This window comes from Pyrus communis, chromosome 16 (genome assembly GCF_963583255.1).
Source record: "Pyrus communis chromosome 16, drPyrComm1.1, whole genome shotgun sequence".
Classification (NCBI taxonomy): domain Eukaryota; kingdom Viridiplantae; phylum Streptophyta; class Magnoliopsida; order Rosales; family Rosaceae; genus Pyrus; species Pyrus communis.
Genome location: NC_084818.1, coordinates 6,038,572 through 6,110,660, shown reverse-complemented (window position 1 = coordinate 6,110,660; position 72,089 = coordinate 6,038,572). Strand labels below are relative to the sequence as shown.

Genomic DNA, 72,089 nt, shown 5'->3' with positions numbered 1-72,089 from the left:
TTCTTCTCGAGTCTCGACATACGTCTGCAGTGTTTCCATTTGAAATCACATTTTATTTTCGTTTTGCATTTTCAGTGCCATGGTCGTAATTGGATTACTAGATTGAATACTACTTTAACAAAAGTTAATACGACCAATGAGCTCAACCACTGTATGCTTACGGCTATGATGGCATCTGAAGTCACCCAGACGCTTAAATAATCTGTTAGAGATTATATATGTTTTGTTAAAACTGTGTATGTAGTTTTCTAACGATATAGAGCTTTCATAACACAAATCAAATTTATTAGAGTTGTCAAATGCGTGCATATTCTTTGGTGACCAATTTCTTGGTTTGGAGAGAAATTCCATAATCAACAAATGAGATAAAACCTCTACATGGGTACGTACCACACAAAAGAACTATAAGCAAATGGTATAATCGATCACTCAAGACGATAGACGCATTAAATCAGGCACCGAATGCAGACATAAACCACTGCTAAAGCATCGAGGCCACACTGCACCACCTATGTAATAGCAAGGTCACAGCACTCATTGAAGCGACACAACACAAAACATTAAACAAAGTTAACTACTCCGTGAAGGAAACCACTAATCAACTCGACACCGCGGTGCCAACTACACCGCTTTTAGAGGTATCCATAGCATCCACCGGAGGAGACGTCACAGATCTGGCTAGGCAAAGCAGCTCAGCCACTGGTCAATTGATAAGTGATTCACTCGATCAACCCCATTAACTCTATATATTTAGTTCATAGCGGAGTATGGTTCATATTTCAAAGTGGACACTCGATCAACTGCGATTCACTCTTAACTTCTTTGAGCAAGAAATATAGTAAAGATTTTTCATGTTCTCTGTTTATCTATTTGCATTCGTTCATTTTTTTTATGTTTTGAGACTTTTTTGTTTACTTAATTACTAAACCGAAAGAGAACTGTCATTAGCACTTCAAAATTTTCATTCTACTTACGTACTTCTTACTAAGTATTCTTCTTTCTAATTATAGAAAATTTGTAGTGCAAAATGAAATTTCTGGATTGCCAATAACAATCACAAATGAATAAAATCTAAACTACATATTAATGAAACCTTATTTGTCAACCAAAAGAAGGTGAAAAAAAACATTTTTATCAACAAAAAAGTTAAGTATAGTAATGTAATTTCACAAAACTAAATTTTGTTGTTTTTTATCACTTAAAAATGATTGTATCATGTTTAATTAAAAAAAATAAAAAAACACCTCTCTCTCTTTCTCCCACTCCCACATTCTCTCCCCTTCAAAATTTAAAAATAAAAGTAAAATATTTCAAACACACTTTGTATGTGCGCATGTACTAATAAGAATAAAAATCGCCACCTTTAGAACAACTTTAATTAGAACACACATATGCGTCTAACAAAACTGCTAGGACAACTTCTCATGCGGTTTTCCAAAATATGATTTAATTAGATTGTGTGATTTTCTTACTTTCATTTTTTTTTTCTTCATTTTGCATCATTCTCTTGTTTTTGCTCTTTAACTTTTCTTTAAAAAATACTCTATCGATAATAAGGTTAAATGAAATATAAAAACGTGTGTAAGCAAAATGAGAGTCCAAAATTCATTTTTACTTGGTTGCCTAAGTCAACAGCTGCTCGTAACCGCGGGTTGTTCTCTTGCGATATTATTTATTATTATATGGCCTTGTTTGACAAAAGTCACACAGTTGCCTGCTCATGACTTGTTTCTCAATATATATAATATCCATTTGATTTGAGAGCCAAGTAGAAGCATAACTAATTTGAACATGATGTGCGCGTTTCAGATGAATTTAAAATTGTAGTGTTAAATAAAATAACACACCACGTGAAACACGAAGTTAATTAAAATACATAGAACACGTCTCAGTAAAGAAAGTTTGCCTTGAAAGTCAATTTTTCAAATGCATCTCTTATTGCCAAGACAATATATAATGGGTTACTTCATCGGCTTTTTACATATAAGTTGGAGATTTCGAAATCTTCAGTATATTCTTCTTTAAATTACTTTAAAAAAAAATCTTAAACTTGGAAGTTTTAACATTTTCTAACAAATTTCAAAATTTTTTGAATCGTCATAGATGAGAAATTTTTTATTGTAACAGAAACACAAGTAGTACACCACGTGTTTTAATAGAAGCGGTGGAAAATTTAATTTTTTAAGTTATTAACTTTTTTAGCACACATTCCCCACCATTTGTATATTGACATGTGATATATCTTCCTATGTACTGGTCACACTAAAAAATCTCTCGTAATAGATGTTAAAATTTGAAAATTTTTAAAGGAAAATTTTATTTGAACCCATTGAATCTCTTTCTACACTCAGCTTACTCTTTACACTCATATTATTTTTAATTAAACTTTCGATATATCTTTAGACCCAAATTTATTGCCTTAATTGTCCTCACAACCCAATTCAAATATGTAAAATTATCTTTACACCCATTTAAAAAATAAAAAACCAAAATCAAATGAAAAGAGCTGGAAAACATGCAAAAAAACAATGATGCAAAGAACGTAGCTGTTGGTGGTTTGGCTAATTAGAATTTAGATTGCAAAGCAAAGACTAATATTATCAGTAAGATATTATATGAACGCAAACATGAGGAACTTAGCCAATCAATGTTGTCTATTATCTGAACTGTGACTCTCGAATTAAGTAGTAGCAATTTGATATGTAATCCAATAACAAAAGCAGGATGTTATGGTTATATGTAAATTAAGAAGTAGAAGACTTAGTAAATGGTATCCAAAAGGAATAACAAATACTTGATAAACTTATACAGCTAATAGTCAGAATGTTAGTATATGGCATATCGATCAATAAATCAATAACTCAACTCTCGCATAAATAAATTTTGTAACATCTCACATCAACCAACAGAGAGGGGGTGATGTACCTTATATGTACATGTCCACCTCCTATAGCACGAGGCCTTTTGGGAACTCACTGGCTTCGGATTCCATCGGAACTCCAAAGTTAAGCGAGTTCGGGCGAGAGCAATCCCAGGATGGGTGACCCATTGGGAAGTTCTCGCATGAGTTTCCAGAAATAAAACCGTGAGGGCATGGTCGGGGCCCAAAGTGGACCATATCATGCTACGGCGAAGCCGGTCTGGGATGTGACAATTTGGTTTCAGAGCCACTCTACCGTGTGGTGCGAGTGTGCCAACGAGGACATCGAGCCCCTAAGGGGGGTGGATTGTAACATCCCCACATTGACTAATGAAGAGGGGGTGATCCTATAGCACGAGGCTTTTTGAAAACTCACTGGCTTCGGATTCCATCGGAACTCTAAAGTTAAGCAAGTTCGGGCGAGAGCAATCCCAGGGATGGGTGACCCATTGGGAAGTTCTCGTGTGAGTTTCTAGAAATAAAACCGTGAGGGCGTGGTCGGGGCCCAAAGTAGACCATATCATACTACGGCGAAGCCGGTCTGGGATCTGACAATTTGGTTTCAAAGCCACTCTGCCGTGTGGTGCGAGTATGCCGACAAGGATATCGAGCCCCTAGGGGGGGTGGATTGTAACATCCCCACATTGACCAATGAAGAGGGGGTGATCCTATAGCACGAGGCTTTTTGAAAACTCACTGGCTTCGGATTCTATCGGAACTCCGAAGTTAAGCAAGTTCAAGCGAGAGCAATCCCAGGGATGGGTGACCCACTGGGAAGTTCTCACGTGAGTTCCCAGAAACAAAACCGTAAGGGCATGGTCGGGGCCCAAAGCGGACAATATCGTGCTATGGCGGAGTCGGTCTGGGATGTGACAATTTGGTATCAGAGGCACTCTGCCGTGTGGTGCGAGTGTGCCGACGAGGACATCGAGCCCCTAAGGGGGGTGGATTGTAACATCCCCACATTGACCAACGAAGAGGGGGTGATCTTATAGCACGAGGCTTTTTGAAAACTCACTGGCTTCGGATTTCATCGGAACTTCAAAGTTAAGCAAGTTCGTGCGATAGCAATCCCAGGGATGGGTGACCCACTGGGAAGTTCTCACGTGAGTTCCCAGAAACAAAACCGTAAGGGCATGGTCGGGGCCCAAAGCGGACAATATCGTGCTACGACGAAGTCGGTCTGGGATGTGACAAATTTATATTTTAGTTGGAGGATTAAAAATTTCAAAATCACTCTCCAACTGTCAAAAAGAGCTTATTTTTTCTTTATGAAAGCATCTTAGGGTTTTTACCAGAACGAAACGCATGTTAAAAGTTACATAATGGTTAGAGTTTAGTTATTGATTGTGAGTTTATTAATAAATCTTGTTTTTTTTTTTTGTTAATTTTATCTTGTACTTGATGGTAATTATGCAATAGGATAATAAAGATATTTCACATTTAAAGTTTAAAGTTGGATATAGAAATAGGTTAAATGGGTTCAAATAAAATTTCTCATTTTTAAATTGAGAGAAAATTCCTTTGCGATAGTTTGGACTGGAATTAGATTTCCCTTATGATAAAAAAAGGAAATATGATTCCCCAATTTCGATCTTTCCGAAAATTAAACCTTGCTTGTATCAATCATATGGTCTTACATGCTAAGTTTTTAAATATAGATGTACGATGGTGTGAAATAGTTAAATGTATATTTTCGCATTTGGGTTCACATTAACAAAAAGAAGAGACTTCCATGGGAGAAACGACGGAGATAAACTCAGATAAGCAGCACAACATGACTAACTGAACTACCTAAAACAACTGACGGGAAGAAAGAAGAAGAGCGCCTACTGAGATTGCATAGTGTACATTACAATACAAGATTACATGACACCAATCCGACATAGGAAGACAAAATTTTTTTTTTTTTTTTTTTTTTTTTTACCCTTAACATCCTTACAAAGTGCTTCTCTCCTTCCACCCTCCCCTCAATTATAACCTAAAAGAAAACGACCTAAAATGTGTACAAGCAACTTCCATCATCACTTTTAGCCATTGGATCAAAGTTTTCTGCAGTTGGATCAGTGAAAAACCTTCAGGAACTGGAACATTCACTTGCTGCGCTGCTTGGCCTACACAAGGACAATTACAAAACCGTTAATACATATATTTTTTCGTGGGCCCTAATACATTTTGTAAATTTACCAAATCAAGTTAATGGATCCAAACCTCCCACAGGAGCTCTCTAAATATCAAGGATCTAACCGTAGAAAGTTCCTGTATTCATAGCATCTGAGTTAGCATCACCAAGAGCAGCCTCGCTCAAGTACTTATCAGCCAATTGAACTCTCTTCACATTCTCTTGCTCTTGGACAAGCATGCTTCCGTACTCGAGGAGCTTTTCGATAGTCATCTTCGGCTGCTCGAAAGTTGGGGGTCCTTCCTTTGAGTTCACAAGCTTCTTCCCAATGCTATCCACGCCAACACCCGTAATCCACTTCCTCACTTCATCATCATAAACCCTAGCCCTCAAGGCACCAAAGAAATCTGCAAAATTATGACATCGCGTCAGAATGACTATCTTATTACCTAACATGTCAGGATGTCAGACTATTTAATTAAGGTACACGAAAACATTTAGCATACCAATAGATTGGCCTGGGAAGGTGTCAACAAGCTTGACAATGTCTTCCTTAGCAACATTGTCACTCCTGAAGATCCCAATGCAGACTCCAATACGATCTTCGCGGGTGGGAGCCCAGTAGAATTTCTCCATACGACCGTCACGGATGAGAGGAGCGTACAATGTTGAGAAATCGTTACCGGTGACAATGATTGGGACACGGGGGTTCTCCTCCTTGTTGTACATACCTGGAAGCTGGACGTTTGTCGGGTTATCAGCAATGTTCATGAGGGTGGCATTCACCATTTGGTTGTTGACAGTGTATTGGGTGGTTCCACCAAGCCGACCAGCTCCTGCATCAAGATCGTTGATGAAGAGTGCACACATTTTACCCTTCCTGATAATGTCGGCTGCTTCACGGTACCTTTGCCTGATCAGCTTCGCGGGTTCTCCTGCGTTTCCACTTTCCAATTCTCCGGCACTCATCATGATAGGGCTGAAAAAATATCATCAAAAAGCTAGGTTGAGCAAGAAGCGCAGTTATTATCTGACCAAGTGACCATAAACTGCCAAACTGGTAACTATTTTTCAGTTCTAAGTTTTCAAAGAAATTATATTTGAAAACCAAAATCAAAATAAAATATGAAAATTCACAAAAGTAGTATTCAATTACCAAAAAAACATTTCAGTTCTAAAAAAGTTACTAAAGAAAATAAAGGAGTTTTCTGTTCAAATAAAAAAAAAAAAGTTGAAACATGTAAAATCTGAAAACTGAAAAAAGAAATAGCTACCAAACGACCTTTAGTTACTTAGCTTTTCAATGTGTGACATTCAAGTCTTAATACATGAACAATTTAAATTGAGTGACATAAAGCACGTGTGACAAATGAACTAACCTGATTCCCATCTTGGCAAAGACAAGCTCACACTGGAAAGACTTGCCCTGACCTTTGCCTCCCCAAATACCCAAGATGAGAGGAACCTGCAAACAAAGTTAAGTGATGATTTAAGTTAAATTCCTGCAATTAATATAATTATGGAAGAAACTCATAGTTAAATCTTTGATAGTGATATCTACCTTGATGTTAGGAAGGGTCATGAAGTTCTTGGTGATGTGAACAACAAGCTTGTCCATAAAAGCGGGAGCAATATAATAACCGTCCATGTTGTTGTCGAAGTTGTACCTATTCAAGAACCATCTCGTTATCTTGTTAACTGTAATAATCCGAAACTTAGAAACAATTATATTGGTCGTGGATTTGGAACCGTGAAATATTCATAAGAATATATATGATCTCTGAACTTACTGGCGAAGCCCCGTACTGATGTATTCATAAGAGCTCATGACGGCAAAGTGAGTTCCTGTTTCTTGAGGTGCCTGGAAGAGGGAGTCCACCATACCCTTTCCTCTTGTGATGTCTTGTTGGTCGTCGGAGGTGTCGAAGGCAAGGCCTTTCCATTTGTCCTTGTCGGTCTGCTTATCTTCGTCCACACTCGCGACAATCCTGAGGCTCCCAGAGGAAACCTTGGAGTTGGTGAACCTTGAGTTCACTTTCTTCAAGCTGCTTCCCAAAAAGGTTGAGATTGGAACTAAAGCACTGCTGCTAGAGCCATTCAGGTTCAACTTCATTAAAAGTGCAACGATTAGTTTTCCTTTAGTTTTATCGTGATTACCTTCCAAAACTCACAAATTGTTTCCCAAACTCACATAGGTATGATAACTTCTGTTTCCCAAAACTATGAATATGAACTATTTATTAGGTTGATTCTTGGTTGTATATGTAGTTTGGATAAATAATTTAAGTATTTATCTAGAAGACTTGAAAACATAAGTGTGACAAAACATTACCCTAAGTAGGTAACTAATATATTATTAATGACAATTAACTACTGTTTAGCTTCTCAGCACCTGATGATTGTGCATACAACACACACAAAAAAGTTAAGGCATAAAAAAGGTGGGAAAGGCGTAATACGGGTGCTCTGTTGACAGATCCAATGGTAGAGACAGCAGTGGCCATGATCTCTGCGGATCGGACGGTTGTGTTCTAGTGTGAGTGACAGAGGGGGGCACTCCTGGTTGCCTGCAAGCACAGTATGCTATTGTGTTTTGAGCGGAAAAGAAATGAGAACTGGTTTGCCTTTATAGTGTTGCTGAGTGTACAGAATTTGACATCGTTTGGATTTGCTTGTTGAATGGTTCGAGACCATAGAATGAAGATTGCATTGATGCCACGTGTCAAATAAAGAGTGCTTGGAAACTCAGTCATTTGACTCGTTTCTTGGTGCTTGAGGACCTGAGGTTAGTGTTTAAGCTCTCTTCTTCTCCACCAAAAATTAGGCAATTTTTTTTGTGACAAAAAATAAAAATCAGACAATTTATTGGCCACAGAATTGAGAATGGAAGAAACTGGAAAAACCCATGTCTATTATTGTGGGGTTTTATTTTGTTGTTTTCTTGAATGAAGATGCATGAAGAGATAAGGTGAACCATGAATAAAATGTTTGTGACTAGCAACAATTTTCATTTCCTTATAAATAAATTGGATTTGTGGAAGAATTTTAACAAAAATGTATATATTATGCCAGGGCACAAAGATCAGTAAATCAAAATGTTCAGAGAATCCAAGGGCAAGATAAGATTACATTGGGCTGGTTATTTTGTTCCTTTGAGCCACAGTCTTGGCCTCAGAAATGTACACTGATTGTAACCTCTTAGAGTCCTGGCCCGGCCCATATCTCAAGCCTATCAACCATTTCACTCGTTAACACGACATAATACAATTTGATTGTGAAAGTAAAACTTATCAAACTGGTACAAGTAATGGATTGCTTTGGTACTGGAAGTTAGAGAAGCTTCCTCTTTATTCGTTACTTCTTCGGTTCAAAGCTTCTCCTCTTCTTAGTGTATATTAGTGTAGAATAGCATTTGTAACAATACAAAATTACAAGGTACTCTTGGTAACTTAATATAGTGCTAATTACTCATTTAAACTCGTTTCACAATATTTTTTACAATTTGAACTACAAGTTTTACGCTATCAATGAAAGATCATCCTGCAAAATTTCATTAAAATTGAAGATGAGTTATTTAACTGGACTTGATAAATAAATAAACAATACAATTTACAATGATAATTAATAATTAGGTCCCATTTCTATCATCCAAACCCCTCTCTCTCTCTCTCTCTCTCTCTCTCGACAAACACATCTGTTTGATAACTGAATTTGCATTTGTTTCCCTAAAAAACAATAATAATTAAAAGATTAAATGATTCCAATTTCAGTAAGAATAATATGAATGAGCACTAAAAAATGAACGGATCATAAGTTCAATTTGTAGAGGAGACCTAATCGAACAGTTAGCACCATATTAAGTTGTTAATTAGTTAACGCTTAGGCATGCTTTTATATACAACCTTTAACTCTTTATAACACGACATGAGAAACCTTATGTTCCATTCTAATCCTGTAAATTAATTGGGAATATAAAAGAGACAACCTTTGTGTGTCAGTCATAATACTAATATAAGTATGATTGGTCCTTTTAAAAGGAAAAAAAGATAAAAGAGTCCTCATTTGTAGAAACTTCTAATTACATTCAAACTTTTATTCTGATTTTATTTATTTTTATCTTTCTAAAAAGAATAAGCACGTGTCAATATATAATTGGTTAATATCAAAAGCAAGCATCGAGCTCCTCCCGTTGGATAACTGGCCACCTAATTATTAAGATGGTATGTCATACGAAACAGAAACGTTGTTAAAAACATTTCTTAATATTAGGTTCATGTCTCCCTGAAACCATTTGCTGTTGAATACGTAGGGCAAGAAAGAAAAGCCAGCAAATTAATATATAGAAAGACTGGAGCAAAGACCTGGGGTAATCAAAGCGCTCCCCGATCTACCCAAATTTTGAATTTTTTTTTCCGTAGTTTAGATTAATTTGGTGTAGAATATTGTTTTATATAAAAATTAAAATTAAAACATAAAAAACCCGAAAATCACACCTCTTAATCCTGATGACTCACAAAACCACTTACTTCAACTCCCATGATTCTTTTTTATTTTATTTTTTTGGTTAACAACTCCCCTGATTCTTTTAACTAAATCTTCTTCCTTATGATTAAAAACTTTTAAACTCTCTCAAGATTCAGCAGTGTGATGTGTAGCATTTAAATGAGAAACTGTATTCAATTACTTCAGTTGATGACAGCTCAAAATTTTATCAAGAACGCAAGTGAAAAGGATTCACATGCAGCAACCCTGTTGGTATTGGTAACAAACAAGTACAAACAGAGCACCAAAAAATGCGAACGAAGCTAACAAACCCTAGCTACTAGCATTGCAGCTGGGTAAAACTGTAAAGGACGCTATGATAGGGAAGGACACTTTCATCGTTAAACTCGAAACTCGAAAACGGAAAGCTACCGCCCCCACCATCCCCCTCATACATTCCTTTCTCATGCATCAATTAATTCTCACTCGATTCCAAAAGGAATTTTCACATTTGTGATATGTGAAATGACAGAAAGTAGAAAAGTTTATGCGTTTTGCTGAAAATAGCATTTTGTCGCCTCCAACTCACTCTCTTATTTGCCCAAATATTTCTGCTTTTATAACCTAGAGCCCGAAGAAGAAATTTAAGCACTTATTACAACTCATTGTCAAACAGGAGATAGCTAGGGTTTGTGGGGGATTGGCAGCTTGCTATTTTTGAAGCTTTTTTGGTGTTCCAGAGACAAGAACAGTCGTCTTAGCAGCGACCCGGCCGGATTAAGTGGCCAACAGCCAACCTGATAATGTAGGATTAAAATATAAACATGGGGACCTAATTAAGACGTGCATTATGGATTTAAAACAAGGTTAATAATGGAGCATAACGACAAGTAGAGACGCCATGAGTCACAGGCTCTACATCCAATCTCTAAGCTAGGAAAATAGGATGAATTAATAAGAATGTGAACTCTAATCTCATTAGTTAAGGAAGAATGACACAGCAGAATCCACCAACCCCATCGTTTGATTTTGGCTCAAGGTATATTATAATTTGCAACACAGTGTTTTCCATGAATTCCTCATGCACTGGCTTATCGACTCGTCGAATGGTTGCCCTAGTAAGTGGAATAGAGGAGAATTCCATGGCCATCTAGTATACTAATGAACTTTTAGTAGAGTAAAATATAGTTTAATTACATTAATGAAGCTTATAGTAAAGTAGTTCAATTTGATATTTGCAACCCTCAAATTTTGACTAATAAGGTGTTTTTTTTCCATTTACAATTCAATATGAATTAAACTCGAATGTAAAAGAATAGATCTACTGAACCAACCGTCATAATCCACGATTGCTACATAAACAAGATTGATTAAGGTACATCTATAGAACCCATAAGTTTATTTTGCGCAAGATATACTTTCCATACATGAGAAAGAAATGTATGGCTATTGTACTTGTCTCTACTAGATAGTCAAGAATAATGTACTAATTAGAGCTACGCTCTCTCATTTTTTGAGCCCAACTTATGATGATAATGATTAGGTCTTCCATCAAATATTGGACTCATTCTTGAAGATTATTTAATTAAGAACAAGGACCCTTAATAATTTAGAGGCATTAATTAATCAGGGAATGCTTGCCCAATTTGAGATTGATGATGTACCCCATAAAGGAGACCCAAAAGAACAATAGCTTTCACTAAAATGAGGATGTCCTCTGTACAAAAAGAATACTTCAAACCCTTTCGAGTGATGGCTATAAAGACTAAATCTAAACTTTGGATCTGCACCAGTCAATTTCTGGTACCACCTGAAAAAACCCTTGTCACAGGTTTAGTACTAAAAGCTTAGGAATATGGCAGGATTAGGCTCTTCATGTGGAGCATGCAAATTCCTACGGCGAAAATGCACAAGCGAATGCATTTTCGCTCCTTACTTCTGCTACGACCAAGCTGCCGACCACTTTGCAGCAGTACACAAAGTGTTTGGTGCAAGCAATGTGTCCAAGCTGCTACTACACTTACCGGTGCAAAATCGAAGTGATGCTGCCATCACCATGTCGTATGAAGCGCTAGCTCGAATGCGTGATCCTGTGTATGGATGTGTCTCGCAAATCTTTGCACTCCAACAACAGGTTTCCATGCTGCTAACCTCTGCAAACTTCTCACTTGCACATGTCAATACATAATTTTGTGTAGACCATTTACCCATCAGTCTTTCCTCACAGGTTGCGTACTTACAAGAGGAGATCGAAACTCTTGGGAGCCAAATGGTTGATTTTGCAACTTGCCATCCAAGTAATAGCAACACATTCGTTGATCAGTTGCAAGTATTTTCACAACATGATGCTGTTGACACACAACATATCCAGAATCAATTACCAGAATCACCAATATTTCCACACATAGGAAGTGCAGCTGCCAACCAAGGGTTTAACGGTGAGATGGATATAGAGATGCCTCCTTTACAGGAATGGGAAGAAGTGAACTTAATTGGGGATCACTCTACACCAGATCCTTTAAAAAGATTTCTTGAAAGCATGGAGCAAGACAACTTGGGAAACAATCCATGGCCAAATAAGACTGCTACATGGGATTTATACTAATTAGCTTTCAGAAAATTGCAGGAGCTAGTCCAATATTAGCATAGGTCAACCAGGAGAAAAACTTGGGTGTAACCGGAAATTTATCCCCTCGTCTCTATCTCTCACAATCACGTGAGTGTAAGACAGAGGCAAGGGGATAAATCCTTGGTTTCACGCTACAATGCGCATCTAGAAAAAAGGCAAATTTTCTACTAGTTTGGTTCTTCTCCTTTGGTTTTTGTTAATCTATTCAGGTTCTAAGTCATAATTGTTAAATTTTCGTAGTGTGCATATGTAAAATTATCCTTCTATTAATTGTATCGGTGAAGCATCCTGCTCTTTATGGTATCCAATCCTATTTTTATCCTTTCCAATATCATATTTAACATGAAACCTTCATTATATTTTATAATATCTACGCCAGACTCTTGTATTGATCAGTTGAGAGTGAGTATGATTAAGGCTGTGTTTGACGATGTTTAAACTCCTTATGTCTTATGGGAGTGTCGAAAGTGATTTCAACTAACTAAATAAAGCACTTTTTATAGGGTTTGACTAAAATAGATAAACGTGCCTTATGAAATTAGATGTTCTGAGGTTTTTGAGGAAGTACAAATCAGTGCTTCTAGAAAACGCAGCTGCAAGTGAATATGCAGAAAGCTCTTGAATTTTTATTGAAATTTTTTTGTTTTTCATTTCTAGCAAAAGCGTTATTGTCTGAATAAAGAAATAAACATAAAATTTAGACAAAAATAATAAGGAATTCCTAAGCACTTTTGCAAGAGAATTACTGATAATTTTTATCCCATACTTTTTTTAAAATTGTATTGTCATTCCAAAATTTTCATGTGCATTTCAAACTTTTTATATTTAAAAAGAATGATTAATCTTAATTTACTACTCTAGAGTTTCTTGATTTTCAACATCTGATACATCAAGTTTTTTTATTTTAGAGTGGTACCTAAAATCATAATTTTGGAACAACTTCATATCTTTGTTAAAGTTGCTGTTAAATTAGCTGTTACCTTATGACGTAACACTCATGTGGACAATAACTAGAAGCTATGTGTCAATATGATTCCATGTGAATATTTAAAAATTTTAAAACTTCAAAAAAAAAAATTTCAAAATCAAATTTTTTTCCTCTTCCCTTCTCTTCGACTCCACTCTCCTCCATTCCCAACCCACCTCTCCCTCACTTCCCCAACCCCTTCCTCCTATAGCCCTCCTTCACGAACAGGTCCTCTATGTAAAACCCAGCCCTTTCCTCCTACACCACGGTGGCGCAGTACCATTTTCCCCAACCGCAACCACTGCTGCTGCCGCACCTCTGATCAGCCCCTCGTCATCTTCGGCCACACATTCTCCGAAACCCAAACCTTCTTGGGCCTCATCGCCTCTCTGTTTTCGTCGTCTTCCTCACATCTGTCAGATCCGTCCTCATCTCCGCTCTTGCCGTCGGTGGCGTAGTTGTCTTTGTGCACGGCACCTTTAAGGTTCCTGAGGACCTCTTCCTCGACGAGCAAGAGCCTTCCGCCTCCACTGCTTCCTTTCCTTCCTCAACAGTGTCGCACCCCATGTCGCTGTCGGCACATCCCCAGCCGTCGTTGCCGCTAGCTGTTGAACCTATCTACCTCCCCCACATCGTAATTAGATAGCGCACAAGGCGAAGATGGTATAATAAATTTGAAGTTTTTGTCATATAAATATACGTATGGTGGATTTTCTTGGCGAATTTGTATGGATCTGGTGTACCTTCTTCGTTCTGATTTAGATAGAAAAATTCATGGTTCTTGGTAGATCTATAATTCAAACTTCTGTCCCTTCATTTCTTCATTAAGTCATGTAGCATATTGGGGTCGAGCCCAGGGGTACGTCGTTGAAGGAATCTGGGCCTGGGGTAGGTCGCAGAGGCGGTGGAGGTGCGGCGACGACCATAGTTGCGGTTGGGAAAATGGTATTGGCGCCACTGTGGTTTAGGAGGAAGGGGGTGGGGAAGTGAGTTGGGTCGGGAATGAAGGAGAGTAGTCGAAGAGGGAGGGGAGTGAAAAAAAAAAAATTAATTTTTTAATATTCACGTGGATCCATATTGACACGTGACGTTCAATCATTGTGCACGTGGGTGTCATATCATAATTTAACGGCTAACTTAACAACAACCTTAATTGTGACATCCCACATCGCCCAGGGGAGTGATCCTTAAATGTATATTCCCATCCCTACTTAGCACGAGGCCTTTTGGGAGCTCACTGGCTTCGGGTTCCGTAGGAACTCCGAAGTTAAGCGAGAAGCGCTCGAGAGCAATCCCATGATGGGTGACCCACTGGGAAGTTGCTCGTGAGTTCCCAAAAACAAAACCGTGAGGGAATGGTAAGCCCAAAGCGGACAATATCGTGCTACAGTGGTGGAGCGGGCCCGGGAAGTGATCCGCCCCGGGCCGGGATATGACAATTTGATGTCAGAGCCTAACCCTGGCCGCGAGTGTGCCGACGAGGACGTCGGGCCCCTAAGGGGGGTGGATTGTGACATCCCACATCGCCCAGGGGAGTGATCCTTAAATGTATATTCTCATCCCTACTTAGCACGAGGCCTTTTGGGAGTTCACTGGCTTCGGGTTCCGTAGGAACTCCGAAGTTAAGCGAGAAGAAGGCTAGAGCAATCCCATGATGGCCCTAAGGGGGGTGGATTGTGACATCCCACATCGCCCAGGGGAGTGATCCTTAAATGTATATTCTCATCCCTACTTAGCACGAGGCCTTTTGGGAGTTCACTGGCTTCGGGTTCCGTAGGAACTCCGAAGTTAAGCGAGAAGAAGGCTAGAGCAATCCCATGATGGGTGATCCACTGGGAAGTTGCTCGTGAGTTCCCAAAAACAAAACCGTGAGGGAATGGTAAGCCCAAAGCGGACAATATCGTGCTACGGTAGCGGAGCGGGCCTGGGAAGTGATCTGCCCCGGACCGGGATGTGACATTAATAGAGGTATGAAATTGTTCCAAAATTATGACTTTAAGTACCATTGTAGGATGAAAAAAACTTGGTGTATCAAATGTTCAAAACCTATAAACTTTAAAGTAATAAACTAAAATTAATCCAAAAAAAAAAAAAATACACCATATGAAGAGTGCACAATAATATTTTAGAGTACTAATTTTTTTTTACAAATAATATAATAATTAATAATTTATATTAAATTCATTTAAACTACAAAAACAAAAGAGTACTTAAACATGAAACACGACTCACCCTATGCATCAAAGCAATTCGCTATTCAGTAGTACTTAAACATTAAACGTGTTGAGAATTACATCGAATATAAAAGTTAGAAGATGCTTTAATTTATGATAATTCCTTTTTTAGTCCCCATTAGTACCATCTCATCACAATAAAACAAAGGAAGTATTATTGGCACTTCAAAAATCTCATTCTATACTCCTTATAAGTATATTTTTTTTTTCCTAATATAGAAAATTTGGAATGTAAAATGAGATTTTTAGAATGCTAATAACAATTCATTAAAACAAAATTCTTTGGGTTAACAAAGAAACACTCCTTTTTGGGAAAGTAAATTTGAAGGAAAAGAGACATCGCTTTAGGTTATTGTTTGTTTATTCTTTTTCTATGGGAGGATAGGGTTTGCCCATTTAATAGTTAATGATCTTTTATTTGGAATAGTACTCCGTGGTATTTTAATTGAATCATGCTTGCGTTGTCAAAGAACTTATTTGTTCTTCCACCTCTATTAATATATCGTTATCGTACGAACAACATAATTTGAATTATTTATTTTCTTTATCGTCATTTAAAATTTATATATACAAAAAAAAGTATTTAATTTGTAAATTATTTAACTATTTATCTATGTCAAATCAATCAATAATTTTGATAACAAGTAGCATCCTCATAATGAATGCATATGAATGGCTAGATAATCTTCAAATTAAATGATTTTTTCCATGTATGACCTTTAGATGATAATAAAGATAATGAACGGTTCGGTTATGATGTTTCTACTGTGAAGATGCATTATTCTTAGGTGGGAGGACAAGTAGATTTTCTCATAGAAGGAACACAAACATTATCCATTTTAGTTCTCCCCGATTCAAAATTGCAGTTCATCAATGAGTAAATAACGAATTTTGTACACAAAATTCCCCATTCGCCTCAACGAGTAACAAGAATAGGTGCGCTAAACTATTAGTAAGGGTGGAAACTATAGCATCGATTTTCCCATCAACTACTTTCACCAATGGTGATGTTTTAATGTGGTAGATAGTAACACTTATTGTTATGGTTTAATGGTATTCTTCTTTACTTGTAAATGAAAAACATTTTAATTTCGAATTTCGTAAATGATGAGTTTGAAATCAAATTATTTCGCCAAACCTTAGTAAATATATCATTGTAGATAAAATTTGTGATAAATAGTAAATAAGTGCAATAATCGGCTTTGTTTACATCCTTCCAAGTTATTTGTGTAGAATAACCTACATTGGCTAGAGAAAAGAAAAAAGAAGAGTTTAAATATCACAATTTTACTCTAATTAATACCGAGGTGTTTTGTGATTAAACCCTACATCTGACGGATTGTGTGGATAATAATTATCAAGTTGAGGACAATATCGATATTAATGCAAGTAGATATTTAACATGTTTCTCTGATAATTTAACAACCAAAATCTCCTGTAGTACTCATGATTGTATTGGGTAGCACTAAGGTTGGATAGGACAATTTTAATAACCACACAATATTAATATTTTGCATAACACATTTTACCAAAATATATATATATATATATATATATTGCATAACACAGGATTAAAGAGCTAGATTAATTGAACAATATCATTTTAATTTGCGTTTTCATATCCTAGTGTTTGGGCCTAAAATATTATTGTTGGGCCGAGCAGCAGGATGCGCTCGGCCCAAGGTGATGACAAATAATATGGGCCGAATAATAAGGCCCGGGCCAGCTGGCAGGGTCAGCCAAATCCTAAAAAGTCCAGATAAATAGAAAGGTCGAGGAAGTCCTGGTACAACTAGGATTCTCGACCAGCAAGGAATGAAGTCCCGAAAAGAAGGAAAATTCAGAATCCCAGTGGGAGTAGGTTTGTTCGAGGAAGAGGCGAAGTGGGACAAGGACTCCCAATCCAAATCGGAGTCGGATTCAAGGAATGGGGCACTATAAATACAAGAAATCATGCAAACGGAAAGGACCTTGAACTCAGCATACAATTGCCCTGCGCAAAACCTCTCAATCATCTTGAGATTTTTTCCTTTTCTTTTTTTCTGCCGACACACCTTCAGTTTGGATAAACAGCACTGTGGAAGCAACCGGCGAGCACCTTCAGTTTGGATAAACAGCACTGCTGCCGCAGAATCAGCCGACCAAGAAGCATCTTCAGTTTGGATAAACAACACTGCGTCGAGGTCGACCGATTATCTATCCAAGTCTCGGTCGAGGAAGGTTTTCGAACCTTTGTTGGCAGAGGTCACCTTACTAAGCTTTCTCGGCATAGTTAGGTGTTACGAATTACATTGCTCGGCGTACTGGTCGCCGAGTGGTTTTATGATTGGATACTCACATGTGAGTTTCAGGGTTCGGCATTCCGACGGCCGAACTACGTTTACCATCAAGACATATATCACGTTCGAGTACCTGTGCCCATACACCTTGGTCTCGATTCGACGTGCTTATACTCTCACGAATATAATCACAGTGACTGAATCGGGCTCGGACGATTTGTGAACTCCGCAGAATTAGCAGCCTTGTCTTCAGGCTGTAGAACCCAGAGACCGAGAGTGTTCCTTCCTCGGTCGCAATCGCAAGTTAAAGAAGTCAGCAACGCGCTCAAAGCTACATCAACAAATTTTACTCCTCGGCCAGGCTCGGCCAACGAGTTGGCACGCCCCGCATTCGACCGAAGGATGTAGTTAGCTTATTAGTTACTCGGCCTGCGCGCCACGTAGGTTTTGTAATTTTTAGGATCAACATTTTGGCACGCCCAGTGGGACCATTGTGCTAAACCTTCGGAGTTCATGACCATTGAGACACGGTCTACGAAGCAGAAAAAAACCATGGGAAAGTCAACAACTGACTTGCCAGTGCAAGGCCTTGGGCAGGATTTGCATTCTACAAAAAATCCGATCATAATTGCGCCGCCCGAGGCCACTAGTATAACACGCCGGGAGAATGAAGTCTGTCTCGGCGGACAACCTTACAACCCCACAGTCCCGAATCAAACAGCTGGAATGTTCATGGAAGGGATTGTAGAAGATTGTGATGACGATGGTGGAGAAGGTTCCGATCCACCAACTAGGACATTCCTTCGGAGACTACTGGATGAACAATATCGTCAGGTCGAGCAGTCGATTGGTCAGAAGATGAATGATTTGTTAGACGCAATACGTAGTAATAGCGATACACAGACCAGAATGCTTGAACTACTAGTCAGTAAAGCTTTCGAAGATGGCCAGGTCGGCCAACCGCGGCAGCTCCCGACGAATGTGCCCATACCAGCCGAGAGAGGGTCCGCTCGGCCACAATCAGTCCCCTTAGAAAGAAGAGGACCAGGGAATAGAGCCGATGGACCAAGCCAGGGAGAAGAAGTCGCCTCCATAAACGTGACCGAAGTCCAGAGAATGATTGATTCGGCCCTAAAAAAAGGGCCGAAGTTTCCAAAATTCATTCACCCGTACCCAGCTTATGTGGAAAGGTTTGAATACCCACGAGGATTTAAGATCCCCGATTTCAGCCTATTCGCCGGGGAATCATCATTATCCTCACTAGAACATGTGGCTCGGTTCACATCGCAATGTGGGGACGTCAATAGTGATTTTTACAAACTACGACTGTTTAACTTTTCACTGACAGGCTCAGCTTTCGCCTGGTACATTAATCTTCCACCCAACTCCGTGCAGAGTTAGGAAGAGTTGGTCGAAAAGTTCCATGAACAATTTTATCGGCCAGGGATGGAGATGTCCGTATCTTCCTCGGCCAGGATGGCTCAAGCATCTGATGAATCTCCAATGGAATACCTAACAAGGTTTAAATCGGCCAGGAATTGGTGCCGAATGCCACTCCCCGAAGTAGAATTCGTCAGGATCGCCCTCAACGGATTAGACGTGGAATACAAAAAGAAGTTTCTGGGGGCAAATATTCGAGATATGTACGAACTTGCTCAACACGTCGAACAATATGAGTATCTGCTCCGAGAAGAGAAGATATCAAAGTCACCATCCCGGGGGACGTTGTATAAGAACCCCACGGTGAGCTATGCATCGGCCGAAAGTGAAGACCCTCAGTACGCTAGTGTGGATGCAGCCGAGATAATAATAGACAAACCCTATGTTTGCAAGGCTTTGGCACAAGTAAATACCAAAGACGCCAAAACACGTTTGACCGCCGAGGAAACGGCTAAGTCATCAAAAGTATACACTTTTGATATCACCAAAGCTGACGCAATTTTCGATCAATTATTGGCAGCAAAAATCATCAAGCTTCGGCCGGGGCATACTATCCCTAAGGCCGATGAATTAAAAGGAAAGATATACTGCAAATATCATAATTCTAATAAGCATGCAACCAATAATTGTGTTGTGTTCCGGGACACAATTCAAAGCTGGATTGAAAAAGGAAAGTTGAAATTTCCGGAAAAGATGGCGGTCGACGTTAATCCTTTCCCTTCAACAACGATTGGTATGGTGGATGCTCACCTTCCCAAAAACAAAGGGAAGGCCGAATATGTCCCGGTGCAGCATATCCGTCGACCAAATGGTCAAACAAGACTAAAGCTTGATATCTTTTCAAATGCACCACCAACGGAACAATCGGCGCAACCCGCCGATGAGCCGATGACAAGGTCAAAATCCGACGGAACTTGTGGATCGAAGGTGTTATGTGACCATTGTAAAACACCAGTGGAGCCTGGAAGGAAGACATCTTCAACACCACCTGCGGCCTCTACAACATCGTCGACAGGGTTAAGTCCACGACATCAAGTGTTTGATCGACTCGGCCCACAAGTACGGCCGAAAGACCAGACCTCGGTCAGGCGGCGTCTGGATTTCGACGCACCTTTCTACAATGAGGATTATTACTCGCGCAATGCTAATAGTTCGGCCTCACCGGCCGATCGCAAAACATTCAAACCACCAAGGACATCGGATCAACGCTGGTACAGTTACAATTCTCCGACTGGTTTGTATACGGCACTGTCCAAATCCCAAAAACGTCGTCGTCAACGGATAGATTGCATGGCTCGGCGACGAGGAGCGCAGGCCAGCCCGGCCAATCAATGGCAACCAAAACAGGCCGTGGAAGATAGTAGCGAACGGCCAACCCCGACTATCATGACCGAGTTAGCCGAAGGGAAGAAAGTAGCGGAGGCTGATTTCGAAACCACCATTGAGGAGGCTGAGAAACGTATTAAGATCCTTCTCCGGCCTGGGGAAACGAGAGCTCGTCTAGAGTACTTTACAAAAGAGGCCGAAAGGAAACTTTCTCAGTTACCACCGCGCGAGCCGCTTATCAAAATACGGCGCAACTTACACCCTCCGTTCCTCGGTGCATCCATGGAATACATGCGAGAATTTCATAAGAAGTACTCCGCAAATGACTTGTACGGACTCCCCAAGGCATGTCAGGAAGCCCTCGACTTGGCGCTAACTTGCCCTGATGCCGAGCAAATTATCCAGAAAACTTCTGATCCAGCCATTAAAGCTAGGTTTCAACATATCCGGGAGGCTCGGGTCCTTGGTTTTGAGGTCGATCCTTATACAGATATCGACGCCGCCGAATTACCCTTTTCGCTCGAAGACCTTCAGCATTTACGCTATCATTTCGAAGTCTTCTCTGCTGTATCGCTCTTCGGCCTCACGGTCGACGAGGAAAAACGGATAGCACGATTGGATACCTATTTAGACACAAGGAACGCCCGTATTGCATATGAAGAACGAGCCCGTGTAACAAAGGACCAACGAAAATCTTCGGCAGTCCACATCGCCGAAGGAAATGGCTCACCCGCACTCGATTTGGTTCCCACGTCTCGGATACCGGCTCTTACCGAGGAACTCAAAAGTTTGATCGAGGATTTTCCGACGACTGCTACAGAGGATAGTTCTCCGGAAGACGACGACCATGACCCCATGGGCCCCTCGGTCCTCGAACATATGGAGATCAGTATGGTCCACGTCCTACCAGCTGAATTCCAACCGAGTACCCACCAGTCAAGTTTCTTGGACGGGGACGTAGTTGCCGAGGAAGCAACACAAGTAGACTTCGTCGCAAACGACGACGATAGAGAAAACCAGAGCGGGGACAACCTTAAAGCCGCTTTGGCCGAGCTATTTCCCCGCTCCCCCTCGGTTAATCTCCAACACCTGAAGCCGTTGTACGTCACGGCTCACATCGAAGGATTTCCCATTTCTAAAGTGTTTGTCGATTGTGGAGCCACAGTCAACATTATGCCGATATCCGTCATGAAGGCCTTACGTCGTTCTGATAATGAACTCATTCCATCAGGAATCACTATGAGCAGCTTTGTTGGTGACAAATCGCAGACCAAAGGGGTGCTCCCGTTGGAAGTTAGCATTGCCGGCCGTCAACACATGACGGCATTCTTTATCATTGATTCCAAGACCGATTATAACGCATTACTTGGCCGCGACTGGATCCACCAAACCAGTTGCATTCCTTCCTCACTATACCAAGTCCTCATCTTTTGGGATGGCAAATCGGTCGTAGTCCACCCAGCCGATAACCAACCATTTGAAACCAACATGATTCAGGCTCGCTATTATGATGATCACGTCAGCTACATCACCCTCCAAGGCCTTAACGAGGATGGGCGGCCGACGAGAATTTCGGTACAAAAAGTGATTGAGGTCGGCGCCGAGACTGTCCAACAGGATTCGGCGAGACTTGGCTTGGCGAACTTGGTCATCAATGCCGATGATTGAGCACACCACGCAAGAACGGCGTCAGGCCGCGGTTTCATCTACAATGGAACGTCTGCTGGCCCATTGGTACGCCATTACCAAGCAACCACATTCTGGCATCAATTTGATCGAATTTCTGGCCGAAGCAGATAACGGCCCCGTTCTATCGTTCGATAAAGTTCAGGCTGCGCCGGCCGAACTCGAAGACCATCGACCTCAAGTCAAGGACCCGTTAGAGGAAGTTAACGTAGGCACGGCCGAGGATCCTCGAACATTATTTATTAGTGCGTTACTCCCACCGTCCATGAAGGTCGAACTCCGTAAGCTACTCCATGAGTTTAAAGATTGCTTTGCGTGGAGTTATCATGAAATGCCTGGCCTCGACCGAAACCTTGTAGAACATGAGCTACGCATCAAGGAGGGGTGTAAGCCTTTTCGACAACCTCCTCGCCAATTTTCAAACGAAGTACAACTCGGCATTAAGGAAGAATTAGTTCGGCTTCTGAAAGCCGGGTTTATTAGGACCGCTCGGTATGTCGAATGGTTGGCCAATATCGTCCCCGTGTTAAAGAAAAACGGTGCCCTTCGCATTTGCATCGATTTCCGTAATCTAAATCTGGCTACTCCCAAGGATGAATATACGATGCCGATTTCAGATTTATTAATTGATGCCGCAGCTAATCATGAACTGCTATCTTTTATGGACGGTCATGCGGGTTACAACCAGATTTTCATCGCCGAAGCTGACGTCCACAAGACGGCTTTCCGTTGCCCGGGGGCACTTGGTACTTACGAATGGGTAGTCATGCCTTTCGGCCTCAAGAATGCCGGCGCCACATACCAACGAGCCATGAATATGATCTTCCACGACTTAATCGGTACAATCGTCGAAGTTTATATCGATGATGTGGTCGTAAAATCCAAACGTCGTCAAACACACCTGGACGACCTAAGGCAAGCGTTCCTTCGCATGCGCAAAAACAACCTCAAGATGAACCCGGCCAAGTGTGCTTTCGGTGTTTCGGCCGGTAATTTCCTAGGATTTTTGGTACACCATCGTGGCATCGAGGTCGATGAAAATAAAGCCCGCGCCATCATCAGCGCCCCACCTCCGACGACAAAGAAACAGCTCCAGTCGTTACTCGGGCAGATAAATTTCCTCCGGCGTTTCATCGCCAATTCGGCCGGTAAAATGAAGGCATTCTCTACGCTCCTTAAACTGAAGGAGACCGACCGATTTGAATGGCGCGAAGAGCATCAAACTGCGTTTACGCAGATCAAGGTGGCCCTTTCCACTCCACCAGTGCTCGTTCCACCTTGTCGCAACAAACCCCTTAAGTTATACATTTCGGCAGCCGACGAATCTATTGGTTGCCTCCTCGCGCAAGATAATAATGTCGGCCGTGAACAAACTATCTTTTACCTTAGCCGAAACCTGAATTCCCCAGAGATTAATTATGCACCTGTCGAAAAACTTTGCTTAGCGCTGTTTTTTGCCGCATCCAAACTTCGGCATTACATGCTCCCCACAGTTACGCAGGTCATCGCCCAAACCGACGTAATTCGTTACATGCTGACTCGGCCTATGGTCAAAGGCCGAATCGGGAAATGGACACTCGCCTTATCCGAGTTCAGCCTTCAGTATGTACCACAAAAGGCCGTCAAGGGACAAGCCCTCGCCGACTTCCTGGCACAACACCCATCCCCTTATGGTTTTGAGGGGGGCGACGTCGACATCGGTTTCGTCACCACACGCGATAACCATTGGACTATGCATTTTGATGGTTCCAGTACTTCGACCTCGGCCGGGGTCGGTATCGCAATTCAGTCGCCGGACCACTGCCGATGGTATTTTTCTCTCAAGTTAGATTTCAGCTGCACCAATAATCAGGCCGAGTATGAAGCCCTCATTATCGGCCTCCATGTTTTACACGATCTGCGGGCCCCCCGCATTCTCGTCCTTGGTGATTCTGAACTTGTGATTAACCAGCTGAACGGCGTGTTTCGCTGCATGAGTTGTACTTTAGCTCCCTATCACATGGTCGCCACCTACCTGGCCGAGTCGTTCGAACGAATCACATTTGAACACATTTCACGTATTCACAATACTGACGCCGACGAACTCGCCCAGATCGCCTCCGGAGCACAACTCATGGGGGGCAAACTAGGTCGAATTGTGGGAATTGCGAACACGGGTCAACGATCGTACCCCGCCTTGATCAATCAGCAAACTCTCCAACGCGCGCACGTAATACGTACAAGGGTAATGTCGCTCCCATCCCTACTAGAACGAGGAGATCCCATAGAAGTATGTGTCGTCGAAGTAGAACCAGATGATTGGAGAAAGACGATGTTACGGTACCTCGATAACCCCAATGGGAAACACGACCGAAGAACGAAGGTGCTCGCCACGAATTATGTGTCGTATCAAAATGAATTATATCGTAAGGGCGAGGATGGTTTACTACTATTGTGCCTCGGCCCACACGAGGCTGCCCAAGTAATGGCCGAGGTACATGAAGGAATTTGCGGAGCACACCAATCTGGACGAAAGATGCGCTGGTTGCTCCGACGACACGGTTATTTTTGGCCCAATATATTAAAGGATTGCATCGAATATGCACGGAGATGCGTATCATGCCAAATTCATGGACCCGTGCAAAGAGCCCCGGCCGAATTGCTACACTCGGTTACTAAACCATGGCCGTTCAGGGGTTGGGCAATGGATGTAATTGGCAAAATCACGCCGTCATCAGGGGCAGCGAAGCACGCATGGATAATTGTAGCAACCGACTATTTCACTAAGTGGGTCGAGGCAAGGTCATACGCCGAATTAACTGCTAAAGAGGTATGCAACTTCGTAGAGGAGAATATTGTGACCAGATTCGGCGTGCCAGAAACAATCATAACTGATAATGGCACTATATTCACGGCCGATAGGTTTAGGGAATACGCGGCAAGTTTGAATATCCGACTCGAGCAATCTACGCCGTACTACCCACAGGCAAACGGACAGGCCGAGGCAAGCAACAAAGTGTTGATCGGCATCCTTGAAAAAATGGTAAAAGAGAAACCTGGTTTGTGGCATTTAAAGTTATATGAAGCATTATGGGCATACCGAACTTCACCCCGGTCGGCCACTGGAACCACTCCTTATGCGTTAACTTATGGACACGATGCTATGTTACCGGTCGAGTTGAGTATAAGCTCGTTGCGAGTAATCGAGCAGAATGATTTGTGCAGTATTGAATACAGTCAAGCGATGCGACAAGAGTTGGAAGACTTAGAAGAAAGTCGAATCGACGCAGGTAACTTGTTGATTGCGCAAAAGAAAATTGCCGAACGAGCATATAACCAGCGTGTAAGACAAAAAACGTTCGGCGAAGGAGAATTGGTTTGGCAAACTGTGTTGCCTGTTGGAATCAAAGACCCCAGGTTTGGTAAGTGGTCGCCAAATTGGGAAGGGCCATTCATCGTTCACAAAGTCCTCGGCAAGGGGGCATATCATTTACGAGATCGGACGGGTTCAGTTCACAAATTGCCGATTAATGGAAAGTTTTTAAAGAAGTACTACCCAATTACATGGGAAATGCAAGAGTAAGACCATTATACTGACAGCAAAACGACCATTGTATTGATGGCAAAATAACCATTGTATTGATAACAAAAAGAATCATTACAAGAGAACAAATACAATGATTTAAACTCCTAGGGGGTCGAGGGGAGGAAAGTCTCAAGGGCAGCTTTCAGCTCCAGCCACTTCGCCTCGCTCAAAATTATCTCAGCCTGCCGCGTCTTCTTGTTGCACTGCAGTTGCTGGATACGCCGCGCGCCGGCAGCGAAGGCCGTCAGCCGAGCCTTGTTAGCCTCAAAATCCTTCTCAAGCTCGGAAGCAGCAGCCGACCTTTGGCGTCGAAGGTCAGAAATCTGACGCTGGAGGTCAGAGATCTGGCGATCAAACTCGGTCAGCTTTGCTTTCTTTGCCTTGAAAGCCTCCATCTCTACTTGGCCAGCCTCATGCGCGACCTTGGCCACCTTCAAATCGTCCTCGGCCTGTAGGGCACGCTCGAAGATAAGAAAGTGTTGCCGAGTCCGCTCCAGGAGGTCGGTTAGGAAAGAGATGCCCTCCGGGCTCAGGTGACCACCGCTGGCGAGGTCATTAAGACATTCTCCAACAGAGTCAAGGCCCTTGCACCGGAGAGCTTGGGAGGCAGTCAGAGACAAGACTTCGTGCAGCTTCACGAAGACTTCGGCGGGCGTGGCTCCCGCCGATTCGGCCAGAGCTGCAGAGGAGCCGGCCTCACCGGTCGTGCTCTGAAGAAGAGCGTCAAGCTCCACTTCCCACGACGGCTGCACATAAAAAGAGAACTTAGTGAAGGAAAGAAAGACGTGATATAATGCATAAAAAAGGGAAGTGTTTTAGACCTGCCGAGAAGAGACTTCGGCCATGCCCTCTGGGTCATTGCTCGAACCCAGGGAACTTAATGGCCGAGCCCAGTGCCTTAGACCGCTACGCAATTCACGCGGCCGGTGGAGGTCATCTACATTTGATGGCCACGATGGCGGCCAAGAAATGTAAACAACGCCCCTCGGCGCATAAAATTGCCGGTGAAATGAATGTTCGGGCACCTGACATTTAATAGTTTAAAAAAATAAAAATAAAAATAAAAAAATTAATTCACACAAGGAAAAGCAAGACTTACAAAGGCCGAAGAGACTTCCTGCGGAGGAATGGGAGGGTCTTCGTCCTGCGGGTGGATCGGCGTTTCAGCCGTGGCCTCAGGATCGGCAACAGGTCTCTTGCCACGATCCGCCGCAGTAGGACGTGGTCGAGCGGTCGCCTCGACGGCCGAAGGAGGATGAACGGGATGAGAGTTGACTGGTCGACGACGGCGTTCCAACGGAACTTCATCACTCTCGCTCTCGACATCCTGAACAAAAGAGATCATTTAGCATTACGACCGGAAACCTAACCAACCAAGAGTAGGAGCAGAATTATACCTCCAAAACGACTGTTGGAGTCGAGGGAGCTTCGGCAGGCGCAGCCGACTTCCCCATTTCAGGCGCCACGACCGGCTCCGAAGCTGCAGCAGGTGCAACGATTGGATCGGCTGGGGCAGCCGGCACAGAAGGAGAGCCGGCGGGAGTAGGCGTCCCAGTAATGTCACTGGGGACGACATGAATTTCCCGGTCGCCCTTCTTCGCAAATTTCTTGACGCGTTTAGAAGGGCGATGGGCCTCCTCCGCCGGCTCGGCCTCTCTGTGGGGGCGTTTGGAAGGGACCGTCCGCTCGGTGACAAGGGTCTTCTTCTTGGGCACAAGCTTCTTTGCCCTTGCCACCGCGGCGACCACCTCGACCGTCTTCGACCCGCGACCCCCTGAAATAGCAAAGTAATTAGTAACAAGTACAAGTGAGTTTCTCTGTTTCTGAGGTAGCAAAGTAATTAGTCAACAATATACCTTGGACCGACTCCTTAGGTTGAGTCGAGGGCGCTGGTCTGGGCCGGTCACCAAACACTTTGCTCACCACGTCTTCGGCCGAGGCACCGAAGAAGTCGCCAGTGTACTCGTCCCACCAGTCCCCAAATGTGTCGGTGCCCAAGGATTCCGGAACGGTTGGCCGAAGACGGAACTTCTTGCACCGATCCTGAAACTCTTGCTCCATCGACCGGCACTCCCTCTCGGAAGAACCAGAAAGACGTCCCCGGCTCAGGAGGGAACGAGAGACGATCAGGGGTACGGGGCAACCTTGGAGGTAGCCGAGCTGTCGGGCGACAAAGTGAGGCTGGTAGACCTCCCAACCGGCTCGGCGGGCATCGCAACCAAGGGGAAGGTCGCGAGCCAGTACGATTGACCCCCAGGACTGACGAAGGCCTGCGTCCTCGGCCGCGGCCCAAGTTGCCGTCGGGAGCCCGATTGAAGCAGGATACTCCTGGCGCCGGCACACTAGGAACTCGTCGTCCGAAAGGACGTCGAGGCCGAAAAAGTGCTTGAGGACCTCGTCAGCCCGGTGAGGAGGAGCCAGTCGAGAGGCAAGTTGGGGGCCGAGGGCGGCCGAGCGCTGGAAGGCGGGGACCTCAGGCCGAAGGGTGGAGAAATAGACCTGCAGCCAGAGTTGGAAAACCCAGAGGGGCCCATTCTGGTGCGGGTCAATCTTGTTGATGGTCGTCTCGGCCAAGCAACGAAAGAGGTTGGCAAGAATAGCCGAGCTGAGCGCCAGAGAATGACCACTAGCCAGGGCCTGGGCCACCGGCATATTCTCGACCAAGCACTTGTTCGACTTGGTACAACAAATAAATTTGTTGTACCAATAGAAAAGGAAGGCTTCGTGTTCTCCCTTCTTGAGACTCTCCTCGCCTCGGCCGGCAAAGTGGAGAATCAGAGTGTTGTAGTTGAAGAAGTTCTTATGAAGCTTCTGAACTTCTTCTCTGGAAGGCTCTCGATCTCCTCGGCTGAGCGTTTCGACGGCCCGCTCGTCGAAAAGTGCCTTCAGGTCAAGAAGGGAGGGACATCCAGAAAGAGCAGCGTCAATTGGGAGGCCGGATGGTGGAGTCCCAAGAATGGCCGAGATGTCGAGGATAGTAGGGCCGAGGGGTCCGAATGGAAGGACCATGGTGTTGGTGGCCGAGCACCATAGAGTCAAGGCCGCCATAAGAAGCTCCTTATCCATGGTAATCTCCATGGTCGATAACAGGATGGCATCATAGATGCCGAGGGCTTTCCATTCCTCACCGAAGATTGATCTCATTCGATCCACCCAGGCAGCCCAGGCTGTAGTGGTCGAGGGCCAAGCTCCTTGAGGCCGAGCCAAGCACCATTTGGACCAGTCGAACCCCTGGAGCAGGGGTGTTAGGCATTGCTCTTTGAGAAGATTGGTGATACACGACGGCACTGCATCCCTGAAGAGGGGGCCCAGAATCTGATGAGAGGTAGCCATGTCATTCTCAAAGCGTAGTGTTTTGATCGCATTCCGATCAATGAAATCTTTGCATTTGTTGATCTCGTCAGAGAGCTTCGAGATAAAGGAGGCCATTTGGAAAGGTGATAGGAGATAGTTTGGAAAACTGGTGAAGAAATCGCAGAAGGAAGAACTGGAAGGGTTTTGGCTTGAACAAGTCTGAGAGAATTGGGATTTTGGAGTTTCTGAAAGCGTAAGATGCGAATGGTGGAAAAGTGGGTATTTATAGGCTTTTCAGAATGAATATCAAACGTCTGAAATTCGGAAGGCGCTGGAATTAAAAAAGCACTGGTTTAATTTTGGGGGAAACATAACCCGGAAAGATTCCAATCATTTCGGATATTTTGGGAACCTGCGAAGAGGGGATCGAGGAGTCGAAAATCCAGGACGCACGATCGCGTGCGGCGCCAGTTTTAAGGCATTAATGAGGATAAGACGTTCCAGTTAGGGCACGGTTTCGAGGCTCACGATTGAAAGTTTTAAGAGCAGCGGAGAATCGACACGTGGCCACGCGTTGGGGGCAACGAGGAAAGTGCAATCATGTCTCATAAATGCGCAGGAATAACGGTCATTAAGGAAGTAAAACCCAAAAAGCAATAAACGTTTTCGCTTCTTCAAGGTCGAGGCCCGACCAAGAGTTAACGGTCGGCGACCTCAGAAGCGAGGGGGCAATGTTTGGGCCTAAAATATTATTGCTGGGCCGAGCAGCAGGATGCGCTCGGCCCAAGGTGATGACAAATAATATGGGCCGAATAATAAGGCCCGGGCCAGCTGGCAGGGTCAGCCAAATCCTAAAAAGTCCAGATAAATAGAAAGGTCGAGGAAGTCCTGGTACAACTAGGATTCTCGACCAGCAAGGAATGAAGTCCCGAAAAGAAGGAAAATTCAGAATCCCAGTGGGAGTAGGTTTGTTCGAGGAAGAGGCGAAGTGGGACAAGGACTCCCAATCCAAATCGGAGTCGGATTCAAGGAATGGGGCACTATAAATACAAGAAATCATGCAAACGGAAAGGACCTTGAACTCAGCATACAATTGCCCTGCGCAAAACCTCTCAATCATCTTGAGATTTTTTCCTTTTCTTTTTTTCTGCCGACACACCTTCAGTTTGGATAAACAGCACTGTGGAAGCAACCGGCGAGCACCTTCAGTTTGGATAAACAGCACTGCTGCCGCAGAATCAGCCGACCAAGAAGCATCTTCAGTTTGGATAAACAGCACTGCGTCGAGGTCGACCGATTATCTATCCAAGTCTCGGTCGAGGAAGGTTTTCGAACCTTTGTTGGCAGAGGTCACCTTACTAAGCTTTCTCGGCATAGTTAGGTGTTACGAATTACATTGCTCGATGTACTGGTCGCCGAGTGGTTTTATGATTGGATACTCACAGGTGAGTTTCAGGGTTCGACATTCCGACGGCCGAACTACGTTTACCATCAAGACATATATCACGTTCGAGTACCTGTGCCCATACACCTTGGTCTCGATTCGACGTGCTTATACTCTCACGAATATAATCACAGTGACTGAATCGGGCTCGGACGATTTGTGAACTCCGCAGAATTAGCAGCCTTGTCTTCAGGCTGTAGAACCCAGAGACCGAGAGTGTTCCTTCCTCGGTCGCAATCGCAAGTTAAAGAAGTCAGCAACGCGCTCAAAGCTACATCAACAAATTTTACTCCTCGGCCAGGCTCGGCCGACGAGTTGGCACGCCCCGCATTCGACCGAATGACGTAGTTAGCTTATTAGTTACTCGGCCTGCGCGCCACGTAGGTTTTGTAATTTTTAGGATCAACACCTAGGTCCGGTCTTCGAGTGCTAGGTCTTTGGTCGGAGTCCCAAGGGCCTAGTTAGGAAGTTTTGGGGTTCGAAACTTGAGTTCAAAACTGTAAGATTGAGCTTTGAGTACTAAACATAAGATTACATTGAAGATTATCCGATACTACTACTTATCCCCACCAAATGGTTTACAGCTTACCTAGAACGAGTGGAACATTATCGTAATATCTTGTACCGACGTCAACATCATGACAGTGATATACCCGTTTCATGAAAATCTTTCGTCAAAAGAACCAATTTAATGATGTGTGACCTAGTATTTGTACTATGGCCAAATCTACTTAATAATGCGACTGAGAGGGAGAAAGTTAGGCTAAACAAGATGATTTCATACTCAGAACATTATTGTTCTTGTCTCACCCTAACTAACTCCGGAAAAAAATAGGGATCATTGCTTGGTTACTCAAAGATGAGTAAGAATTTCTACTCAAAATTTTTGATGTTTGAATCACAAAGGTTTGTGTTTATGATTAGAACCGTTCAAATTATAAATTACTCTGTAAAGATCATTTCTGCAAAAAATAAATCAAAACTAAAGTCGTTTAATTAATTTATTGTAGCAAATACACAAACGATTCGTAATGCTTTTGTTAATTTTGTTCATATGTTTTTATACGATTTGATGGCTAAAGGACTTCATTTTAATTGATTTTTTACAAAAACAATTTTTATAGAATGATTTATAATATAAATCATTCTGATCACAAATATAAAGTTTTATAAATCCACGACAAATAATTTTAAATAGAAAATCTTACGCAAACTTATTGGGCAGGCCGAAATTAGGTCCAACCAAGCCCACTTCTGTCAACTTCTCAAAGCTAGTGGGGACCTGACCACCAGGCCCACACTTTTTCGGGACATCCAACCAAGTGCACTTTGTGTTGAGGTGGGCAAGAATCTATCTCTTCTGTTGAGGTTTTTGTGAATTTTATTTACGAGAATTAGATCGCTTGAGTTTGATTCGTATAATATTTTTATTGTAATAGTATGAGCTTGATTTATGTAAAACTGTTCTTGTAATGATATGAGTTTAATGATTGTATAAAAATATTGTCGTAATAATGCGACGAGAAATACTAAAAAGACTTTTAAAAAGAGGACTCTGCCTCTCTATGGATTATTTGATACCTTATATTTTTTGCACAATGTTTTATAATGTTAGCATAAAAATTAACGATAAATTATATGATGATAGATGGTTCATCAAAAGTCTCACTTTTGATAGAATCCCTTTAGCATTTCCCTAGTGCAAATTTGATTTGTACAAACATTGTTATTGTAATAGAGATTTTGATGATTGTAGCCCATTTTTCGTAGGGATCAAAATCAGGACGATGCATCTCACTCAACTCAAAATTGAATTCAAATTTCTCGCTCCAATGTGCAAGTTTCATCCATTTTCAAGAATCAAACTCAAAATTCTCATATTGTGATAGCCCTTAAATACTTAAAAGGTTGGCTATGCCCAAAACATAAAGTGAAAAATGTAATGCTAACATTAAGTGGCGGATTGGCTTATAGATTACTTTTTTCTTCAACCTACTGCGTCCTGAATCCAAATTCTCTCCATTTCCCTCATTGCAAGCATCCTTTTCATTGAAACCATCATTTTAAGTGTTGCACCATTATGACACATCGTCTATCTTATAGGTTACTCTTAAAGGTTACAGAAAAATTAACCAAATCTAAATGACTTAACCATTTTTAAGAAAAATGTATGATATTCATTGATATACGTATATCATTGAGGATAGGGTCATACAATGAGAAAATTAGAAAGAGGTGACTTAACCATTTTTAAGAAAAATGTATGTTATTCATTGATATACGTATATCATTGAGGATAGGGTCATACAATGAGAAAATTAGAAAGAGAATGTCCAAATAGAAGTTTGCTAAGGTCATCTCCAATGAAGAGAGCTAAACGTTTAAAAATAAAAAAATAACCTGATTTATCCAAAAACTCATCTCTAACCAATAACTAAGCTATAACTCTATGGAGCCAACTAGACTTTATTTAGCCAAATGTAACCCCCTCTTAGCCCTTTTTTTTTATCAGCTCCCCAATTGCAATAATTGATTCAAATTCAACGACTAGATTTAAAAACATTTAACAGTAGTTTAACTAGATTAACCAATAAATTTAAGGTATAAATGTAAAATTAATAAATTATTGAGAAGGCTATATTTAATCCTTTCGGTTGAAGATGGTATACGAGTATAGCCCGATACTATTTATTTAAAAATATTTTTTAACAAAACTATAGTTTTGGACGAGTCTATATTTAGCCCTTCCGGGTTGGAAATAGCCTAACATCCTTTGCTGTATATCCTGAGTCCTCACACCGACTCATTCATCTGTCATGTTATAATAGAGCACACCATTTATTTCCAGCAACTGAATTCTGTTCAATTCAGTTCATGCTGATATAAAAAATAAAAAAGGAAAAACATCATGACACCTGTGCATTTTCTCCAAACAGTACAAATGCAGCACAAGTCAATTGAACACATGGAGTTAGTAACTGCTCCTTATCCTGTCCCTATTTTTCAATTTGAGTTACCAACTTGGAGAAGAAGACTGTTCTTGTTTAACCACCCTTAACCACCCTTGTTTAGCCAAAAAAGGAAAACACATCAAAATTTTGAGAACTGGGTCCAAGCCCCCGGAATGCACATAGAATGCCACGAACGTATCTTGCGAGAAAGTTAAAATGCATAGCAATGTATGACTAATCGAAGATACCATTACAATTTTACGTCAAATTTTCTCTAGACTATTATACATGACAAATGTAAGAAAAATTTTCATCTTTTTTATGCCATCACCTACATAAATATATTACAAATTAGAACAATTAAAAAAAAATTTAAAATCCTAACAACTTCTAACAAATGGTTGTCTGTTTTGGAATTAAACGTAGTTTATATACGGAGAGGAATTTAATTCCAAATTTAGGTCAAGTTTGTTACAACACCTTCAATTATTTCTTCCACATTTGATGACCTAAAACAGTCAAGTCTTGCTGCAACACCTTCAATTTTTTCTTTCACACTTGCTTAAAGAAACAAGTGTCAGGAAAAAGGAGTGCCAGAAAAAGGTCTAGTTCCAAACCAAACTCCATCTAAAATTCACCCAAAAATTTTCACATCCATTTGCACAATGATCCAAAGTTTCTTGTTACTTAAACAACAATACTTCACCGATACTGCAGAAATATTGAAAGTAAAGCACATGCAATCAAAACTGAAGGATTCTCTTAAAAAAAAGGCGTGCAAGTAATTTGCAATCGGCGTAGGCAAGTTGGCTCTGAGCTCCAATTCCTCTCCCGTAAATTAATTAGAATACCGCTCCAATAAAAGAAACAAGCAAGTAATTTGGATCAATGGAATCTGTGAACTAGTATCTCCATGATCCTGAAGTGTCTCTAAACAACTTAATTAAAGCTATGACACTATGTAATAATTCGTGTATGAGCATATCCTTTTGTATAAACAAGATATACTCTCATGAATAAAAGAAGAATCAATTATGTAAACAGTTCTCTAAGACCAAGTGGAAAGTCTCTGCACTCTGTCAAATTGGTCGACCGACCCATCAAATCATGCAACCCTAAACCCTAAAGTCCTGGCAAGCACAAAACCATCCATACCAACTTGCTCTCAAGCTATCTACTATCCAGATGGACCTCAATTGACATTCTTGTCGGAGCATGCACATAACTGGAAACTCAACTTTCAATTAATTATGCATGAAACCACCTGTTTTTGGCATACATTATTGAATTTAACGGTTGCATACGCACTTAAGAATTCAAGGGAATTTATCGAGTGAACATTCGAGTGAACCGGAGACACTACAGCAATGTATAGAAAAATTCTTGTAAAGCTTACCAATAAGGAAGAAGTTTCACAAACATTTTGCAATGGAAATTTCAAGAGCTCCAAAACCCCTCCATTTCTTGACTATTTTCTTCTTCATTGCCTACACAATGATCAATATATTCTCCACAGAAGATTAAGCGAAAGACGAACAAAATACATTCATACGATCCACCGGTTTTGAAACATAGCTACTGAGAAAGAAAAAATAAAACCTAATAACAAAACTAAAGAGATTTGAGATTTCACAAGCAAAAGATATAAACAAAATAGTCCTCCTCCTACCTTTGCTTGCTGTGCCTACAAAAGCTGTCAAACATATTTTTTTCACAAAACCAAAAAAAGAACAAGTCAGTGATCAGACCAAGCATCTTTCTTTCTCCTTCCTTCTCTCGATCTCTATATCTTTGTTGTCTCAGTAAGATGGAGGAGGGGGTCTTGGAGGGGGAGGACCCCAGAATATATCTTGAGGGATCTGACCACCGTTCGCAAGTAAATTTGAAGGCAAATTGTAAACAGCCATTGCACTACTATGCTCACCCAAACCTTGGGAACTTGAATTTGCTCCTGTCCCTGCCGAATTCACACCTGATTGCTGCTGCTGCTGCTGTTGTTGCTCCAACTGCATTCCTCCTTCTCCACCTTGTTCCTCCTCAAGCGGCAGCCTCTCATATGTCGCGTTTGTGAAGGTAGCTGCTATAACCATCACTGGACCGGAAGCCACCAATGCTCCCATCACGGTGCCTCCCACCACCTGCCCTTGGCCGCCTGCCAAGTACACGGTCAGCCCTGTCGCCCCAGGTGGGGATGGGGAGGGCAGGAATGCCCCTGACATCGATAGTATCTCGAACCTTCCGTGCAATGTGATCACTCCAGTTGGTGCTGCTGGTTGTCGGAGAGTGACATTGGCGACAATGCCAGTTCCGCTGAGAACCGAAACCCCTCTATGCCGCCTTTGGGCAAAGGTGGCAATGCTGTCCACAATGTCGCTGCCGCTACTGATTTCCAACACATGGCTTCGGAGAGCGTTGGGGCTCTCTTTGGTGATGACTATGGGGGGTTTAGGCTTGTTCTTCGACCCGGGCGGCCGGCCACGCGGCCTCCGGTTGCTGCTTCCAGGCTCGAGGCTGTCATGGCTGCCGCTACCGGTGTTGGGGCCCTGATCGTCGCCTTCCTGATCATTGTTGTCCCGGTCGTCTTCGCGGTGTTTCTTGTTCTGCTTGTGAGGGCTGGTGCTGCTGTTGGTGGGAGTGGTCGTGTTGTTTTGGTCGTCCAGCTGTTCCTCAGTGTTCCTGAGGTGGAGAGACGGCGGAGTCGAGGAGATTGAGTCCACATGACCTCCTCCTCCTCCCATGGAAACATTTCCAGCCCACCATCGATTCGCCATGGCCTTCTTCTAATTAAATCTTGTAAAATATGCAATAAAAAAAAACCAGAACCCAAAATCCAAATCCAAATCCAAGCTCTTGGTTTTACACTCTTTCTGTTTTTGGGTGGACAACGACAACCACCTAGCAAGCTAATTAAGGAAGGTAGAGATAAAATCTTTATCTTCTCTTTAATATTGCACCTCTCTCCCTCTTCTTCTTCTTTGTTTGTTTGCACTTGCAGGGACAGATTGAAATATCTCTCTCCAATAAGTAAATTACAAAACAATCTCCAAATCCACAGATAGAATCCAAAAAACCTTATCCCTTATTAGAAAACCCACCTAAACCCAATCTCCCTTTTTTTATTTGAAAACCCTAAAAGCTAAAAACCCAGAAATATTAGATCCAACAAACCGCATTTAAAACCCAACAACCCTAACCCCACTTCTTCAAAAACCAAATCTAAACTCAAAAATCTTCAAACCCCACCTCTTAAATACCCAAAGATTCACATATTTGAGCTCAAAACAGTAATATATATATATATACGCGTATGTATATTATTGGGTACCACAAAGTGCATGCCTTGTGTACTTCTCTGATAAGCCTTTTGAGTTTGCAGCAGCTTCTAGTTTTCTTCTTTCTTCATTGGAGCTTGGTTTGCTTTGCTTTCTCTCAAGTCTCAATCAATGGGAAATCTTGGGTTGGTTAGTACGAGCAAACGAACCTAAGATTTTGTATTTTTGGTAGGGGCTTCTTTTCCTCTGTACTTTCAGCTCTCTCTCTCTCTCTCCCTCCCTCTACTGCAAGGCTGCGGGGAGCGTACGTTAAGGGTCCCAACACCCCCTGGCGTACTATAACAATTCGTGCATCGAATATCTCTTTAATAAACCTGTAAAACAAAAAAAAAATAAAATCCGAGAGGAAAATGAAAAAGGCGGTTTTGCAGAGATGCGAGGTTTTTTCTTGTCCCTCTGGCTTTTGACTCTACAAGTTCCGAGCTTCCAAGTTGAGTGAGCTTTTGCTCCTCTACAGCCAACACCGACGAGACTCTCCAACCACAACCAACCACCAGGAAGAAAAAAGCATCTTTGTGCATCGAAATTTACCGTTGTGCCCTTCTGAGGTGACGTGGGGAATTTGATTTGACGGGAGGAGGGCAGAGGCGGTGGAAAGGTGTAAGGGGAAGTGTGCAAGGAAGCTTAAGAAAATGGAGTTTATCTCTCCATGTAGGGTTTTTACAGAGAGAGAGAGAGAGAGAGGAGGGTTGTGGGTGCGCACTGCACATGGAGTAGTGGGAACACGTCACGGTCTGCCAGTCCCGACAAGGTATCGAGTGCCAATGTCTGAAAACATCACCGCCAAAAACAGCGCCCCATGACCCATACTAGTCATAGGACCTGTTGGTCATTTAACAGTAAGATATACGTTATTGAATTTAACAATATAATTTATGTTACAAGTTGATGAGAATTAAAACATTCGAAAGTTGTATATGTGTACTTGTCACGTATTGAAGGAAAAATAATGTTGCTCGGCAATAACGCGTCAATATATCATTAATATTGAATGGTCGGATTAATTAATCGTTAAACCATTTTGTTAAATCATCTTACCTAAATTTTAGACGAATTTGGATTCTTGTCAAATTTTTTTTGTGAGGATATCAGAAATTCTTAAATTGAGTTCGTTCATTGTACATCGTACAATTAATTTTCATTAAGTACTATTTGTATTCAATTTTAAATAAAAAAATTATTTCAAATAATTTCAAATTACGCAATAAATAATAAATAAATATAACTTATAAATTTTCGAAATCTCACAAAAAGAATTCAGAGAGAATCCTGTTAGATTTTAGACGCTGTGCTGCAGTTTTGGGTGTAGGATGTTTATCTCTGTAACAAAAGAGAGTGTAATTTTGTTTAGGGTTTGTACAATTAATGTTGAGATCTTGATTTATGTTTGCTTTTGCCAATGTTAACCCTGGCAAGCAACTGCGGAAAGTCTTTGGCCTCTGCACTGTCACAAGTTTTTACCATCGTTTTTTTTTTTTTTGGAAACACCAAGTTTTTACCATCTTTTAGCATACCCTTTTACCCTCTATCTGGCCTACTAAAGCATTTTTACTCATACCAACTTTACGTGATAAGATTCTCTTCCTTCTCTTTCCTTCACTTTCCTTTCATATTTTATCTTTTGTTTTTGTATTTATAAAAAAAAAATAATATAAGATGTTAAAATGATTTAATCGTAAAGATTCAAATAAAAAAATAAAAGAAAAGATAATCCTCATCTTTCAAAATAACCCATCTTTTAGTATCATGAATTTTTTATTTGCTCGTGAGATTTCGAAATTGCACCAGTTGGAATTCTTTTTTTTGTCTATTTGATTGTCTAATTCTCTCGTTACGGTGACAAGTGTGAAATGTTTGACTTGTTTATAACCTACATTTGCACCATTGTGATCAAACTTTGCATTTAATTGTCATTTACGGATACGAAATATCAATTGGATAAAAACTAATGTTTCGTGACGACTTTCATCAACGTAATGTAAAGTTAACTTCTATATCAACTCAAAGTTGAAATCCGAAATTGTTATATTATCACATTATCAATTTAACATATATTAACAAAGTGAAGCTAATATAAAGCATAAATTGTTACGATTTTAATATCCCACAAAACCTACTTATTATTCCATACAAAACAAAAGGTCATTTTCCCAAACCCTTAAATTCCCAACAATTTGATCTACTATTAAGCTTGTAAAAAAGCAATCAAACTTTCAAGCCTTGTGTGGATGGAGTCGCTGCGTCAGCTAATTAAGTGGATGGAGAAGGGTGAGAAAATGCAGCTGCCGAACAAGCTCAGTTATCCATGGTTGTTTATACTCCTCCCTCTTACGAAAAAAGCTAGTTTTAAAACGATATTACGAGCATCTCCGATAAATTCTTTAACATTATGTTTTGGTGAAGTTTAAGATTACTAAGGAATTTTAAAATAATGAAATTTTATTTTATAGAATTTGTGAATTTTCTTGTTTAGTTAACCTAAAATAACAATAAAATTAATTACTGAATTTGTTATTTTTAAGCTCTCAATCATAGAAATTGAGAAATAATACCTATTTACATAGAATTTAAACTTGAGAATTAGAGATCCCAAATTCCAAGTTTTTCTTTTCTCCACACGGAAATTCTAAATTCCTATGTTTATGAATTCAAACAAAAAAATTGATGCATGTCAATTTACAAATTCTGACTATTATCCAAATTCCAAGTTTATTTTCCTCGTCCAAACATAATGTAAATGTCTCTTCTAATACAAATTTGTTGACCTATACGACAGTTTGAAGACCAGAATTTACTACTTCACAATTTTACGTTCCAACATATTCTACAAATTTCAATATTTTAGAGGTCAACTTGGGAGAAAAAACAAAATCGGGGGAAAAAATGGAACAACCCTCCCGTGCTTGGAAGGCAAATGTGCAATTAGTCCTTCAAAAAATAAAAATCGAAAAAACATGAGCAAGGTGAAATCACCAATGGAAATCAGATAAGAATTTTGCCCACGAAAAGAGATCCTCTGGTAAACATAATCGTCTCTCAGAAATCCATTACAAAATCCCGACGATGTCACGAACTTGCAGTTCATCAATCTGAACATATCAATGTCAAACACAAGCACAAAGAACGGTACCGCGAACGAGTAAAAGTACTAGTTAAACTAGCAATCAAGTTCTGTACATTGTTCAACAAATCAAACAAAAATATTTCACCTTTCTCTTTGGCAAGAAATGAATCCTTCCCTTCCGGATTTTCTTGACGCAGCAAAAAATTAGGGTGTGGGGAGTTAAAACAAGGGCATAAGTACCCTACTACAAAACACGACATATATGATATCTTTAGACAACAAAGTTATAGATGGATTTCAAGAAAGTTGAAGATGATTACGAAGATAAAGTTCGATCTGCTTGGGTTTCCTGACCACCAGATATAGCAGTTCCCACTGTGCTAAATCCCGCATCTTGCAGCTATACAGCCAAAATTAAGAGGTCGCCTGCCAGAACAAGACCACCTCCCTCTGTACTACTCAATGGTCGCAACCACGTGTGCTTACTAATATGCCTTAAAAACACCAGATCCGGCTGCAAAGACTATCCAACATTTTAGCCTCCACTGCTGGAACCTTCAGCAGCAGCTGTTTCAGTTGGAATTAAAGTGCCCGTCACATCAGAAACTCGCCCTGATTCACCCTGCTTAGTCTCTGACTGCTCTAAAATTGGATCACGGGAAATTTCAGACTGCAAAGATGGAGCAATTTTATTTACATGTAGCCACGTCAACTCCCACAAGCTATTATCTCCTCCGTCACTTTTCTCCACAAGAACTCCCCTTAAAAACATTACAAGTAAGGTGTTCTTAAGTAGCTCCGGCACTTGGTCCCGTAGCTTCTCACATTTTCTCCCTCCAACTTTCACCTTCATATATTTTTCCATTCGATTGAGAACACCCAACCATAGTTTGCTGAAGGTTGTTAGCTGTGATAGCTCGGGTAGTAGCTCCAGAAAAACTTTGGACAGGAGCTTCAAGGCTAGGATAAGCGTGCCTTCCATGTTGCGGTATTCCTTTGGGGAGTGTCCCTGTGCAATTTCAAGCAAGTCATCAAGCATTGTGAAGATCACCATGTCAAAGCACTGTAACCAGAGACCATGTGGAAGAGGAATCCCATCCACTCCAGTCAAGCACCTCCGTAAGATGGACAAAGCATGATTCCTAACCTCTTCTCTCTGGTCCAAACAAACTTTTCTCAAACCCTGAACAAGCCGTAACCACATTTGCCCAATATCCTGAGACATTTTCAGAGTTTCTTCCTCATTCATAGATTGCTTAGAGTCACAGGCCCACCTTGCTAAACAATCAATAGAACCCGCCATAAGATCCAGTGCGCACACAGATCGCTCCACCTCTCCAACACGAGACTCAGCAAACTGCCTTGATGCATCAACACAGAGAACATAATTGGCAGGCAACAAGTGAGTTCCTTCAGACATAATGAAGAACAGTGCATCAAATCCAGCCTCTGAAGCTTCTGGGTGCCGAGCAGTAATGGAGAGTAGTGATGCAACTATGCGCCACCCCAATGGTGATCTTATGTGAGAGGCATTTGCTTTCACAAGGCGACCAACTTCCTGCGTAATTTGCTCACAGTATGCGTCAGCAACCCGAGCATCAAGCTTCAAAACAAGTTGCAATGATCGCAAGAGTTCATCAGCAAGGTCCTCTTTATAGGGAAGCAGCCGCTGGCAAATCCGAATAAGTCCAAAAACAGCCTTCTCTACCAGGGCACAAGGCATCACAGTAGACTGAACAATGTTCGATATGTGCTCATACACAATCTGCCAAAGAAGCATAATCCTATCCCTATTATTTAGGGTAACAGCTATCAGCAACTCCAAACAAAAAACTGCAGTATCTTCATCCTCGGGTGAGCTGCTCCCCTTCTGGGGTCGTCCTCCAGCCCAGATCAGTGCCTGTGCAAGCTGTAACAGGGATTCAGCCTGCAGAAACTTGCTCTCTGAAAATATGCCATCAATGTGGCACTTTTGAATTGTCTGAAGGGTGCGCTGATGAGCAGCAAGTTCTTCTTCAGTAGGCTGTGATCTCGGCTCCTCTGTGTCAAGAGATAAGAGCTGACTAAACCGGCCCATAAATCCGGAGGATTTCCTAGGAGTACTCACAGGGGGCATAGGGACAGATGATAGAGAATTAGTTATGGGCTTGCCATGACCTGTGTCAGCAGAAGACTCTGAATCACCAGCTGCTTCACTGGCCACAAATGCCGACAGAAGACCAAGTTTGTGTAATCTTAAGATACAGTCGAGAACATTTCTCCAGCCTGTGCGAATGTAATCACCATATGTATTGGCAAACGTGAAAACTGTCACAGTTGACATTCTAGCTTTTGGGTCATCACCAAAGGCTATAACAGGTTCCTCATAAGATGATGGGTTTAAAAGGGTTGTAAACTTACAAAGAGACACAACCAGATCGTCGAGCACATCTTCAAGATGGTAGCACGCTGCAATCTTTGCAACAGATAAAAATCCATCAATGCATGTTTGGTAAATCTCTTCATGTTCTGCATGATCAAATACCACAGAAATGGCAGCAATTGTGGGGCCTGACATTATAGCAAACATGTCCTGGTCAAGGTAGGCTCTGGTATCTGATACAATGAATGGAGCACTCTTCTTCGATTTGTGTATTAAATCAATCCAACGGCTTGGGTTCATTTCAGGATAACCAGCACCTTGTTCTGGAGTTGTGCGGATCTCATCCTTACATATTGAATGGTAAAGCTCTGAAAGGAATTCTCGAGGTAAATCATCACCTCCATTGATGTGTCTATTATTCCGAATGAAATCCTCCTCTGTCATCTTCTTCTTCACCTGAACATTGTGCTGGTCTGTGTTGAGCATTATGATTGAATATGATAACAGGAGAGCAGCATCCTTGTTAGCAAGAATTTGTGGTGATTGCTCATAATATCTCTCTGAGAATGCTTCAAGCACCCTTTGTATCTTTTGTGATTCTCCAGGCAATCGAAACGTCTCCAGAAACAGTCGCAGTGCAGTATCCAAATGCATGTCTTGAAAATCAAAGGTACCGGCGAATTTATTAAGAACCTGAATGCAAAACTCATCATGGTTTCCCAGGAAATCCCCAACAAGATTCTTGTCCAACCCAGCAGTGTACCTGAAAAAACAGGCCACACTTTCAGGATCATGTTTGTCAGGCAAGAGATGGGTTCCTTGGAGGAACTCCAGCCCTTTCTTTGGGTCATGGTTAAAATGATCGGCTCCAATCATCAGCCTTCTCTTTATGTGCTTCCTTCGGCGAACAAATGGAACCCAATGATTCGGATCACTATAGTTGTCACATTTCATCAGCCAGAATGGAGTATACTCATCAAGATTCGTGGGGGGAGCCTGAACAGCACTAACTGAGCCATTCCCTGCCCTCTCTGCCATTCCCTGAATAATAGCAATAAGACCATCCAAAGCAAGAATGTGAATTGAAGACAAAGGCAAACTAACAGGGAATGCACTCTTTGACAACAGATTAGCAAGCTCTTCAAAGACATTAATGCATGTTATGTCGCAATCTAAGTTCGCGTACATCTCCACCATGAAAGTTTTCTGCCGGCAGAAGTCCACAACAGCCTCCATGGCAACCTCCTGCTGCTGATAAGAAGCCCCATACCTGCTTTGCACAAGCCTCAATATCACACATGAAAAGAAAGCCTCGAGCTGTAGCTTAAGTTCAGTGCGGAGATGGTGATACAGATTGAGGACAATGCTGCATACCATTGAAAGAATAAGTGGACTTGTTGACAGGCCAAACTGCATCAGATTTTGAAACAATTCATCCTGAACCAAACTTAACAACTTGGGGTGGTGCCGAATGGAGGACCCACCTAACTCTATAGCACAATTAACCAAACCCAATGCAAAAAGGGGCACATCTTCATCAAAAGCTATGGTATTAGACCTGGGACCCATTCCTATATGCTCAACCACATTTAACAAAGAGCACAGGAAGGTAAATATTTCCACCATGCAGGGAACCCCAAATGGCTCAGCCATGAGTTGCACATCATATTGACCAGCCTCCTTCCCGCTAGAAGCACCAGTTGTCTTTTCATCCATCCCAGATTCTACAAGACCTGAGGAAGCGTTCAAAGCAGGATTTGTAGATAATAGCTGATTATCAAACTCAGAAATCATGTTGCCATTCTCCAATTGTCTACTTCCAGAAACATGCTCATTATTTTTCCCTGCAATCTGCACAACACCATAAATTTGTGAATAAGAATAGTATTTAAGCCTGGACATCTGCAAGTTCAACTTAATGTTTCACTCTCAAGAATTAACAGACCACCTCTATGCTAAGACCCAATAATACTTGTCAATTTTGATATTAGTAGTACCTCTCCATTGATGGTATTGCTTCCATTTGGCAATGCACGTTCAGCAGGGTGAACATCTGGAAGATGTGAGAAAATACATCTAACAAGTTCATGCATTGTGTGGCGAGCTATACGCTGCAACAACTCACCTTTTGTTCCCGCTTGATGGACAATACGGAAACATGTGTTCACTATAGTGCAAACATGCTGATTGGTCAGTATAATAGATGCTTTACTCTTCATGCAAGCTAGAAGAACCTGCAGTATCTTCATCAATACCACTTCTTCTGATGCAGGATCAGTCACCTCAAATCGGCAGCCAGTGATTGCATCAACTAATAAGTGCATGGCATCTTCAACATTTAAGGAATTTTGATCAATTACATCAAGTGTTAAGATATTGTAAACAGAAGACAACGCCACACCAGTAATTGGTGCACCAGTTTCATCCGATCTAATCACATCCAGAAATGGCTGGAGATAATCAGAAGGATTGACGGAATGCATGTGGTGCTTCCACGAAAAGATTTGCTTGCGCAGTGCCTTCAAAGACTGGATTAGAGGGTGTTCCAGCTGATCATCGCCAGACATATAGCGTCCTCCCCATCTCACATTCCTCCTCATAACCGCTAATACAGTGCCTATTTCTGAATTAATGATGCATGCTAAAGTAGCATGATTAGAATATGTTGCATCACATTCCCCAGGTTCTTCCCCAATTGCCTGGATTCCACTTTGCAGCTTCAGACGCCCCATCTTTCAACAGAACCCAAGTTCTTTCGCTATTTACCAACTTCAACGCACAGAAGCAAACAAGTCTAAAGGTATCGCATACCTTCACGGTCTACAGAGCTACTAAAGCATACCTAGAAGAAATTCAACAAATCAAATAAGCTGAAGTGAACAAGAAATCAAGAAGCCACATTTAAAACTCCCCCAATCATATCATATCAGACAAAGAAACTGGCCATAAGCTCACAACTATTAGCCCCAAATTCGAACAACCACGACCGCCCCCACTACCCACACTCATTGCCAGTCTACCCAATTCCACACCCATAACTTGGAATACAGTATATTTATTTGCATCTAACACAAAATTTAAAAGAAATGACAATAAAAGTATGATTCTTGCATAATCTCGACCAACAATTGAAAACCAATTACAACAATAACAAAAAAAATTAAGATTCAATGGAATCCTACAATGAAAAAATGAAGCTTCGCACAGCCTTGAATTATTCGAGAATTTCGATTCTAAAAACCCAAGATTTGATTCTGATTAGAAAGCCTTAAACTAAATTAAATGTTAATCAGCTCACAAAGAAACGGGAGATAAAGAGAGGGGAAAGAGAAGGTGGAGATTCGTATTGATCTTGTCATTGGCGCGGAGCTTCCAATGTCGAATCCACAGATTTGGGTGAGAAAAAGGGGAATTTGATTTGGGTACTTACCCGATAGTTCTCCTCCTTTCGAGGTCGACGGCGATCTCATGCCGGAAGCCTCTGAAATCCGGTTTCGCGGCGGTTGCCGGCACTAATTGTCAACTTCTGGTTCGACCCGTTCACCAACCACTTTTGGTACCAGATCGGCTGTTGAACTGTGAACATATTCGTTCCGTTCTTTTTTGGGGGGCATAAAAACGCGATCTTCCAGTGTACCGTGTCTCTTCAAATGTGGACCGTCTGATTTCTTTCATTTTTCTTGATTCCCATCAAAATAGTATTTTCGTTTAAATCAAAAAATAAAAAATGAAAAAATATTGCTCTACAAACTCAAAAAGGTGACTAAAAAAGAGAGATGGCATCAATGACTCAAAGCATTTTTTGGAATATTTTTAAAATGACTGAAAGCGCTTCTAATGAAAATATTTTCAACATCAATTCTTAGTAAAAACGTAAGTGAATTTTTAAAAGCATTTGAAGTGCTTTATGGAAAAAACCATCAGTCTTTTCATTAGAAACTAGATCTCTGTTTTCACCCAGCTTAGTTTTAGACTACTCTAAACCTTGATCACATAAAACCTTAGATGGCAAGGATGGCGCAATGTTATGTGCTTCTTCCATGCATTTCAAGTGCTTTTGGACCGTAAGAATATTTTTTCTAAATGTGTTTTCAATCATTTTAAAAGCATTTCCAAACGACAAAAGCTATTAAACCATCAAGTTTTTGCTTCAATTTTTGTAGGTTAAAAAATTGTTTTCTTTCTTGTAGATTGGGTAAAAAACAAATAAAATATTTACTCAAGATTCAAGAAGTCTAAGAGGAATTACGCAAACCAAGTTATGTACAGCAGTGTACTCGCCTTTTACACTCAAGTGTGAATCCATCTCCTCGTAGTTTAAATTAGATTCGAACATCGCTTGATTCTGAAAGGATCAAAAGTTTAATTCAAAATTGATTGCATTAAGGTCCAAAAGTGGATGGAGGGGGAGAATAAGAAGAAGATGAAAGGTTAAATGACAAATATGATGGGGGAAGACCATATTACACCACATGAACCTGTAATCGGATGCTCCTCTTACACATGGCTCAACAATGCATCATCAAATACCAACTTTCGCAACAAAACGTAGGCAATTTGCGATGCAAGAACTCGAAACCATGTCAAACATGGCACGATTAGATGCCGAGTAAAAATACTAGTTAGAAGTAGCAATCTTCTTCTGTACATTGATGAACAAGGCAGTACAAAATACAGAAGGATTCACTAGCAACTGACTAGGAGGCCAAACAAACATGCTACCTTTAGACAAAAAGTAGTATTTATCCGGGGAATACACTGCAACAGAATTATCCGGAGGCGAAGTTAAGGACACTGGTTGAAGGAAGACGAAGATGAGTACAAAGAAACGACCAATCCGCTTGGTTTTTCAAACAACCAGTATGTATATCAGCACCCTCTGTAAATATCCACATCTAGCAGCTCTACAGAAAACAATCAAAGATGTCTTCTGCCAGTTTCTGTAAGATAAAGATTTCATAACAAGATGCCTCCTAAAATAACTATTCAGAATCCGGGATCATGCGTGCTTATTAACATGCACGAACAGGACCGGTTCTACTTGCAAACAACTATACAACATGCTAACCTGCAGTGCCAGAAACTTCTGTCGACGCCATTTCGGTTGGAAGTACATTACCCTTTTCTTCAGAAACTAGACCTCCGTTTTCACCCAGCTTAGTCTCGGACTGTTCTGAACCTTGATCAGGGAAAACCTCAGATTGCAAGGATGGTGCAATGTTATTGACATGTAGCCATGTCAGCTCCCACAAACTATCTCCTCCTAGAGCGCTCCTTTGCACGAGCACTCCCTTTAAATTCATCACAAGCAAGGTATTTTTAAGTAGCTCGGGTAATTGGTCCTGAAGCTTCTCACTTTTTTTCCCTCTAACTTTCACCTTCATATACTTTTCCATTCGACTGAGAACACCCAGCCATAGTTTGCAGAAGGTTGTTAACTGTGATAGGCCAGGAAGTAGCTGTAAGAACACCTTGGACAAGAGCTTCATGGCAAGGATAAGTGTGCCTTCCATGTTGCGGTAGTCCTTTTGGGAGTGTCCCTGTGCAATTTCAAGCAAGTCGTCAAGCATTGTGAAAATCACCACATCAAAGCACTGTAACCACAGAGCATGTGGAAGAGGGATCCCATCTACTCCAGTCAAGCACTTCTGCAACAAAGACAAAGCATGGTTCCTGACATCTTCTCTCTGGTCCAAACAAACTTTTCTTAGTGCCTGAACAAGTCGGAACCACATTTCCCCAATATCCTGAGACATTTTCACCGCTTCATCCTCGTTCACAGCTTGCTTAGCCTCACGGGCCCACCTTGCTAAACAATCAACAGAACCTGCCATAAGATCAAGTGCACAAACAGATCGTTCTGCCTGCCCAACGCGAGATTCTGCAAACTGCCTCGAAGCATCAACACAAAGAGCATAGTTGGTCGGCAACAAGTGGGTTCCTTCTGACATAATGAAGAACAGTGCGTCAAACCCAGACTCAGAAGCTTCAAGGTGCCGGGCTGTGATAGAGAGTAAGGATGTAATTGTGCGCCACCCCCCATGGGATCTGATGTGAGAGGCATTTGCTTTCACAAGGCGACTGACTTCCTGTGTAATTTGCTCACAGTAAGCATCAGCAACCCGAGCATCAAGCTTCAAGACAAGCTGCAGGGACTTCAAGAGATCATCAGCAAGGTTCTCTTTGTAGGGAAGCAGCCGCTGGCAAATCCGAAGAAGTCCAAAAACGGCCTTCTCTACCAGAGCACAAGGCATCACAGTTGACTGAACAATGTTGGATATGTGCTCATACACTCCCTGCCAAAGAAGATCAATCCTATCCCTATTATTTAGGGTAATAGCAATCAGCAACTCCAAACAGAAAACTGCAGTATCCTCGTCCTCAGGAGAGCTATTCCCTTTCTGGGGTCGTCCTGCAGCCCAAATCAGTGCGCGTGCAAGCTGTAAGAGGGATTCAGCCTGCAGAAACTTGCTCTCGGTAAATATGCTGTCAATATGGCACTTTTGAATTGTCTGAAGGGTGCGTTGATGAGCAGCAAGTTGTTGTTCAGTAGGCTGCGATCTTGGCTCCTCTGTCTCAAGAGATAAGAGCTGACTAAACCGACCCATCAATCCAGAGGATCTCCTCGGAGTACCTATGGAAGGTACATGAACAGAAGAGAGAGAATTTGATATAGGCTTCCCAGGCCCTGTGTCAGCTGAAAACTCCGACTCATCGGCTGCATCACTGGCCACACGAGCTGGAAGAAGGCCAAGCTTGTGTAATCTTAAGATGCAGTCCAGAATATTTCTCCAACCTGTGCGAATGTAATCACCATACCTATTGGCAATTGTAAATACAGTCACAGTTGCCATTCTTGCTTTTGTGTCATCACCAAAGGCTAGCACAGGCTCCTCAACAGATGATGGGTTTAAAAGGGTGGTAAACTTACAGAGAGATACAACCAGATCATCCAGGACATCTTCAAGATGATGGCATGCTGATATCTTTGCAACGGCTAAAAATCCATCTATGCAAGTTTGGTAAATCTCTTCATGTTCTGCGTGATCAAATACCACAGAGATAGCAGCAATTGTAGGGCCCGACATTATAGCAAACATATCATGGTCTAGGTAGGCTCTGGAATCAGACATGATAAATGGAGCTTTCTTCTTAGATTTGTGCATTAAATCAATCCACCGGCTTGGGGTCATTTCAGGATAACCAGCACCTTGTTCTGGAGTTGTTCGGATCTCGTTCTTGCATATTGAGTGGTAAAGCTCTGTCAGAAATTCTCGAGGAAGATCACTGCCTCCATTGATGTGCCGATTATTCCGAATGAAATCCTCCTCCGTCATTTTCTTCTTTACCTGAACATTGTGTTGATCTGTATTGAGCATTATGAGTGAATATGACAGCAAAAGCGCAGCATCCTTGTTAGCTAGAATTAGTGGTGATTGCTCATAATATCTCTCTGAGAATGCTTCAAGCACCCTTTGTATCTTTTGTGATTCTCCAGGCAATCGAAACGTCTCCAAAAACAGTCGGAGTGCAGTATCCAAGTTCATATCTGCGAAATCAAAGGTACCGGCAAATTTATGAAGAACCTGAACACAAAACTCATCATGATTTCCCAAGAAATCCCCAACTAGATTCTTGTCCAACCCAGCAGTGTACCTGAAAAAGCAGGCCACGCTTTGTGGATCAAGTTTGTCAGGCAACAGATATGTTCCTTGGAGGAACTCCAGTCCTTTCTTTGGGTCACGGTTAAAATGATCAGCTCCAATCATTAACCTTCTCTTTATGTACTTCCTCCGGCGAACAAATGGAACCCAATTACTAGGATCACTGTAGTTGTCACACTTCACCATCCAGAATGGAGTATACTCTTCAAGATTCACTGGCGTATGTGCAGAAACTGATCCATTCCCCACCCTTTCGGCCATTCCTTGAATAACAGCAATAAGGCCATCCAAAGCAAGAATGTGAATTGAAGACAAAGGGCAATTGACAGGGAATGCACTCTTTGACAACAGATTAGCAAGTTCTTCAAAGACATTGCTGCATGTTATGTCACAATCTAAGTTAGCGTACATCTCCACCATGAAATTTTTCTGCCTGCAGAAGTCAACAAGAACCTCCATAGCAACCTCCTGCTGCTGATAAGAAGCTCCATATTTACTTTGTGCAAGCCTCAAAATCACACAAGAAAAGAAGGCCTCAAGCTGTAGTTTAAGTTCAGTGCGCAAGTGGTGGTATAAATTAAGAACAATGCTGCATACCATTGAAAGAATAAGTGGACTCGTTGACAAACCAAACTGCATAAGATTTCGAAACAATTCATCCTGAACTAAACTCAATAATTTGGGATGATTCTGAATGTGGGATCCACCCAACTCTATAGCTGAATTAATCATAACCAAGGCAAAAAGAGGCACATCTTCATCAAATGTTATGGTATTAGATCTGGGTCCCATTCCCATATGCTCAGAAACATTTAACAAAGAGCACAGAAAGTGAAATATTTCCACCATGCAGGGTACCCCATATGGCTCAGTCATGAGATGCAAATCATATTGAACAGCCTCCTTCTCAGTAGAAACCGTGAGTACACTTTCATCAATCCGAGGTGCTACCAGGCCTGAAGAAGCATTTGAGGCAGGACTTGTGGATAATGGTTGACTATCATACCCAGAACTCACATTGCCATTCTCCAATTGTCTACTCCCAAAAGCATACTCATTATTTAGCCCGGCAATCTGCACAAGAAAAAACCATCACATATTCACAAACAAGTTCTTGACATTGGATGCTTGTGTATCAACTAATAAGTTTACACTACATAATCAACAGATCACATCTAGGCTAAGACCTAATGCATGTAAACTTTGATAGTCACAGTACCTCTTGTTTTCTTGTAGTACTTCCATTTAACAGTGCACGTTCAGTGTCGTGAACATCAGGAAGGTGTGAGAAAATACATCTAACAAGTTCATGCATTGTGTGGCGAGCTATCCGTTGCAACAACTCGCATTTTGTTCCTGCTTGATGAACTATACGAAAACATGTATTCACTATAGTGCAAACATGCTGGTTACTCAACATAACAGATGCTTTACTCTTCATGCAAGCCAGAAGAACCTGTAGTATCTTCATCAGTACCACTTCCTCTGATGCAGGATCGGTGACCTCAAATCGACAACTAGTGATGGCATCAACTAACAAGTTCATGGCATCTTCAACATTTACGGAATTTTGATCAATCACATCAAGTGTTAAGATATTATAAACAGATGACAAAGCAACACCAGTGATTGGTGCACCAGTTTCATCAGATCTAATCACATCCAAAAATGGCTGGAGATACACAACAGGATTAATGGTATGCCACTGATGCTGCCATGAAAAAATTTGCTTGCGCAATGCCTTTAAAGACTGGATTAAAGAGTGTTCCAGCTGATCATCACCGGATATATAACGACTGCCCCATCTTACATTCCTCCTCATAACCGCTAATACAGAACCTATTTCTGAATTGATGATGCATGCCAATGTAGCTTTATTTGAATTGGTTGCCTCACAGTCCTCGGGTTCTTCCTCAATTGCCTTGATCCCAGTTTGCAGCTTTAGACGCCCCATCTCTGAACAATATTCTTTTTAACAGAACCCAAGTTCTAGCTGTATTTACCAGCTTCTATATAGAGAAGGCAAAGAAGCATAGGCAACACATACCTAGTTGAAATTCAACATACCAAGTAAGCTAACTGAAGTATAACAATTAATCGAGAGGCATAATTCAAGACAATCGTAATCATATCATATGCAGACATTTAGACTACCATAACCACTCCCACTAATTTTCAACAACCATAACTTCCCGTCTCGCTCTATAATTTAAATGTCTTTACAAGTACACACACCATCTAAACACACTAGAAATAACGCAAAAAACCTACACTACCTTCACTAATAAAAATGTAGGTTAAACTTCATACATAAATTCCAACTTAAAACCTAAAACTTTCACGCAACGGAGAATTACGCATTCAATTTCCATTCGAAAACTAAAGATTTGATTCTAAACAACTTAAAACCTAAAACAACACTAAACAGCTCGCCCCAAGAAAAAGTGAACCAAAATTGGCTCTGTTTGGTTCCATTGATCTCGACATTGGCCCTTCAAATGCCGAATCCGAACTTCGGACGCCAAATGTGCTCCGAGCATCTGGTTTGGCCGAGACTAACAATTCAAATTCCAAATTTTCGTTTGGCTACTTACCAAGCAGTCCTGCTTTCAACCTCGCCTGCGATCGCAAGCCTGACACCTCCCAAATCCGGTTCCTTCCTCTCCCCCTCCGGTTCAAGCCCAACTGCAAGCTTCGGGTTCAACCGCTCCGTTTTCTGGTAACAGATCCAGTGGACCGTGCGATCCATTAATATCAGAATAATAAAAAATAAAAAAATTGCAAATGCGAAGCAGATTCCATGCGAGTGAAGTTATGTGAGAGAGAAGAATTTACCTTGCTTGGAAAAATGGAAGAGCGAGGAATCCGACCAAGGATCTATGGGAAGAAAAAAATGAAATGAAGAAGAAGAAAGTATACTGGCAGTAAACAAGGATCTTTGTGTTTTAATAATAATAATAATATCTTGGTGTCAATTAGCATTGACCTTTTGACCAGAACAGTAAGAGAGATATTAAGATCAATTCTCGTTAAATTATTGTAAATATATATCTTGATAATACATATCACTATTTATTATTATGTTTTATTTAACACATTGATATCAATCACAAGCTGGTGGCCTAGTGATAAAAGATGAATTGTGAGACTTCCTTCAAACTAAAAACCCGAGGTCTTATGTTTGAAACCCGCTACTTGTGTGGAAGTCAGACATATGGCCAGAGAGAGGCTGAAATGCCTATGTGAGTATTCTCAATCCCCAAAAATGATGGATAATCGTGACTTATCATCAATTATCCTATTTTTAAAAGAAAGAGACACAATGATATCAACCTTTAATATAATATAAGATTGGTACTTTGTTACTTTGGTGGAATAGCATATGCAATATTGACGTTATACGTGGTTAAAAATAGTTAACATTCTTAGGTTGATGAGTTTCACTTCATGAGATTATAAGTATGAGGTTTTATTTGGCTTCTTTTTTCGTATAGTTTAAACTAAATCGCATTGCACCGCTTAACGTAAATTGATTAAGTTGTAATTTTGCAATATTAAAATTGTTCCAAACATAACCACACTCATCATACAACTAAGACAAAATGCGTGTTATCACAAAATTTGCTTACTCGAAGTTATAGAAAAACTGAATATAAATGGATATCTTTAACAAACATACAAATAAGAATTATTATTACAATATGATATTCATCTTTACTTATTAGTACAATGTTTTACATTCAACGTACCTAATTGGCAAGTCGATACCTAATAACTCAATCATTGTGTGCTTTAGTCCGAGTCCAATGTCGTTGTATATTAATAGATAAAAACTATATTTCAAAATTCAAATCGTAGGATTTGGGGATCTCACTCATAGGTGTGAGCATGTTTACAGAAACGCGGCCTCGTATATCCAAATTCAGATCTCACCGTTATCCGCTGACACAAAAGCGAACGAATAAAAATTCCGACTGAAAATTCGCAAATGGCGCTTCTCAACGTCTCCACGTGCTCTTCCAAGCTCCCGCCAAAACCCTCCCTCTCTCCCCAACAAACCTCACCCTTCCCGCCAACACCTCCATCTCTCCGCCGGCTATCCTGCGCCCCAGGTACACTGAGCACCTTGTCTCCTCCTTCCGTCCGCCCTTCGTCCCCTTTCTCTTATTCATTTCAGCATATTGCGCACTGCGCACACCTCGCGTACGTTAGCCAATTCGCTCTAATGATTTCTCACTTTTCAAATTTCTTTCGCAGGTAGTAAACAATCGCCTCAAAGCTTCTGGAAGCTCTCATTGTCGCTGGGAGAGTCCGTTTGCAAGGCAAGCCTGATCGCTCTGCTCTCCGCTTCTGTGTTCGTAGCCGATCCTGCGCTCGCCTTTAAGGTAAAGCTGTTGTGCATTGGCCCGGTTAGTGCGGAAACAAGATTCAGATTACCTCACTAAGATATAGACCCAACAGAATAAAATACAAGAAATAAAGACATCAAAAAATTTACGAGGTTCAGCAAAAATCTGCGTACATTCGGAAAAATATTACTCTTCACTGTGTGAATAACAGTATAAGTTACACATGAGTTAAATCGATATAACTCAATCTAAAATCGCTTGTACATCCACTCACAGAATTTTTCCTAGAACCTTACTCAACCCCTAAGAGTTCTTTCACTAGAATACTTTTCACCTAACTCTCTTGATTTTCTCTCACCCGTGCCCATGGTAGAGCCAAATGCTCTCACCATCTCTTTGGATGCTTTCCTGATGCAAGCCTTCTCCCTCGGCAAGCATATCCCAATGCAAGACTACTGCCTTCGCTTATAGGCATACACCAGCAATTATGCCAACCACCAAGACCAAAAAGTCTTGAGTTCACATGGCATATATTCAACACTCATCGGCGTACCTGATTTGAAGTTTCATCGTAAAACCAATTGACAATACAGAGAGTAACCCAAAATCATATAAACACATGGCGGCAAACTTTGTCCCTTACTGATATGGGACAACTCTCAACACAGCTCCGCACGTGTAGCGGATTTTCAAGCCTACACATGGACAACAACTGGGTAACGTGGAGTGCGTGTGGCCAATTGGCTTCACACTAGAACAACCCGCTCTGATACCATGATGAAATTGAGGTCAATTTTACTATAAAACCAATTGACAATATGGGAAGTAACCCAAGAACATATAAACACATAACAAACCTTGTCCCTTACCGACGTGAGACAACTCTCAACAGTACCTAGCCAATATATAGAGTGCAACCCTTTTCTTCATCTGCCATTTAATGCATATAAAAGAAAGAATGCTCAATTGCATGCAATCCCACAAAGTCAAGACCTGCTCCTGCTTCCAACGTTGCTTGTGGCTGTCACAATGTCTTCCCTTGAACGAAGACTTCCATGCCACAACCGAAAGCAAAACACAAAGTCACAAATGGCTGCTGCCATTTCCTTGTAGCATTCACAAAGTTACACTTACAAAATTGTTGCCAACTCATAAATATATGAGCCAAACACAACAAAAGCTTCAATCCTGAATGCCAGTATTCTGTTTGGTTCCCGAGAAAGTGACGGGAAATAAATCAATGTGCTTAAATATCGTCTCGTTGTTGATGAAAGCGTGGAGGTCCGTACGGTTCGGAGGTGACTAGGGGCCAGGACCTCACTGGCAAGGGCTTTAGCGGCAAGACCTTGATCAAGCAAGACTTCAAAACGGTCCAAAATCAATCGATTTTGTGAAATGCTGAGTGTTTGATGTTTATTGCAATCGAAGATTTTGAATTTTTGTGTGTTGATTTTGTTGCAGTCGATATTGAGGCAAGCGAATTTCAAAGGCGCCAAGTTATTAGGTGCTAGCTTCTTTGATGCTAATTTAACAGGTACATTTGTTTTCAATAATTTATTATCACAAATGCTGTAATCTTCGATTGACGTTGGTACGTGTTGCAAATGTTTAGGAAGGACAAGGAAGAAGGAATGTTTCATATATGCATTGGCTCGAATTACAGATTTTTATGTATCTGATACGCAGAAAAAGAACGCGGTTTATTCGTTGTTTTATTTACTCTGATATTGTTTCTCCTGGGGCTGATCTTTCTGATGCAGATCTAAGAGCTGTGGACTTTTCCTTGGCCAATGTGACAAAGGTGAAGTTTGATGGAACATTTAATTTACATTCTGATTAATAAGAATCCTAATTTAGATGCTCCGCTGTCAGTTTCGTTGGTAAATGGTGAAAATTGCAGATAGAGGGATAGACTGGAATTTTCAGTAACATACTAATATGTGTGGACAGTGTGTCCGAAGCTCCCATTTCCGGGACTTATGGGACACCTACCACGCCTTGAGCAAATTTTCAGTTGGAAACTCCTGCGGTGTTGTCCTTTTTGATGATATTATGGAAGAAGTTTCATGCTTGTTCGGGTTTTTTTAGATCAGGCTCTGGTTTACTTATGACACGAGTATCCATGTTCTATGTAAATGCTGAACATGACTAGGGGACCTCTAAATCCTTGCCCTTCAAGCTAGCAGGTTCACCATTCTTCGTTAATCCGTGGTCACTTAGTGCCATGATACTTATTGTTGTTTTGGAGAAGCGCTGAGAATGTAATTGGTAGATCTTTCTGATCAAGTTAACAGAAGTAACTTGAGGTATAATTTGTACAAAATAGCTAAACATGTCAGTCTATGTGACAAGGCTAAACTTCAGATTCATTAATGGAAACTGCTTTTCTCTACCAGTTCAGCCAAACCTTATAATGATCAAGATTTCCCATTTATGAAAGTTTTGTTAGTTTTCACCCCCGAGTGTAGTTGCTTCCTCGTCCCTTGGCCCCAAAGTTCAAATGTTCAAGGAAAAAAAGTGAAGAAATTTGTATCCTAATGTTCTAAGTTCTAACTTCTCACTCACACATGTACCACTTCTGCAGGCAAATCTGAGCAACGCTAACTTGGAAGGTGCAGTTGCCACAGGCAACACATTTTTCAAAGGGTGAAATAAATGTCACGGGTGCAGGTATGTAGAAATTTGGTTAATCCTAACATTGTTAATAGCTTGACTTAACACTTTCCACTAGGGGATTTCATCTCTAGGTTTACCATTTACTCCAATCTGTGAGAGCTAATTGCAATACTACAGTGAAAAATAGACAGTTAAAAAAAAGATAAGCTTTTCTTCTCGGTGTAATATATAGTTCTCTCTCTAGTCTCCACAGTAGCTTCAGTTTTCTTCGGCTAGTTTCTGCAGAAAATAAAAGGTAGTGGAATGTTTCGTTTTCCTTGGGGCGAACCAAGCATAGAGTTAATATTTTATAGGCGGTGTTACTTACAATCCAGTGAACTGAATCAATTTTGCATAATTTGCCTTCTTTGTCGACAGACTTCACAGATGTTCCTTTGGGAGAAAGATCAACGTGAATATTTTTGCAAAGTTGCCGGTAAGAATAAAAGATACTTTATATCTATGCATTTATCTTCACAAATCTGCTCCATTTTACAAGCAGCTGTTGTGTTAACAGGGTGAATCCGACAACTGGAAATCCAATACGCGAAACCTTGCTCTGCAATTAATAGATGTATACATGAGCACACACAACTATTTTATGGTATGTAAGTAATTGTCCCTTCCATTTTTTCAGATGTATACATGAGCGCACACAACTATTTCCAGGCAGGTACAATCTAAAATAAACACTTGTATCGTTTCTTTTTCTGTACCTTTTACCTGGTATTGCCTATTACGTTCACTGAAATTTCGGTTGTGTGTTAATGACCATTGTCGGAGGCTTAGGTGATCAGTCCGCTGAACTCTTATATGTTCATTGTTTCTCCAGACTCCATGGACAAGCAGACCATTATTGGCCTCAGCTTTCACCAGGTATTACGTCTTAATTTATCGCTTAATTTGTTCAGTGAGATCATCATATTATGCTTTTGCGTCTTAACTCATCGCTTTTATCCAAATAGATTAGCTCCACTGAGAGATTAGCAAATAGCAAACCACATTAAACATGTTAACCCAATCTGCTTAGTGTAGTGATGATATTCAACTGATCCACAACGTTTGATCAATTCCAGTCTGTTTTGCTTTGAATATATTAATTCCCCATTAGTACTTAATCAACCTCCTATCATTACAAATTGTAAACTTTCCCTCGGTCATAATAGCTCCACTGCCTTTTTACCTTTCCCTTTCCCTCCTTTTTTGGTTGCTTTGTCCGTAGACCTTTCAAAACCACCAAATATGCTTTCAACCTTTCCTTTTCAAATTTTTCTTTATTTTTCACCCTTCGAGTAGACAAATGCAATGAGTTTTGGAGTGGATGGGAAAGTTGTGGATTTATCGTACCCTTCTTCATTTGCTAGTGCGGCTGCTTTCAGGCCATTTGGTGTGTATCGCTACAATTGGTCAAGTTGCAAGTGCAATTTTAACTCTTGTTGATATGAGCCTAGTGCTTCCTCTACCACCACTGAAACTAAAAAGCCACCCCCATCAAACTTTGAAAAATTGACACATCACTCACATGTATAAGGAAAGAGAAAAATGACACGAAGTCGTCGACTAATTATTGTGCAAATTATGAGTCCGTTGGATATATCAGATACGTCGTTCATCATTTGTTAAGCACAAGTAGACTAAGTATATCAAGTGACTACATTTTATTAGTATGCAATAATTTTGCGTTATATGTGTGTGAACTAATCTAAGCCATCGTATTATTGCTTGAGTAGTTACATAAGTGGACCGGCTGAATGGATCTATATGAGTAGTACGCTAATAAGGACCCCCTGGGGGGGGGGGGGGGGGCAAACCAAAAAAGTGGCCTCTATAGTGCAGCATTGCATAATTTCCTAAACATCTACATAGTAATTGACTCCTTGGGTTTGCATGGCCTAATCCTAAGCCCCATGCCTCCATTCTTTATGCTTCCTCGGTTCTTAATCTCACAGCACTGTCTTCGTGGAGCCTCTTCCTACAAAAAATACAACCTTTAATTAGGCCACTAAATTAAGCTCAAAAGACATGCACTAATCCAATGTGCTATACGATTAGGCCAGTATTATAAGCTAATCATATCGTACTAAAACGTATTATACGTATACGTAATTGATTTATGATACTGTCACAACGACGTCCTAATGCAAAGAAGCTTTCCTTGTGTAACACTCAACACATACGTAGGACCCATATGTATGAAAAAGGAATACTCATTTGTGAAAAGAGTTAGGGTTTACCTTTGTCCAATAGTGAGGGTCCATCTTCTCTGAGGAGACTACAATCCTCTGCACTGCCATTGCATGGGCATACTCTTTTTTCTTACATTGGTTCCCCTCATTGGCCATAAACCTCTTGTAAATAGTCACAATCCCACTCTTGCCGACAACAACCTGCTCCAAGAAGTAAATGATGGGCTGCTGACACGGGTCGGAACTCACGGGTCGGGTATTGAACGTGAAAGGTCCATTACTCCAGCTCCTCCACGTCTTGAACGTCTGCAACGGCATCTGAAGATCCATAGCTCCGATCAATGACGGGTAAAGCTGAATGGTATAGCCCCATGAAACGGACATTGACCATTTACGCCGGTGATCGTAGCAAAAGCTCTGTTGTAGGATCCGGCCCGGGTCGACCCGGTATGCACGAAGAAGGGATTTGAGTGAGTCTAAATGGGTCTGGTCTGGGAACATGGGTTTCATGGAGTCCAGATGGTGAAGTGACACAAGTGGTGCCAATGGGTGCGCTGCTAAGACACCATAGGGGTCCCCTCTGATATCGTACTGAAAAATTACAAAATACCAAACGGGTCACATTCATATTCTATAGTCAACAAAAAAATCCAGTAAGATTTTTTACTGACAAAATATTGACGGAACAATGTATTGTGACCGAGTATTACTAGACCAAATAACCGGACTTCAGAATAGATTATGCGTCCCATACAAGATGGGTTTCTTAAAACCTAACAACCTCAATTTCGACCATAAAATTATGCTGGTGAAAGCTACTACAGCCTTATCAAAGACTCACCCACCAACCATCTTGCGTAAATGGTTGGAGGAATTTAAATGGTGCGAGATCATGCCCATGATCTATGGACGAAGGATTTTTGAGTCAAACTTGGTAACGTGAGTAGTACGCAAGGACAAAGATGACCCGTTATTTTCACCGGAGCCACCAAAGAAACCTCCAAAACATTTTCACAGTCAGTATCACATGTACGAACGATTAACTTCTTGTTACGGTCAGTGTCTTACGAGATAAACTTACACATATCAAATATACGATTATCTCTATTTCAAACCTACATAAATTTTTTACTTTTTTCACGTGCTAATGCATAAACGATAATACAAGTGGTACATCATATGTTTTAATAGGAATGGTGGGAAATTTTATTTTTCAAGTTATTAACATTTTAGCACACATATTCCTTCATTTGTTTAATAACACGTAATGTACCATTTCGTATATCAATCACATTGAAAAATCTATAACCCTAGTGCGATGGTACGAGACTGGTATAAGATATCGGTGTATAAAACTACGAAATTTCCTCAATCTGGCACACTTTACACCTGGCAGGTGGGAGCATAGCTACCAAACTTTTTCCAATAGCATGGCGCCATAAACGCCACAAAACAGGTGTGGTAAACGGTACATATTCCAAGTCTATCAAAGGCAACTGCTTGCTTAAAGACAGAGGAGAGAGATTTAGGCCACCAACGCTAATCTTTGTCACAATCAATTAAAAGAATATTCATTAAAGTAAATTCTGTGAAGAAAAAAAAAAAGCAAATTCAAGGACACGTATTCAACTTTTTGCTATGAGACACGACAATCCAAACACATGCATGCAGCTTTTTAAAATCGTCCGGATCTCTTTCGTCAAGGAGATTTGGAGATTTAATCATGTAATTCAGACTTTTAAAATTTCATCTAACGATTTACATGTATTGACGTCAAAGAGATTTGGAGATTTAATCATGTGATTCAGACCTTTAAAATTTCATCTAACGATTTACATGTACTGACCTTTTAAAAATTATAATAATTTTTTATTGTTGAATAAAATTTTAAAAATCCAAATCATTTGATGAAAAGATCTCTTCCCTTTAAAATCAAATATTATTCATACAGAGTAACTATAAAACCTACCAACAGTAACATCGCATTGCAGGCATGCTTTGCCACGTGTCATGATAATAATATTATACTTTAGGACCTTAAAATAAACAAGGACCTTAAAGTAAACAATAATATAGTTTAGGACCTTAATATAAACAATGATATAGTTTAGGAACAATAAGAAAATTTACACCATTCTAAACCTAGTACGTTTTGTCACATTTGTATAAGAATAAGATTACTAAATTTGTTTTCAGTTTCGAGTCAACCGTGTCTAGTACGATTTTTTATACGAATAAGCTATATGAAGATATAAATAAATTAAAATCAGGCGTAAGTCGTGACGTTTACTAACAATAAATTTTTCTGCGTTTTTGTTGTTAATTTTTTACGTAGGGTTTTAGTCTTTCTAAATACAAAGAGAATTATTGCTTCACCAATAAAAATCAGCTTTAATCATTTCAAATTTTCCGAAAATTTTGACTCTTGAGTCAATTAATTCAAACCATTTTTGTATTATGATTGACGAGGTTAGGTGGCAGCTCACCATTTGGTCCTCCAACACAAATTTCAAAACCCCTTCCTCTACTCCACACACGTGGCGCGAACCCAATGACCCGCCCACATTTGCCGTTAAAAATGCGTCACGAACAAAACCAAAAACTGTTGACCCACCACCTCCGTATTCCGCCACCCTTTCCCCTAGCTGCTAAGTAAAACAACCAAACGCCGCTACGTGTAACCAAAAAACAAAGCAAGAAAAGTATCGACGTACCTGGTGGAACCCACCGTGTTTAGTGAGCGGTACACCCATCTCGCTGACGCAGGCCCACACCCGCTGATCGGAACCGTAGAAATTGTAGTACCTCTCCAGACAGCCGTCCATCATTTCGACCAGCCGCGCCGCGAGCGGGTAGCTGATCGCGAACCCGCCGCCGCCAAACGCCATGTCGTACGCGTGCATCTCGTCCTGCTCCACGCTCTCCGAGTTCCCGCCAATGTAGTACATCCGGTCATGGTCGTACCTCGCCAGCACCGAAACCAGGTTCTCGGTGAAAAACACCGTGTCGTCGTCCCCCATCACGAACCACCGCACGTTGGGCAGCCCGACTTTAAAGCTCTCGTACACAATCCGCGCGATACGAACTGCCGATTGCGAACTCGAGTACCTGAAGCGGGTCCAGTCCTCCGACACTCGGTACGGAATCGAACCGGAGAAGTCCGTTTCTTTTTCAGGTTTCGCGTCCAGCCATACGAAACCGCGGGTTGTGTTGGGGTCCCACCAGAGTTCCCCTGACCGGCTCCGGTCGTGCCAAGTGGTGAGGGAGGCGCCGATGCCGAAGAGAATGTGGGAGATGCTGGTGGGTTCTGGTTTGGGTCCGGGTTCTGGTTGGGGTCCGGGTCCAGGAGCCACCAAGTCGGTTCGGGTCGGGGCGAAGTCCGGCACGGGTAACCAGTGTGATTTGGTGTAGAAGGCGGAGAAGAGCGCGAGTGAAATCGACGCCAGGAGGCATAGGAGGAGGCCCATGCGCAAGCAGAGGGCCAAGTAGTAGCCGGTTTTTTCTGGGAATGCGAACAAGTTGGAAGCTTTGAGCTTGTCCAGCCCAGTCGGACTCGTTTTCTGCATTTTTTTTCTCACTTTTACCCAAAACCCCCTGCACAAGTTCTAATTTCGACTCCGGACGTCCCCGGGGAATTGGGTATTTATGAAATTGCCCCGAACGAACTGCAGAAAAATCTCTCATGTACGCCCAAACCTAGAAATTCTCCGGTATCAGAGAGCTTCTGGTTGAGAGGAGATGAAAGGGTCAGGGTAGGAGGAGAAGTGGGAATGATCGGCACAATGATAAGGCGTAAGAAAAAATAGTAAGAACAACAGGGTTTTGGAGAGAGAAAGTATGGGGAAATGGTTGTGGCCTTGTGGGACGAAGAAAGAAGAAAATATATGGAGGAGGAGTGAGAAAGCTGGCTTTTACTGTTTACAGTTTTACAGAGATGGGATAACTGGGCGTGGTTAATTTCTGCTGGCAGAGGTAACTATTTGCACGCAATTTTAGAGGTGTCGTTCGTTTGCCTTCGAATTTTTTGATATGTGTAAATATTGTAAATATGGAAAATATTAGATGCGGAGGGAAAATATATAGAAATATGTACAGTATATATATTCCGCTTTAGATATTTTATTTTGTTTTTAGGAAGGATAATCAATTCGGATTTCATAAGATTTAAAAAGATTTTGTTAAGTGATAGATTTCAAATGATTGTAGAATCCTTACAACTTTCAAATGGATTTTCAAGCATTTATGGATTTTGATTAATATTTGAATGGGTTTTGAGAAATTTCTTGTCATTTAAAGAATTATTTTTTAAATAAAAAATAAAGATTAAAAAATAAATAAATAAACTTGAAAAAAAAAATTTAAGAACTTTACCCAGTTCTCCCTATCCTCCATGTCTTCCCAATGCGCAATTCTCCCTGACGAATTCCACCCATTAATTTAAAATACCTTGCCATCCAATGTAAAATGCCCATTCTCCCAATCCTTCATGTTTTCCGGATGCCAAGTTCTCCTAACCCTTAATTTAAAATGCCTAGTTCTACCAATACTGTAAATACGTTCACTCCTATGTAAATAGGAAAACAATCTTAGTATTAGCAATGAATGCGTAGATTACCTCGTCAGGGAGGGATGCAGTGGATAATTAGCTTGATTTACCTTTGCGTGTTATACACCTCCAAAAAGAGAGAAAGAATCTTGGTTGCAGAGTGGAGAAAGAAAGAAAGCTTGATTGCAGAGTGGAAATTATTACCCTATCCATTGAAATTATTTGATTTGCCTTTGTCCATTTCATTGAAAAAGAGAGAAAGAATCTCGGTTGCATAGTGGATAATTAGCAGGTAAGATCAAATATTTTCAATGAAATGGGAAGAGAGTAAGAAAGAAAGTTCGGTTGTAGAGGGTGTATTCAATTGAGAATTTAAGAGACTTTACTGAATTTATAAATCCATGGATTTTTATGAAGTTTAATTGATTTTTAGAGATTCCATATAAAATTTTGATCCAATTCCCTCCAAATCTCGTGGGGAGAGGTGAGATTTGTGGATGCTAAAATACACTACGAAATCTCTTCAATTCCCTCTAATTCCTCAATTTTCTCAAATTCTTTAAAATCAATTTCTAATTTAATACATCTGCAATGTTATAAACTTATTTAAAATCATACTTGAATACATCCGGATTTCTAAGGATTTAAATAAACTATCTTAAAATTCTAATTGAATACACCTTGAATTTCAGAGAATCACTTAAAATCTTGATTGAATACGCCTAGATTCATTAAAAGAATTAAAATTCTTCAAAATCCCAATTGAATACACCCCCATAGAGTGGTGAGAGAGAGAGAGAAAAAAAATCAAAGGGGGTTAGAAAGAAATCCTGGGCGTAGATGTAGGATTCTTTATAGTCTTTTTCAAGCTTACCATTTCTTCTCAAATCCTACAAAATCACTCATTCAATGAAATCCTTCAAAATTCATAAAAAATTTAATACATATAGATTTGCATATACTCAATAAAAATCCTTTAAAATCCTACTTGACTACATCAGGATTCTAAAATCCTTTAAAATCCTTTAGTTGACTACATCTGTATTTGAATGGACTCTCTTAAATTCTTTTGAAATCCTAGTTGACTACACCTAGATTCTAAAGTCTTTTAAAATCCTTTAAAATCTATCTAAATCCTTATTTGACTACACCCCCTTGTCCTGTTCTTAGGGTTTGTAATTAATTGGTAAATAAGTTTGTACTTTAGCAATTTGTCGAGGGAATTGTGGTTCCTATTTCAAAGAAATCGTCATGCATTATTTCATGACGATTTTTTATAGTTGCGAGTTAAAACTGCAAATTTAACATAATAACATGAGTCAGCGAAAATAAAAAGTTACGTAGAATAAGCAACCGGCATTCATGGACATGGACATTCTTTTGAGAGAAAATACAGCATATGACATACATTTTGACTTTTAAATGTTAAGAGTCAATTTCTTGGTTTAAACATTATTACTATCAAGCGGCCGAGATCCGCATGATACTTTGAAGTTTTAACCATCATTAGTCATTACTCATGTGGGTCACTTATCAAGCATTTTGAGCACACATGAATCAAATTCGTTTTATGCACCATTGGAATCACCCATTAGTTAGTGACTAAGCCTCAATATTGTCGCTTTTGATGGAAGTTATTTATGTTCGCATGTTTGTGAACGACTCCAAAAAAACGTAAAATGAATCTCGGTGTAGCAATAAACGTTGAACGACTTAAGTTATGAGTTTGGTATCAATCCTGTGAAATTTCATAGGTCCATGCATTGTCCATTATCAATATCACTGATAATTTAACCACCTATTATTTAGTATCGAGTTTTATCGTAAAAAACCTTGGTAGTATTAGGTGTGAAAACTTTAAATATTAATTGTATAAAATTTTATCATATAACCGATGTGGATCGTATTCTCCAACATGCCCCCTTTGCCCTCACGAGTGACCCTTCATAGGGTCGCAAGGGAAACCAATTCCCACATCAGAAGCTAGTTAAGTCATTATACCAGAGCTAACACAACTTTTTGAGAGCCTGATCATCATTCAAGTACTAGGGGCAAAGCAACTTTTCAAAGCCCAATTATTTAATATCTTTGAGTTTGAGTTAGCGCAACTTTTCGTAATCCCAACTTAAGGAGGCAAATTCGAGCTTAGCAAATTAGGCCCAAGACATGTCGAAAAAATAGTTTGCTCTGGTAACATGTGAAACTTTATAGGCCTAAGCAAGATCCACCACCAATATCATCGATATTGTCTCAACTTAACCACATATTATTATGTATTGAGTTTTACCACGAAAGGTCTCGGTGATACCAAAACTGGAAACTCTCATATATTAATTGTATATAATTTTGTCATATGACCAATGTGAGATCCTATTCTCCAACAAATCCAACCAATTTGAAAGATTTTTAATGGATTTTCTTTTACATTAGAGGTTGATGGAGTCTGTAGTGTACTACCCTCATCACCCACCCAACACAGCAGGTCTTTAATTCTTAGTAAAAAAGTGATTTGATGAAGAGAGAGAATGCCAACTCGTTGCTAGCGGGAATTTTTTTTTATTGTGATAGGAACACAGATAGTATATCATGCATTTTTATGTAAGTGATGGAAAATTTTATTTTTAAATTATTAACTTTTTAACACATATATCTCACAATTTATATAATAACACGTAGCATCCAATCAAGTTGAAAAATCTCTCGTTGCTAGTTCTTCTTTTGTTCTTTTTCCCAGCAACAAACCCTTTTACTTTATTAGGTGTTTAGGACGACGGACCCCCAACTAAATGGAATCATGTGGGAAGGTGATTATGGTCTAATTAATTGTTTCTATGATTAAAATATAAGGAACTTTAAGGAAAAGTTTCGGTACTATTAACTTTAACGAAAAATCATATTTTTATACTAAAAATTCAATTTTGTTACTATTCATTTCACCCTTTATTTTGTCCTTATCGTTAAAACTCAAAATTTTCAAATCATTTTCATTAATTTTCCTTAAAATTATAATGGTTTTGTATTTGTCAGAGTTAACAAAGCACTCACTCAAGCACCAAGGTTTTCTTCAGAAAAGGGGACCAGCAGGTCACGACCACATCAATCCATCATTTGGAGAAAAGAAAGATTTACATAAGCGTTTTAGCTTTTTCCCAACCACTATCGTATTATTCACAAAAGCGTTTCAGTGAAATTGTTTGGTCTGAGGTGCGAAGAAGTGTATTGACATTTATTTGATTGGTAATCTATATGTAGCCTTGTCCCCGTGGGCCATGACACTTTGGGTCCACTCCGGCACCGTGGACTTGATTTCGGGTGTAGGATGTACAGAGTTGTCTAAATAAAATAATTAAAAATTCTTGTAAGAACTGATAAGGATGTGCACTAGTCACTTGTAAGGACTAATAAATGTAGAGCACTTTCACCCACATGTGAAACTTAATAATCATGTGTTTTACATTATGATTAGTTACGTACTCTTAAGATTTCAACCTTAATATTCGTCATGATATCATAACATGTTCACCCATATGTAAAATGCGAAACTTAGCAACCACGCATACTTTACGTCAACCAGTTAAATGGTTTTAAGATCGATAGCTCAATTCATTCACGTTATCAGGGTGTGTTCGACTAAACGTGAAGCCCAACAACCAAATGTAACAAATCAATTGTTTAAACAAAGGTCTAATTATATAAATAGCGCATGTAGTGATAGAATCTTCGAAATATATTTACCATGGTTTTAAAAAAAAAAAAATTAAGAATCAAATCCTTGGGATGAACTGTTTAATCACTAACAAATTTTATCACCAGAGTTTAAATCTTAATTGTTTTACTATTGAAATTATAATCCGATTATCCTATCATCACGATGACCATTTATCCATTTATTCAAAACACCTCCTATTTGTTATCAAAGATGGAAAACTCTTCCCTTTCTTGCCTGGTCATTTCAATATGGAACAATCATTATGCTGCAGTTTATGCAATGCAGCCCGTCTAAAAATGTACCACCAAACCGGACCCAATGACTTAAAAGGTTATGGTCCTTCAGTTTGGGCCCTCTTTTCAGGTCCTAACGATCCATGTGCAGCACCACGTTCTATTGTCTAGCCATGGATGGCAAAAGGGAAGTTATTTTATACAGGCTTCTTTTTATTTACGTTTTTTTCGTTTGATTTATTCAACTAAAATCACATTAAAAGAAAATGAGCAAAGTGCGTAGAAGGAGATAAGGAGTTCGTGAAAATCATTTCTCATTGCAAAAGTGTCTCGACAATGATTAGAAATTATCTACGAACTATACATATGGGACTGAATTCTATATTTACTACGTTTCTATGCTGTTTTTTTTTTTCTTCCAAATATGAATTTAATTAAGTTGGATAAAACACTGTGTTATGTTTAAGCTCAAATTTCCTCTATGTAGTTTAGATGAATATATAGTATATTTATTCTTTCATTGTCAATAAAACCCCATTTATTTAAAAGAAAAAAAAGAGAAAAAAATAAAGACAAATTTTAAAATTATATTATTGATTTCTTGGGCCACTGGCATGTTGAAGAAGCCCAAATTATCTGGTAATATAGTCCACAACAAGAACAAATAAACAAGTCACAAGTGGCTTTTTACTATGGTGGTGAAAATGTGTTGAGTCATTGCATGATGGCGTGAATTCAAACCCTGTCGGTGGCTAACCTAACATTTAATCTAACTAAATTTATTGTTTGACAAAAAAAAAAAACAAAAAACAACACTTTCATAAATCTTCAAGGTTAGGGGATGGAGATTTCAGCTAAATCACACAATGAGCAACCTAAGTTGATATCTAATTTATCATCCACGAGATTTGAACATAAGACCTCTCACTTATAAATGAAAAGAAATACTACCAGATTATAGTACTGAGTGCATTGTTTAATGGGATAATAAGTATGACGATTATATATTGATTAGTGTCAATTTGAACTTATAGTTTGGGCTTATATTTAAAGTTAATTAGCATGACAATTAAATATAATTAAAGTTAATTAGTATTTCGATTAAATATTGATTAGTGTCAATTTGAACTTGTAGTTTTAATTATTTTTCAAATGCATTTTAAGGTGAATTCATCCTTCATGTGCGGACACCCAATACAAGTTAGCAGTATTTGCTTTTTCCATTGACCTTATTAGATATTGCATGTCTTTGTTTTTAGGGTAACAACCTCTTAACTTATTTCCAATTCTTTTAATAATCCAAAAACCTCTTATAAGCATATCTCATGTTAGATCCTAAACACAATTACTATACTTCTCATGTTATATTAACAAGGGAAGACAGCTACAAGAAATATAATAAGTAAAAAACTACAAAAAAAAAAAAAAAAAAAAAAGTTACGGCCTCGTGATATTTGTGTCCTTAATTAGTTCTTATGAGAGACAGTAGAAAATGGTTGCGTTGGACGATCTTAAAATTGTGCCATACTGATTTTTATTTTTCTTAACTATCGAGATTGGCAGAGAGAGAATCGAACATGGTAATGCTATCGATTGGTTTTACTCTTGATTACGGTCCATTATTAATTACTTGGAGTCGTTTACTATAGGTTTATAATAGAAAACGAATTATACCTGAACTAGAATATAGAACCTATTTGGAAGTGCTTTTAAAATGACTTAAAGCGCTTTGAAGCCAATCCTTAGTCAAAATGCAAGTGAATCCTAAAAGAGTACTTGAAGAACTTCCTACAAGAAACACCAATTTATGTGTTTTATGTAGAAAACACTTCAAGTGTTTTTGAAACTCAAAAACACTTTAACCAAATATACTTTTTTAACCATTTTAAAAGTAATCCTAAATAAATCCTAATATTTATACTACATGAATTACTCAATTCAAACGTCCTTACTTATTTAAACTAGTGCTTACTTCTTCTTTTAGTCCCCAGGTGTCACGCCATATATACGAGTCTATGACTGGATTTTATCTCAGTCGGCACATAGAATATTAAAGTTACAGATCTCTAAATAATAGGTTATTCTTAATTAAAAAGGTTTATTTATAATTATTTCCTTGTTGTCTTGTAATCAAAGTCATAAATATCAGACGATTACCGGGATCTCATTCAAATTTTCTTGTTCCACAAGTTGAGAATGAAGACATTTTAGATAGAATCCTACAAGTAGGAGACAACCCTAATATATAGTATTTTTTGTTTTTTTTTTTTTGTTATCAAATTAAATCAAGAAGGCATTCATATACAGTCTTCAGTAGTCCATGTTCTAATTTGTAAAAATTTCGGGGAAAATTGGTGACATACACACAACCTCAAGCTTAAAGGACTTACGCGTCACTTAAATGACAGCTGATACGGGTATAGTTTTACGTAAGAATTTACAGATCATCCACCAACGAAAACTGCTGGCAGCAGAGATCGAACTTAGATTAGGAGTTAACCACAAGTACGCCTTTACTAACTGAACCAACACGGTTACCGACTTGGATTGTGATCAATTAAATGGAGCATGTTTTATATAGCGTACTTTCTGTAATTTGATTTTGTGTTATTTGATGTACAGTTGATATTATATTACTGAAGGAGAATAAACAAACCCGTACAAACAGAACAACTAGAAGTAAAAATCAATGGAATGCGGTGAAGGGTTAGGCCACTCGAACTACTATTACAACCTATTTTCATTCCGCTCATAGCAATTATGTAAAAACCAAACCTCCGGATAGAGTACCTCTTGTCCCTCCAACACAAATACAACTAAGAAATATTATCCTGTATTATAGCCTTACTTTCACTGATTTGTTTAGGGTTTTAGAATTACACAAATCTTGACCAAACCCAATTAACAAAAAACAGTTTTTGAAATATAACATCTGGCCACTACTAAATGAAAGGGAATCAAGTCCAGCAAATTGTCTCGCTCTACGCTCCTAGCCTCCTAGCTTGATCTTCAGAATCATAACATACCTACCATGCATGAAAGCTTTCTTGTCTGATCTGCTGCAGCCTGCAGTTGAGCAAATTCTATTACTCTAATCCAGAATTAAACCAGGGATTAATTTGGCAGTGCTGTCCTGAAGAGCAAGTGGATTTTAAAATTAGAGCTTAAAGATGTTTTTGTTAGCGTGAGTCATAAAGGGTATGTAAAGATTATGTAGATATTATAGGGGTTTTCGTTTAGGAAGGTTAGAGATTGTGTCCTTTTATGTTTTCTTGTGTAATTAGGACTGGATGTATATATAATATACTCGTGAATTAATAGATGAATAATTCCTGCCGTATAATTCAACTGTTTTACGTCTTGGATTTGATAGTTTCTTGTTGTATTTATCCTTCTTGGCTTGAGTCAAAGAATCAAAAAGCATTATGTTCGTATTGACCGTCGTTGTTCCACAGTCGAACAGTTACACAGTACCAGCCCAAAAGTTGGACAATTTAGAAGTACTACGATCAAACAGGACATTTGACCATTCTATAACCTATTATTTTATCTAATCTTAGATTTATACACACACACGTGCGCACACACATACACGTGTTAATTAAGTTGCTCAATATTATGATCTCGTAATATTCTATTGCATTTGTAAGTGAGAGCACAAGTCTTAAGTTCAAATCTTATAAATATTGAATTTGATATCAATTTATTATCTCACCTTTTAATATAAATAACTGTAAAAATATGCATTCAAGGGATTACTCTTATAGAAAACGAAGGGGAAAATTTGAAATAGGTCAAATTTTATAGGCCACTTTTTGAAATAAGTCTAATTTTTAGTGATTTTTAACTTTTGAAATATGTCTAATTGTTAATTATTTTGAACCCATATCAAAAGATCCCAAAACAAAAAAAAGTTTATAACTCCCAGCTCGAGTTCGAACTCTCTCACAGATACATTCCACCAACTGCATGAACTACAAGAAAAGGGCGTTTAGTACGTCATAGACGTGTGTTAAGATAGTTTTCATATTCATGTGTGTATATATATATATATATTTGTACATATGTATTAACTAGAACAGTGCTTACTCCACCGAATACGTTAATTTATTTGGTCATTAGGGTGGCAGGTGGCCTCATGCACTGGCTTGTCAACTTTTAATTCTAGTCCCATAATAAAATATGGATAAGGATTGTCAGCTCTTTCTCTTCCGATGTTCATCTGTGCCTTTTTGTTTTGTGTGGTCACGATTAAGTCATGTTAATATTTTATATTATTTTTTTTATAAAGATAATAAGACAAACATGAATAGAATATAAAATGTTGACGTGGCTTAATCATAATCACATAAACAGGAGGGCACGGAAGGGCACCAGAAGTGAGATGGCAAACAATCCTTGTTCATAAAATATAGAATAGAAGACTCCATCTGTCGTTTGGCAATTAGCTTAACCTTGTGCACGCATGGGGCAAGGCATCCGATACTACTGGGCAAAGTGAGGGATAAAATTTAGAAAAACTTATAAAAAGTGTTTAAAAACTTTGAATTTTAACGATAAAGATAAAATAAAGAGTAAAATGAATAATATTAGGATTGACTTTTTAGTGTAAAAATATGATTTTTCGTTAAAATAAACAGTATACCAAAA

General features: G+C 40.2%; 5 protein-coding genes and 2 pseudogenes across 5 annotated transcripts; 2 read left to right on the top strand and 5 right to left on the bottom strand.

The window, feature by feature from the left end:
* Window positions 1-4,611: 4,611 nt before the first annotated feature.
* On the bottom strand, window positions 4,612-7,627 carry LOC137721232 (ribulose bisphosphate carboxylase/oxygenase activase, chloroplastic-like; annotated as a pseudogene).
* A 3,752-nt stretch (window positions 7,628-11,379) lies between these two features.
* Window positions 11,380-12,129, top strand: LOC137719691 (LOB domain-containing protein 33-like). Its single transcript, XM_068458736.1, has 2 exons — window positions 11,380-11,658; window positions 11,752-12,129. Exons 1-2 carry the CDS (start codon window positions 11,380-11,382, stop codon window positions 12,127-12,129), a joined length of 657 nt encoding a protein of 218 aa, XP_068314837.1.
* Window positions 12,130-35,003: 22,874 nt separating this feature from the next.
* On the bottom strand, window positions 35,004-36,148 carry LOC137721528 (AT-hook motif nuclear-localized protein 15-like). The gene has a single exon (XM_068460621.1). The coding sequence runs from the start codon at window positions 36,108-36,110 to the stop codon at window positions 35,139-35,141; it is 972 nt and encodes a 323-aa protein (XP_068316722.1). The 5' UTR covers window positions 36,111-36,148; the 3' UTR covers window positions 35,004-35,138.
* Window positions 36,149-39,673: 3,525 nt separating this feature from the next.
* Window positions 39,674-45,684, bottom strand: LOC137720425 (ARF guanine-nucleotide exchange factor GNOM-like). Its single transcript, XM_068459493.1, has 3 exons — window positions 45,528-45,684; window positions 44,095-44,939; window positions 39,674-43,948 (listed from the first exon to the last, which is right to left on the bottom strand). The coding sequence occupies exons 2-3, from the start codon at window positions 44,827-44,829 to the stop codon at window positions 40,271-40,273; spliced, it is 4,413 nt and encodes a 1,470-aa protein (XP_068315594.1). The 5' UTR covers window positions 44,830-44,939; window positions 45,528-45,684; the 3' UTR covers window positions 39,674-40,270.
* Window positions 45,685-46,528: 844 nt separating this feature from the next.
* On the bottom strand, window positions 46,529-52,673 carry LOC137720314 (ARF guanine-nucleotide exchange factor GNOM-like). Its single transcript, XM_068459367.1, has 4 exons — window positions 52,597-52,673; window positions 52,356-52,477; window positions 50,981-51,808; window positions 46,529-50,835 (listed from the first exon to the last, which is right to left on the bottom strand). The coding sequence occupies exons 3-4, from the start codon at window positions 51,713-51,715 to the stop codon at window positions 47,161-47,163; spliced, it is 4,410 nt and encodes a 1,469-aa protein (XP_068315468.1). The 5' UTR covers window positions 51,716-51,808; window positions 52,356-52,477; window positions 52,597-52,673; the 3' UTR covers window positions 46,529-47,160.
* Window positions 52,674-53,656: 983 nt separating this feature from the next.
* On the top strand, window positions 53,657-57,334 carry LOC137719496 (thylakoid lumenal 15 kDa protein 1, chloroplastic-like; annotated as a pseudogene).
* Window positions 57,335-58,332: 998 nt separating this feature from the next.
* LOC137720982 (uncharacterized) lies at window positions 58,333-62,953 on the bottom strand. The gene is made up of 3 exons (XM_068460111.1): window positions 61,666-62,953; window positions 59,000-59,542; window positions 58,333-58,737 (listed from the first exon to the last, which is right to left on the bottom strand). Exons 1-3 carry the CDS (start codon window positions 62,515-62,517, stop codon window positions 58,624-58,626), a joined length of 1,509 nt encoding a protein of 502 aa, XP_068316212.1. The 5' UTR covers window positions 62,518-62,953; the 3' UTR covers window positions 58,333-58,623.
* Window positions 62,954-72,089: the final 9,136 nt, after the last annotated feature.

Bases quoted from the DNA above. Each gene is read 5' to 3' on its own strand.
- LOC137719691 (XM_068458736.1), top strand. From the start codon at position 11,380: ATGGCAGGATTAGGCTCTTCATGTGGAGCATGCAAATTCCTACGGCGA. The intron at 11,659-11,751 runs GTTTCCATGCTG...CTTTCCTCACAG, and splicing joins TCTTTGCACTCCAACAACAG to GTTGCGTACTTACAAGAGGA.
- LOC137721528 (XM_068460621.1), bottom strand. From the start codon at position 36,110: ATGGCGAATCGATGGTGGGCTGGAAATGTTTCCATGGGAGGAGGAGGA.
- LOC137720425 (XM_068459493.1), bottom strand. From the start codon at position 44,829: ATGGGGCGTCTGAAGCTGCAAAGTGGAATCCAGGCAATTGGGGAAGAA. The intron at 43,949-44,094 runs GTACTACTAATA...GGTGTTGTGCAG, and splicing joins GCAATACCATCAATGGAGAG to ATTGCAGGGAAAAATAATGA.
- LOC137720314 (XM_068459367.1), bottom strand. From the start codon at position 51,715: ATGGGGCGTCTAAAGCTGCAAACTGGGATCAAGGCAATTGAGGAAGAA. The intron at 50,836-50,980 runs GTACTGTGACTA...TTTCTTGTGCAG, and splicing joins GTACTACAAGAAAACAAGAG to ATTGCCGGGCTAAATAATGA.
- LOC137720982 (XM_068460111.1), bottom strand. From the start codon at position 62,517: ATGCAGAAAACGAGTCCGACTGGGCTGGACAAGCTCAAAGCTTCCAAC. The intron at 59,543-61,665 runs GTACGTCGATAC...GTAATTTTTCAG, and splicing joins AACACGGTGGGTTCCACCAG to TACGATATCAGAGGGGACCC. The intron at 58,738-58,999 runs GTAAACCCTAAC...TATTTTTTGTAG, and splicing joins ACCCTCACTATTGGACAAAG to GAAGAGGCTCCACGAAGACA.